Genomic DNA, 72,089 nt, shown 5'->3' with positions numbered 1-72,089 from the left:
AAAAGATTTGATTTAAAAACAAAATCTTCCCTCTTGTGCCATCCTGGCATTAAACGCCCAGAATGGTATCCATTCTGGCGTTTAACGCCCAAAATACTACCCTTTTGGGCATTTAACGCCCAGCCAGGTACCCTGGCTGGCGTTTAAACGCCAGTTTTCCTTCTTCACTGGGCGTTTTGAATGCCCAGCTTTTTCTGTGTAATTCCTCTGCTGCATGTTCTGAATTTTCAATTCTCTGTATTATTGACTTGAGAAGACATAATTTTGAAAAAAAATTTTGAATTTTTAATGATGAGAAATAATCAAAATGCAACTAATCATGAAAACTAAGATCAAACAAACAATGCATGCAAGACACCAAACTTAGAAATTTTCATATTAGAGATACTAACAAATTGAGAATGCATATGAGAAACAACAAAACACACAAAACAAGAGAATTTAAAGATCAGAGCAAGAAAATCATCAAGAATAACTTGAAGATCAATGAAGAACATAATGCATGTAATTTTCAAAAATTAGAAGAATAAAGACACGCAATTGACACCAAACTTAAAATTAGACACTAGACTCAAACAAGAAACATAAAATATTTTTTATTTTAAGATTTTATAAATTTTTTTTGTGATTTTTTGAAAATTATTTGGAAGAAGAAAATAAAGATTTCAAAATTCTTAATAAGAATTCCAAGAATCATGCAATGTTAGTCTAAAACTCCGGTCCAGGAATTAGACATGACTTACTAGCCAGCCAAGCTTTCAGTAAAAGCTCCGGTCCAAAACACTAGACATGGCCAATGGCCAGCCAAGCTTTAGCAGATCATTATTTTCAACAGCAAGATTGATAGAAATCATCAAGCTCTTGTGATGATAAGTTGAAACCTCGGTCCAAAAGATTAGACATGGCTTCACAGCCAGCCAGACTTCAACAGATCATCATGAAACTCTAGAATTCATTCTTAAAAACTCTGAAGAACAGAATAGAAATTTTTTTTTTGTATTTTTGAAATTTTTTTTCAAAAATAAAAAGTAAAAAGCTTAAACATAAAACAAAATTACCTAATCTAAGCAACAAGATGAACCGTCAGTTGTCCAAACTCGAACAATCCCTGGCAACGGTGCCATAAACTTGGTGCACGAAATTGTGATCATCAATGGCGCCAACAGCTTGGTACGCACAATTATAATCTCAAATCTTTGTCACAACTCCGCACAACTAACCAGCAAATGCATTGGGTCGTCCAAGTAATAAACCTTACGTGAGTAAAGGTCAATCCCACGGAGATTGTCGGCTTGAAGCAAGCTATGGTCATCTTGTAAATCTCAGTCAGGCAGATTCAAATGGTTATGAATAATTGATAATTAAAAGATGAATAAAACATAAAATAGGATAGAGATACTTATGTAATTCATTGGTGAGAATTTCAGATAAGCGTATGAAGATGCTTTGTTCCTCCTGAACTTCTGCTTTCCTATTGCCTTCATCCAATCATTCATACTCCTTTCCATGGCAAGCTTTATGTTGGGCATCACCGTTGTCAATGGCTACTTCCCGTCCTCTCAGTGAAAATGGTCCAAATGCGTTGTCACCACACGGCTAATCATCTGTCGGTTCTCGATCATGTTGGAATAGGATCCATTGATCCTTTTGCGTCTGTCACTACGCCCAACATTCGCGAGTTTGAAGCTCATCACAATCATCCCTTCCCAGATCCTACTCGGAATATCACAGACAAGGTTTAGACTTTCCAAATCTCAGGAATGGCCGCCAATAATTCTAGCTTATACCACGAAGACTCCGATCTTTCAGAATGGAGGCTAAGAGATACACGCTCGATCTAAGGTAGAACGGAAGTGGTTGTCAGGCACGCGTTCATAGGTGAGAATGATGATGAGTATCATGAATCATCATATTCATCATGTTGAAGTGCAAACGAATATCTTGGAAGAAGAATAAGCTTGAATTGAATAGAAAAACAATAGTACTTTGCATTAATTCATGAGGAACAGCAGAGCTCCACACCTTAATCTATGGGGTGTAGAAACTCCACCGTTGAAAATACATAAGAACAAAAGGGTCTAGGCATGGCCGAATGGCCAGCCCCCGAACGTGAACATACAAGTTTGAAAGATAAGATGCTCCAAATACAATAGCAAAAGGTCCTATTTATAGAAAACTAGTAGCCTAGGGTTTACAAAAATAGGTAATTAATGCAGAAATCTTCTTTCAGGCCCACTTGGTGTGTGCTTGGCCTGAGCATTGAAGCTTTCACATGTAGAGACTTTTCTTAGAGTTAAACGCCAGCTTTTGTGCCAGTTTGGGCGTTTAACTCCAGCTTTTATGCCAGTTCTGGCGTTTTGACGCCAGAATTTTTATGCTGACTTAGAACGCCGGTTTGGGCCATCAAGTCTTGGGCAAAGTATAGACTATTATATATTTCTGGAAATCCCAGGATGTCTACTTTCCAACGCAATTGAGAGCGCGCCAATTAGGCTTCTGTAGCTCCAGAAAATCCACTTCGAGTGCAGGGAGGTCAGAATCCAACAGCATCTGCAGTCCTTTTTCAGTCTCTGAATCAGATTTTTGCTCAGGTCCCTCAATTTCAGCCAGAAAATACCTGAAATAATAGAAAAATACACAAACTCATAGTAAAGTCCAGAAATATGATTTTTATTTAAAAACTAATAAAAATATAATAAAAATTAACTAAAATATACTAAAAACATACTAAAAATAATGCCAAAAAGCATATAAATTATCCGCTCATCACCAAGCTCTTCAAGTGGCACGCCCTATGTGTTGATGTCCCTGGCGTGCCATGCCTTCGAGCCAAAGTGGCATGCCCAGGGTCTTCTTAAGTGTTGGTGTTGGCCTGGCGTGCCACGCCTTCGAACCCAAGTGGCACCTTCTTCCTTTCTTCTCTGGAAGGTTGAACTAGCGTGGCACGCGCAGAGTCTGGCATGCGACGCCCACTATCTATGCTTGGTTCCTCTTTTCTGGTCCATTGAACTAGCGTGGCACGCCCAGGGTCTGGCGTGCCACGCCCATTGTGTGTGCTTGATCCTTCTCTTTGGCCAATTGAACTAGCGTGGCACGCCCAGGGTCTGGCGTGCCACGCCTATTGTGTGTGCTTGATCCCTCTCTCTGACCAATTGAACTAGCGTGGCACGCCCAGGGTCTGGCGTGCCATGCCTGGGTCTTCAAGTGGCATGCCTAAGTGAGAATCTGGAGCTGGCGTGCCACACATTCGACACCAAGTGGCACGCCCAGTCTTTGCTTTGGCCCTTTTTATCATTGGCGTGCCACGCCTGGATGCTCAAGTGGCACACCTAAGTAAGGATGAAAGCTTGGCGTCTTACGCCTTCGGCATCAAGTGGCACGCCCAGCTTTGCTTTGGTCTCTGGTATGCGAAATTGTTACTCAGGTTGTGAATTATTGTTCGAAATTGATTCCCTGGCGATGGCACCAAAAACGGATGCACAGAACCATGGTCTAAACATATCTTCACAACTTCACATAACTAACCAGCAAGTGCACTGGGTCGTCCAAGTAATAAACCTTACGTGAGTAAGGGTCGATCCCACGGAGATTGTTGGTATGAAGCAAGCTATGGTCACCTTGTAAATCTCAGTCAGGCGGATATAAAATAGTTATGGAGTTTTCGAAAATTAATACTAAAATAGGGATAGAAATACTTATGTAAATCATTGGTGAGAATTTCAGATAAGCGTATGGAGATGCATTCATTCCTCTGAACCTCTGCTTTCCTGCTGTCTTCATCCAATCAGTCTTACTCCTTTCTATGGCTGGCTTTGTGTAAGGATGTCACCGGTGCCAATGGCTACTTTCAATCCTCTCGGGAAAATGGTCCAAATGCTCTGTCACAGCACGGCTAATCGTCTGGAGGCATCACCCTTGTTGTTGGTTGCATCCTATTCCTCTCTGTGAAAATGGTCCGATGCGCTGTCACTGCATGGCTAATCATCTTGGAGGTTCTCGATCATACTGGAATAGAATTTACTATCCTTTTGCGTCTGTCACTATGCCCAACACTCGCGAGTTTGGAGTTCGTCACAGTCATTCAATCCCAGAGTCCTACTCGGAATACCACGGACAAGGTTTAGACTTTCCGGACTCTCATGAATGCCGCCATCAATCTAGTTTATACCACGAAGATTCTGATTAAGAGATCTAAGAGATACTCATTCAATCTAATGTAGAACGGAAGTGGTTGTCAGGCACGCGTTCATAGGGAATGATGATGATTGTCACGATCACATTCAGGTTGAAGTGCGAATGAATATCTTAGAAGCAAAATAAGATGAATTGAATAGAAAACAGTAGTACTTTGCATTAATCTTTGAGGAACAGCAGAGCTCCACACCTTAATCTATGAAGTGCAGAAACTCTACCGTTGAAAATACATAAGTAATGAAGGTCCAGGCATGGCCGAATGGCCAGCCCCCAAACGTGATCAATAGATCAAAAGATAATCCAAAGATGTCTAATACAATAGTAAAAGGTCCTATTTATAATAAACTAGCTACTAGGGTTTACAGAAGTAAGTAATTGATGCATAAATCCACTTCCGGGGCCCACTTGGTGTGTGCTTGGGCTGAGCTTGAAGTCTACACGTGGAGAGGTCATTCTTGGAGTTGAACGCCAGCTTTTGTGCCAGTTTGGGCGTTGAACTCCACTTTGCAACTTGTTTCTGGCGCTGGACGCCAGAATTGGGCAGAGAGCTAGCGTTGAACGCCAGTTTGCATCGTCTAAACTTGGGCAAAGTATGGACTATTATATATTGCTGGAAAGCCCTGGATGTCTACTTTCCAGCGCAATTAAAAGTGTGCCATTTTGAGTTCTGTAGCTCCAGAAAATCTATTTTGAGTGCAGGGAGGTCAGAATCCAACAGCATTAGCAGTCCTTCTTCAACCTCTGAATCTGATTTTTGCTCAAGTCCCTCAATTTCAGCCAAAAAATACCTGAAATCATAGAAAAATACACAAACTCATAGTAAAGTCCAGAAATGTGAATTTAACATAAAAACTAATGAAAACATCCCTAAAAGTAACTAGATTCTACTAAAAATATACTAAAAATAATGCCAAAAAGCGTATAAATTATCCGCTCATCACAACACCGAACTTAAATTATTGCTTGTCCCCAAGCAACTGAAAATCAAATAGGATAAAAAGAAGAGAATATACTATAAATTCCAAACTATCAATGAAACATAGCTCCAATCAGATGAGCGGGACTTGTAGCTTTTTGCCTCTTGAATAGTTTTGGCATCTCACTTTATCCATTGAAGTTCAGAATGATTGGCTTCTATAGGAACTCAGAGTTTAGATAGTGTTATTGACTCTCCTAGTTCAGTATGATGATTCTTGAACACAGTTATTTTATGAGTCTTGGCCGTGGCCCTAAGCACTTTGTTTTCCAGTATTACCACCGGATACATAAATGCCACAGACACATAATTGGGTGAACCTTTTCAGATTGTGACTCAGCTTTGCTAAAGTCCCCAATTAAAGGTGTCCAGGGTTCTTAAGCACACTCTTTTTTTGCTATGGACCTTGACTTTAACCGCTCAGTCTCAAGTTTTCACTTGACACCTACACGCCACAAGCACATGGTTAGGGACAGCTCGGTTTAGCCGCTTAGACCAGGATTTTATTCCTTTAGGCCCTCCTATCCACTGATGCTCAAAGCCTTAGGATCCTTTTTATTTGCCCTTGCCTTTTGGTTTTAAGGGTTATTGGCTTTTTGCTCTTGCCTCTTGGTTTTAAGAGCTTTTGGCTTTTTCTGCTTGCTTTTTTTTCTTTCTATTTTTTTTCGCCTATTTTATTTTTTTTTTTCTGCAAGCTTTGTTCTTTGTTGCTTTTTCTTGCTTCAAGAATCATTTTTATGATTTTTCAGATTATCAAATAACATGTCTCCTAGTCATCATTCTTTCAAGAGCCAACATATTTAACATTCTTAAACAACAACTTCAAAAGACATATGCACTGTTCAAGCATACATTCAGAAAACAAGAAGCATTGTCACCACATCAATATAATTAAACTAAGTTCAAGGATAAATTCAAAACTCATGTACTTCTTGTTCTTTTGAATTAAAACATTTTTCATTTAAGAGAGGTGATGGATTCATAGGACATTCATAACTTTAAGACAAAGTTACTAATTACTAATGATCATGTAATGAAGACACAAACATAGATAAGCACTTAACATAGAGAAAACGAAAAACAGAGAAAGTAAGAAAAAGGAATGAGTCCACCTTAGTGATGGTGGCGTTTCCTTCTTGAGGAACCAATGATGTTCTTGAGCTCTTTTATGTCTCTTCCTTGTCTTTGTTGCTCCTCCCTCATTGCTTTTTGATCTTCTCTTATTTCATGAAGGATGATGGAGTGCTCTTGATGTTCCACCCTTAGTTGTCCCATGTTGGAACTTAATTCTCCTAGGGAGATGTTGATTTGCTCCCAATAGTTTTGTGGAGGAAAATGCATATAAGGCATCTCAGGGATCTCATGGTGATGAGCTTCCTGCGCCTCTTGAGCTCCATGAATGGGCTCTCTTGCTTGCTCCATCTTTTTCTTAGTGATGGGCTTCTCTTCCTCAATGTGAATGTCTCCTTCTATGGAAGCTCCAACTGAGTAACATAGATGGCAGATAAGATGAGGAAAAGCTAGCCTTGCCCCAGGAGAGGGCTTTTCGGCTATTTTGTAGAGTTCAAGGGAGATGACTTCATGAACCTCTACTTCTTCTCCAATCATGATGCTATGGATCATGATGGCCCGATCCACAGTAACTTCAGATCGGTTGCTAGTGGGGATGATGGAGCGTTGGATGAACTCCAACCATCCTCTAGCCACAGGCTTGAGGTCCAATCTTCTTAGTTGAACCGGCTTGCCTTTGGAGTCAATCTTCCATTGAGCTCCTTCCACACATATGTCCATGAGGACTTAGTCCAACCTTTGATTAAAGTTGACCCTTCTAGTGTAAGGGCGTTCATCTCCTTGCATCATAGGCAAGTTAAACGCCAACCTCATATTTTCCGGACTAAAATCCAAGTATTTCCCCCGAACCATTGTAACATAGTTCTTTGGATCCAAGTTCTTACTTTGATCATGGTTCTTGGTGATCCATGCATTGGCATAGAACTCTTGAACCATTAGGATGCCGACTTGTTGGATGGGATTTGTTAGAATTTCCCAACCTCTTCTTTGAATTTCATGTCGGATCTCCGGATACTCATTTCTTTTGAGTTTGAAAGGGACCTCGGGGATCACCTTCTTCTTGGCCACAACATCATAGAAGTGGTCTTGATGAGCTTTGGAGATGAATCTTTCCATCTCCCATTGATGAGATATTTTGGAGGAAAAATAAATTTCTCCCAAAATACCCAAAACTAACCGGCAAGTGCACCGGGTCGTATCAAGTAATAAAAAAACTCACGGGAGTGAGGTCGATCCCACAGGGATTGAAGGATTGAGCAATTTTAGTTTAGTGGTTGATTTAGTCAAGCGAATCAAGATTTGGTTGATGGTTTTGTGACTTGCAGAATTAAATTGCATTGAAGTAAAGAGAACAAGAAATAAATTGCTGAAACGTAAAGAACAAGAAATTAAATGGCGGAAGCTTAGAGTGCAAGAAATGTAAATTGCGGAATCTTAAAGCGCAAGGAATGTAAATTGCTTGAAATGTAAAGGGGATTGGGATGTGGATTTGCAGAAATTAAACAAGGAAAAATTAAATTGCATTAAACAGAAGAGGGAAAGGGAATTGGGATTGAACCGGATATGAAGCAGAAAAGTAAATGAACATAGAAAGCAGTAAACAGAGAAGTGAAATGGGAAATTCAGATCTCAGGACCCAGAGACTAGAAAATCAAGTCTAGATCTCAATGCCTTCCTAGATCCAACAAGAACAATTGCAAGGAAATTGTAAATGGCAAGGAAAATAGATAAAGAGCAATTAACCGGAAATGAAATTCAATTAGCAGTAAAGAAACAGAGATCCAAGATTGAGATTGAAACAGAATTTCTTCAATTCTCCAATCCAAGATCCAAGACAAGTGCAAATGAAATTGAAAGCAATGAAAACAAAGAAATTAAAGTTCAAAAGCTCTCCGAAAACTATTATGAAAATTCCCAAAGAAAAGCTCTTCGAAGAACTTGAATTCTATCCTATTTATACACTTTCAAAAATGATCTTCAAGCCTTGAGTTGGGCCTTTGCTCTTGGTGGAATTGGGTTGAAAGAGGCCTTGGTTGATTGCTCTTGAAGTTTGGAGAAGAACCGAAGTGAACCAATTGAACCGGTTTTGAGGTTAGCAAAAGTTGGACCAAAAGTTTGAGCCAAAGTTAGGGGTCTAACTTTGGCTCCAACTTTTCATAGCAGCAAACACATTTTTCTGGTATGCACGTTGGTGCCAACGTTAGGGGTCTAACTTTGACCCTAACGTTGGCCTTGCTTTGTATGCTAGTGGCGCCAACGTTAGCCTCCAAGTTAGGGGGCTAACGTTGGCGCAAACGTTGGCCCCTCTCCCTTGTGTTTTCATGTGCCAACGTTAGATGGCCAGGGAGGAATTCATGTGCCAACGTTAGCCTCCAAGTTAGGGGGCTAACGTTGGCGCAAACGTGGGATGGCCAGGGAGGAAATTTCAAGTTCCAACGTTAGCCTCCAAGTTAGGGGGCTAACGTTGGGGCTAACTTCTTGCTTCCTGGTTCAATTTCACTTATTCCATTGTCCTCTCTTCACTCCTAGCCATTCCTCTTTGCTTCAACATTTCTCCAAGCTTTCTTCACCTATCATTAATCAACCAAACTCATCAAAGCTATGCTCAAAATCATGAGATATTCATTCTTTCATAATATGCAACAAATATAGCATAAAACCTCATGAAATGGCATAAATTCATATATGGTTGGTTCAATCAAGGGAAACATGAAAATCTACTCAATTAGCTTGCTTGTAGCTCAAGAAAGTGCATAATTCTAATGAAAACAAAAGAAAAAGACTAGCTAAAATAGGCTAGGATGACTTGTCATCACAACACCAAACTTAAAGCTTGCTTGTCCCCAAGCAAGAAATAGATTTATGCTCCAAGGTTCTTTCAATTAAGATGGATTGAGGAACACTTGTAAAGTGCAGTGAGTGAAGTGATCAAGTATCAGTGGGGTGAACTCTAAATCATATGCTCATGCAAGGGCTTCAGTGCTCACTAGTCCTTACATATTGGGAGTCGTAGGTCTTTAGGATTTTCATCCAAATGGTATCATGGAGATCTCTTTATATGTAATCACCTTGAAGCAGCTTATAGTTTCTGTGCTTTGGCCTCGACTCTAAGTATCATGTCTCAAAGCGGCTCTTTAGATAAGCTTTCAATCAATACTCCTAAACCAGTTGGTTTTAAGGTATTAGGTGTTAAAGCACCCCTAAGGATTTACTTGCTCAAGCCTTTTTCCTTGACACACTTCAACCACAAGCATTTACTAGGATAACAACTCTTTGAGTTTTTGTTTCTTTCTTTCTTTTTTTGCCTAGTAATTGATGCTCAGAGCCTTGGGCCATATTCTTTTTGTTTTTGTATTTTCTTTTCTTTCTTTTGTTTTGTTTGCTGCTTCTTGGATCAATAAATTTTTGAGAATCTCCACAATACTTCTTTGAACTTCATGTCCCGCCTATGAGCTCCCATGCAAGTTTTCACAAGCATGCAACCTCAATACATAATCATACAACTAGAACCACCACTTCTCCTAATCTTTTGCTTGCCTCAAAATTGTTTAATTCCTCAATCTTTCTTCTCAAAGAACTTTCATGTGATGCATTTCTTGGAAATTGAGTGCAAACAAGTTTTGAAGATGAGAATGTTGTGAATGATCAAACATCTTGCTTATTGAATTATAAAGAAAGACTATGCTATGCAGGCAGGGCAATTAAGGATACAATCCAACTTTAAATCACAGCAATAATTGATGTAGAATAATCACTTAACAATACAACCTGTTGGAGTTCAATTGCTTTTCTTTTTTCTCATCATCATTGTTGCTGACCTTCGTGTTCATCTTTCTCCTTTTTGATGATGTTCAAACCTCCAAAAGCTTGTATGTCATTCTGCAATGATATTGAAAGTTGCTTGTTCCCCAAGCACTTGGAAACAATGGTTAATTTTTCATGATTTATTTGCGGGCTTTTTGAACTTACTTTGGTGTGGGAACACCAAACTTAGTACCTTGCTAATGGTTAACCATTTGTGATCATTTCTTTTTCTTTTTCAAAAGTAAAAGAACTGGAAACTAAGAAAAACAGTAAAATGGCTAACTAGTTCATCCAGTATGCTTGAAGCCTACATTATGCAGAAAGTGAGAATGTGTTTTATAATGGGATTTTGGTGGAATACTAAACTTAGGATCCTTCATTCTCCCTTAGATTGTTTTGGTGTGCAACACCAAACTTAGCTTCTTGCATTATAGATGAAACTAATTAACCTTTTTATTAAAATGGTTATGAACAGAAAACTACCTCGGGTTGGGTTGCTTCCCAACAAGCGCTCTTTTATTGTCACTAGCTTGACATTCATCATTTTGTGCTTATGGCATTTGAGGCTTCTGTTGCCTCAGGTTTCCTCCTCTTGCTGTGGATTTCCTTCCCTCTGTTTCTCTTTCCATAGCCCTCTTACTTTCCTCCATGACTCCCTTCGCTTTCAGCACAGCATCCTTTTCATGGCTCTTTGGGTTCAGAGTCCCCTCCTTCTCACTCAATTCAGTAAGGTTTTGAACCAGTTGTTCCATCTGCCTTTCAAGTCTTCTGAGTGAAGCCTCCTGGTTCTTGCTTATCATCTCTTGATGTTTCTTTATTTCTTCCCGCTCTATTACCATCATTTCTTGAATTTTTATGGACCGCTCCATCAGCATTTCTAGAATATAGATTCTTTGAAAGGTTGGAAGTGGTTGTGGCTGTGTCAATTGTGGTGGTTGATGAAGGTCATTTTGGGCGAATGGTGGGGTAGGGCGGGGTTGGAAGTGTGTGTGATTGTTGTTGTGGGGGTGTGTTTTAAGTTGGTTTTTGAAGCTGAGATTGTTGCAGTTGAAGTCCCTTGGTTTTTGGTTTTGGTTCTCAACCCCCCTCCCATTAGAATGAGTCCTCCAAGGTGGATTGTACACATCATTCTGAGGCCTGTGTTGGATCATGCTAGTGTGATTGCTTGGAGATTGTAGTTGCTCATTGTTAATGACCCCAAAACTGTGTTCAGCTTGATTATTCCCATATGAGCTTTGAGTCAGGTTGTATGTATGTATTACAACATGTCTCAACTCAGTGATTTTCCTAGCCATCATGTCTAGTTGTTGTAGAGTCTGCTGATGTATCTGCTTGTTTTGGCTTATTACTTCACGAGCACCTTCAATTTCTTTCTCTTGTGTGAATGGATGCACTTCTGCCTCTGGCTTAACAATTCTTTGTGATGGGTTCAATTTGACTAGGAGCCCATTCACCAGTTCTTCCCATCCGATAATGCTTTCTTGTGGAAAAGCTTCAAACCATTGGGCAACATCATTCATGGCTATGGATAGTTGCTTCGAACTATGGGTTACATTATCATCCAAGGTGGGAGTATTACTCTCATGATTGCTAGAATTTGTGGAGTTCCCTTCCATGATCTGCACAGTCACAACCAATTCAAGTGAAGATAGAGCATATTCAGGCCAGAATATGATTGAAGGATCAGTTGACACAAAGTATCAAACAGTTGGCAAACTTGAGAGAGTAATGAACGAAAACCACTCCTCTCGTTTGTTTTTCAAGCCATGAAAATTATATTCAGCAGGATGAGCCAAGGAAATTTCACTCTATTGCTAGAATGAGGGTTCTATTAGCTCAGGCAAAACTTCAAACAGTTAGCGGGTTAGTCAAAAATTAAAGAAAAAGTGCTTGATCTAGATCACCACCTCACTTAATCATTGTCAATCTAATCAATCCCCGGCAACGGCGCCAAAAACTTGATGAGATATTTTGGAGGAAAAATAAATTTCTCCCAAAATACCCAAAACTAACCGGCAAGTGCACCGGGTCGTATCAAGTAATAAAAAAACTCACGGGAGTGAGGTCGATCCCACAGGGATTGAAGGATTGAGCAATTTTAGTTTAGTGGTTGATTTAGTCAAGCAAATCAAGATTTGGTTGATGGTTTTGTGACTTGCAGAATTAAATTGCATTGAAGTAAAGAGAACAAGAAATAAATTGCTGAAACGTAAAGAACAAGAAATTAAATGGCGGAAGCTTAGAGTGCAAGAAATGTAAATTGCGGAATCTTAAAGCGCAAGGAATGTAAATTGCTTGAAATGTAAAGGGGATTGGGATGTGGATTTGCAGAAATTAAACAAGGAAAAATTAAATTGCATTAAACAGAAGAGGGAAAGGGAATTGGGATTGAACCGGATATGAAGCAGAAAAGTAAATGAACATAGAAAGCAGTAAACAGAGAAGTGAAATGGGAAATTCAGATCTCAGGACCCAGAGACTAGAAAATCAAGTCTAGATCTCAATGCCTTTCTAGATCCAACAAGAACAATTGCAAGGAAATTGTAAATGGCAAGGAAAATAGATAAAGAGCAATTAACCGGAAATGAAATTCAATTAGCAGTAAAGAAACAGAGATCCAAGATTGAGATTGAAACAGAATTTCTTCAATTCTCCAATCCAAGATCCAAGACAAGTGCAAATGAAATTGAAAGCAATGAAAACAAAGAAATTAAAGTTCAAAAGCTCTCCGTAAACTATTATGAAAATTCCCAAAGAAAAGCTCTTCGAAGAACTTGAATTCTATCCTATTTATACACTTTCAAAAATGATCTTCAAGCCTTGAGTTGGGCCTTTGCTCTTGGTGGAATTGGGTTGAAAGAGGCCTTGGTTGATTGCTCTTGAAGTTTGGAGAAGAACCGAAGTGAACCAATTGAACCGGTTTTGAGGTTAGCAAAAGTTGGACCAAAAGTTTGAGCCCTCCAACTTTTCATAGCAGCAAACACATTTTTCTGGTATGCACGTTGGTGCCAACGTTAGGGGTCTAACTTTGACCCTAACGTTGGCCTTGCTTTGTATGCTAGTGGCGCCAACGTTAGCCTCCAAGTTAGGGGGCTAACGTTGGCGCAAACGTTGGCCCCTCTCCCTTGTGTTTTCATGTGCCAACGTTAGATGGCCAGGGAGGAATTCATGTGCCAACGTTAGCCTCCAAGTTAGGGGGCTAACGTTGGCACAAACGTGGGATGGCCAGGGAGGAAATTTCAAGTTCCAACGTTAGCCTCCAAGTTAGGGGGCTAACGTTGGGGCTAACTTCTTGCTTCCTGGTTCAATTTCACTTATTCCATTGTCCTCTCTTCACTCCTAGCCATTCCTCTTTGCTTCAACCTTTCTCCAAGCTTTCTTCACCTATCATTAATCAACCAAACTCATCAAAGCTATGCTCAAAATCATGAGATATTCATTCTTTTATAATATGCAACAAATATAGCATAAAACCTCATGAAATGGCATAAATTCATATATGGTTGGTTCAATCAAGGGAAACATGAAAATCTACTCAATTAGCTTGCTTGTAGCTCAAGAAAGTGCATAATTCTAATGAAAACAAAAGAAAAAGACTAGCTAAAATAGGCTAGGATGACTTGTCATCACACATGACTCGGAGGTGGAAGTTTTTGTCTTCCCTTTTGCTTTTCTAGAGGATTCTCCGGTCTTAGGTGCCATCAATGGTAATGGAAAAACAAAAAGCTTATGCTTTTACCACACCAAACTTAGAATATTGCTCGCCCTCGAGCAAGAAAATAAAGAATTAGATGAAGAAGAAGAAGAAAAGATGGAGAGGAGGGGGGAGGTGTGTTTCGGCCAAGAAGAGAAGAGAGGGTTGTGTTGTGTGAAAATGAGGAAGAATGGAAGGCTTTATATAGAGAAGGGAGGGGGGCTTAAGGTTCGGCCATATGGGTGGGTTTGGGTGGGAAATTGATTTGAATGTTGAAGGTAGGTGGAGTTTATTGGGTAGGTTTATGGGGAAGAGTGGGTGGATGTGAGTGGTGAAGGGTTAATAGGGAAGAGAGATGGAGGTGATAGGTGAAGGGTTTTGGGGAAGAGTGTTTATTGGGAATAGAGGATGACTGAGAAGAGAGAAGAGAGTGAGTGAAGGTAGGTGGGGATCCTGTGGGGTCCACAGATCCTGAGATGATCCTGTGGGGTCTACAGATCCTGAGATGATCCTGTGGGGTCCACAGATCCTGAGGTGTTCAAGGATTTACAACCTTGCACCAAATTAGGCATGTAAAATGCCCTTGCACACAACTCTGGGCGTTCAGCGCCAGGTTGGTGCCCATTTTGGGCGTTTTACACCCATTTGTTGCCCATTTCTTGCGTTGAACGCCAGAACCATGCTTATTCTGGGCGTTCAGCGCCCAGATGATGCCCAATTTGGGCGTTCAGCGCCCAGATGATGCCCATTTTAGGCGTTCAGCGCCCAGATACTGCCCATTTTGGGCGTTCAGCGCCAGAACCATGCTCTGTTCTGGCGTTGAACGCCAGGCAGGTGCTTCCTCCAGGGTGTGATTTTTCTTCCGCTATTTTTGATTCTGTTTCTAAATTTTTCGTTTATTTTGTGACTCCACATGATCATGAACCTAAGAAAACATGAAAAACAAAAATAAAATTAGATAAATAAATATTGGGTTGCCTCCCAACAAGCGCTTCTTTAATGTCAATAGCTTGACAGTGGGCTCTCATGGAGCCTCACAGATGTGCAGAGCTTTGTTGAGACCGTCCAACACCAAACTTAGAGTTTGGATATGGGAGTTTGACACCAAACTTAGAGTTTGGTTGTGGCCTCCCAACACCAAACTTAGAGTTTGACTGTGGAGGCTTTGGTTGACTCTGCTTTGAGAGAAGCTTTTTCTGCTTCCTCTCCATGGATGCAGAGAGAGATCCTTGAGTTGTAAACACAAGGTTGTCCTTATTTAATTGAAGGATCAATTCTCCTCTGTCCACATCAATCACAGCTCTTGTTATGGCTAGGAAAGGTCTTCCTAGGATGATGGATTCATCCTCTTCCTTTCCAGTATCCAGGACTATGAAATCAGCAGGGATGTAAAGGCCTTCAACCTTTACTAACACGTCCTCTACTTGTCCATAAGCCTGTTTTCTTGAATTGTCTGCCATCTCTAATGAGATTTTAGCAGCTTGCACCCCATAGATTCCCAGTTTCTCTATTACATTGAGGGGCATGAGGTTTATTCCTGAACCAAGGTCACACAGAGCCTTAAAGATCACGGTGCCTATGGTACAAGGTATTATGAACTTTCCAGGACCCTGTTTCTTCTGAGGCAATGTCAGCTGATCCAGATCACTTAGTTCATTGGTGAACAAGGGAGGTTCATCTTCCCAAGTCTCAATACCAAATAATTTGGCATTTAGCTTCAAGATTGCACCAAGGAACTTGGCAGCTTGATCTTCAGTAACATCCTGATTTTCTTCAGAAGAGGAATACTCATCAGAGCTCATGAATGGCATAAGGAGGTTCAATGGAATCTCTATGGTCTCTAGATGAGCCTTAGAGTCCTTTGGTTCCTCAGAGGGAAGCTCCTTATTGATCACTGGACGTCCCAGGAGGTCTTCTTCCTTGGGATTCACGTCCTTCTCCTCTCTTGTGGGTTCGGCCATGGTAATTAATTCAATGGCCTTGCACTCTCCTTTTGGATTCTCTTCTGTATTGCTTGAGAGAGTACTAGGAGGGATTTCAGTGATCCTTTTACTCAGCTGGCCTACTTGTGCTTCCAAATTTCTAATGGAAGACCTTGTTTCATTCATGAAACTCACAGTGGCCTTAGATAGATCAGAGACTAAATTTGCTAAGCTAGATGGATTCTGCTCAGAATTCTCTGTCTGTTGCTAAGTGGATGATGGAAAAGGCTTGCTATTGCTAAACCTGTTTCTTCCACCATTATTAAAGCCTTGTTGAGGCTTTTGATCCTTCCATGAGAAATTTGGGTGATTTTTCCATGATGGATTGTAGGTGTTTCCATATGGTTCACCCATGTATTTTAACTCTGCTATTGCAGGGTTCTCAGGATCATAAGCTTCTTCCTCAGAAGATGCCTCTTGAGTACTGTTGGATGCAGCTTGCATTCCATTCAGACTCTGAGAAATCATATTGACTTGCTGAGTCAATATTTTATTCTGAGCCAATATGGCATTCAGAGTATCAATTTCAAGAACTCCCTTCTTCATAGGCGTCCCATTACTCACAGGATTCCTCTCAGAAGTGTACATAAACTGGTTATTAGCAACCATGTCAATGAGTTCTTGAGCTTCTGCAGGCGTTTTCTTTAGGTGAATGGATCCACCTGCAGAAGTATCCAATGACATCTTTGATAGCTCAGATAAACCATCATAGAATATATCCAGGATGGTCCATTCTGAAAGCATGTCAGAAGGACATTTTTTGTCAGCTGCTTGTATCTTTCCCAAGCTTCATAGAGGGATTCACCTTCTTTCTGTCTGAAGGTTTGAACATCAGCTCTAAGCTTGCTCAGCTTTTGAGGAGGAAAGAACTTGGCTAAGAAAGTCGTGACCAGCTTATCCCAAGAGTTCAGGCTGTCTTTGGGTTGAGAGTCCAACCATATTCTAGCTCTGTCTCTTACAGCAAAAGGGAAAAGCATGAGCCTGTAGACTTCAGGATCTACTCCATTAGTCTTAACAGTATCACAGATCTGCAAGAATTCAGTTAAGAACTGAAAAGGATCTTCAGATGGAAGTCCATGAAACTTGCAGTTCTGTTGCATCAGAGAAACTAGCTGAGGTTTCAGCTCAAAATTGTTTGCTCCAATGGTAGGAATGGAGATGCTTCTTCCATGTAAATTGGAATTAGGTGCAGTAAAGTCACCAAGCAGTCTCCTTGTATTATTGTTGTTGGGTTCGGCTGCCATCTCCTTTACTTGTTCGAAATTTTCAATAAGGTTGTCTCTGGATTGTTGTAATTTAGCTTCTCTTAGTTTTCTCTTCAGAGTCCTTTCAGGTTCTGGATCAGCTTCAACAAGAATGCCTTTTTCTTTGTCCCTACTCATAAGAAAGAGAAGAGAAAAAGAAAAGAAGAGGAATCCTTTATGTCACAGTAAAGAGGTTCCTTATTGTTAGTAGAAGAAGAAAAGGAATAGGGGTGAAGAAGAATGAAGAATCCAAACACAAAGGTGATGATAGGAGCAGAGATGTGAGATGAAGAGAAGTGTTAGTAGATGAATAAATAAATAGAAGGGGATGAGAGGAGGAGAGAATTTTCGAAAATAATTTTTGAAAAAGCGTTAGTGATTTTCGAAAATTCAAATAAAAAATAAAATAATTAGTCTAATTAAAAAGAAATTTTGAAAAAGAGGAAAGATTTTTTCGAAATTTAGAGAGAGAGAGTTAGTTAGGTAGTTTTGAAAAAGGTAGGAAACAAACAAAAAGTTAGTTAGTTAGTTGAAACAAATTTGAAAATCAATTTTGAAAAGATAAGAAGTTAGGAAGTTAGAAAAGATATTTTGAAAATCAAATTTTTGAAAAAGATAAGATAAGAAGATATTTTTGAATAGATATGATAGAAATTAGTTTTTGAAAAAGATTTGATTTTTAAAATCACAATTAATGACTTGATTCACAAGAAATCACAAGATATGATTCTAGAACTCAAAGTTTGAATCTTTCTTAACAAGCAAGTAACAAACTTGAAATTTTTGAATCAAAACATTAATTGATGATGTTATTTTCGAAAATATGATGTAAAATTAAGAAAAAGATTTTTGAAAATATTTTTGAAATTTTCGAAAATAACTAAAAAAAATTGAAAAAAGATTTTGAAAAGGATAAGATTTTTTTAAATTGAAAATTTGATTTGACTCATAAAAACAACTAGATTTTAAAAATTTTTGAAAAAGTCAAATCTAATTTTCAAAATTTTAAGAGAGAAAAAGGGAAAGATATTTTTTTGATTTTTGAATTTTTATGATGAGAGAGAAAAACACTAAAAATGCTCAATGCATGGAAATTTTGGATCAAAACAATGAATGCATGCAAGAATGCTATGAATGTCAAGATGAACACCAAGAACACTTTGAATGTCATGATGAACATTGATGAGCGGATAATTTATACGCTTTTTGGCATTGTTTTTAGTATGTTTTTAGTAGGATCTAGTTACTTTTAGGGATGTTTTCATTAGTTTTTATGTTAAATTCACATTTCTGGACTTTACTATGAGTTTGTGTATTTTTCTGTGATTTCAGGTATTTTCTGGCTGAAATTGAGGGACTTGAGCAGAAATCAGATTCAGAGGTTGAAAAAGGACTGCTGATGCTGTTGGATTCTGACCTCCCTGCACTCAAAGTGGATTTTCTGGAGCTACAGAACTCAAAATGGCGCGCTTCCAATTGCGTTGGAAAGTAGACATCCAGGGCTTTCCAGAAATATATAATAGTCCATACTTTGGCCAAGAATTGACGATGTAAACTGGCGTTCAACGCCAGCCTTCTGCCCAAATCTGGCGTCCAGCGCCAGAAAAGGATCCAAAACCAGAGTTGAACGCCCAAACTGGCACAGAACTTGGCGTTCAACTCCACAAATGACCTCTGCACGTGCTACACTCAAGCTCAGCCCAAACACACACCAAGTGGGCCCCGGAAGTGGATTTATGCATCAATTACTTACTCATGTAAACCCTAGTGACTAGTTTATTATAAATAGGACCTCTTACTATTGTATTAGGCATCTTTGGATTACCTTATGATCCTTTGATCATGTGTTGGGGGCTGGCCATCTCGGCCATGCCTGGACCTTCACTTATGTATTTTCATACGGTAGAGTTTCTACACTCCATAGATTAAGGTGTGGAGCTCTGCTGTTCCTCAAAGATTAATGCAAAGTACTACTGTTTTCTATTCAATTCTTCTTATTTCGCTTCTAAGATATCCATTCGCACCCAAGAACGTGATGAAGGTGATGATTATGTGTGACGCTCATCATCCTTCTCCCTTATGAACGCGTGCCTGACAAACACTTCTGTTCTACATGAAATAAGCTAGAATGAGTATCTCTTAGATCTCCTAACCAGAATCCTCGTGGCGTAAGCTAGAATGATGGCGGTATTCAAGAGAATCCGGAAGGTCTAAACCTTGTCTGTGGTATTCTGAGTAGGATTCAATGATTGAATGACTGTGACGAGCTTCAAACTCGCGAGTGCTGGGCGTTAGTGACAGACGCAAAAGGAGGGTGAATCCTATTCCAGCATGATCGGGAACCGACAGATGAATAGCCGTGCCGTGACAGGGTGCGTGAGCATATTATTCACTGAGAGGAGGGGATGTAGCCACTGACAACGGTGATGCCCTTGCATAAAGCCAGCCATGGAAAGGAGTAAGACTGATTGGATGAAGATAGCAGGAAAGCAGAGGTTCAGAGGAACGAAAAGCATCTCCATTCGCTTATCTGAAATTCCTACCAATGATTTACATAAGTATCTCTATCCCTATTTTATTATATAATATTCGAAAACACCATTATCATTTTATATCTGCCTGACTGAGATTTACAAGGTGACCATAGCTTGCTTCATACCAACAATCTCCGTGGGATTCGACCCTTACTCACGTAAGGTATTACTTGGACGACCCAGTGCACTTGCTGGTTAGTTGTATCGAAGTTGTGACAATTATGAATTAAGATCAAAGCACCAAGCTTTGGAGCCATTACCAGGGATTATTCGAGCCTGGACATCACAATTTCGTGCACCAAGTTTTTGGCGCTGTTGCCGGGGATTGTTTGAGTTTGGACAACTGACGGTTCATCTTGTTGCTCAGATTGGGTAACTTTCTTTTCGTTTTCTGTTCAAAAATATTTCAAAAATATTTTCAAAAATCTCTCATCTGTTTTCGAAAAAAAAATTTAATAATAATAAAAATGTTTTCAAAAAATTTTTATTCAAGATTTTTAAGAATGAATTCTAGTGTTTCATGAAGCATGTAAAGCCTGGCTGGCTGTAAAGCCATGTCTAAATTTATTTGGACTGAGGCTTGCAATTTGTTATAAAGAGCAATATACTTTCGTGTTAAAGACTAAAGCTTGGCTGGCCATTGGCCATGTCTAGTGTTTTGGACTGGAGCTTTCATTGAAAGCTTGGCTGGCTAGTGAGCCATGTCTAATTCCTGGACTGAAGCTTTAGACTAACATGGCAAGATTCCTGGAATTCATATTAAAAATTTTGGAATCCTTATTTTTTCTTTTTCCTATTATTTTCAAAAAATATCAAAAAAAAAATTAGAAAAATCATAAAAATTTGAGTCTTGAGTCATATCATAAGTTTGGTGTCACTTGCATATGCATCTTGCATTTTTCGAAAATTTCATGCATTCATAGTGTTCTTCATGATCTTCAAGTTGTTCTTGGTAAGTCTTCTTGTTTGATCTTGATGATTTTTTGTTTTGTGTTTTATTCATGTTTATCATATGCATTCTTGAATTCTTAGTGCGTAAGCATTAAAGAATTCTAAGTTTGGTGTCTTGCATGTTTTCTTTGCATTAAAAATTTTCCAAAAATATGTTCTTGATGTTCATCATGATCTTCATAGTGTTCTTGGTGTTCATCTTGACATTCATAGCATTCTTGCATGCATTCATTGTTTTGATCTAAAAATTTCATGCATTGCATAATTTTCATGTTTTTCATAAAAATTCAAAAATAAAAAAAATATCTTTCCCTTTTTCTCTCATCAAATTCGAAAATTTGGATTGATTTTTTCAAAAATTTTTAAAATCAAATTGTTTCTCATGAGTCAAATCAAATTTTCAATTTGAAAATCTTATCTTTTTCAAAATCTTTTTCAAAAATCAAATCTTTTTCAAAATTCTTAGTTATTTTCGAAAATTTCAAAAATATTTTTCAAAAATCTTTTTCTTATTTTATACCAAATTTTCGAAAATAACAATAACAATTAATGTTTTGATTCAAAAATTTGAAGTTTGTTACTTGCTTGTTAAGAAAAATTCAAACTTTAAGTTCTAGAATCATATCTTGTGATTTCTTATGAATCAAGTCATTAATTGTGATTTTAAAATTCAAATCTTTTTCAAAACTAATTTCAATCATATCTTTTCAAAAATATCTTCTTATCTTTTTCAAAAATTTGATTTCAAAATATCTTCTCTAACTTCCTAACTTCCTACCTTTTCAAAATTTGTTTCAACTAACTAACTAACTTTTTGTTTGTTTCTTAACTTTTTCAAAACCACCTAACTAACTCTTTCTCTCTCTCAATTTTCGAAAATATCTTCTCCCTTTTTCAAAAATTTCTTTTTAATTAACTAATTATTTTAATTTTTATTTTTAATTTCAAAAATTTTCGAAAAAAAAAAAATTTTAACTAACAATTTTCAAAAACCATTTTCAAAAATCACTAACTCTTTTTCAAAATAATTTTCGAAAATTATACCTCCCCCATCCTATTCTATTTATTCATTCATATCCTAACATCTCATCTCACATCTCTTCCATCCGTACAGTTGTGCTTCTTCCTTTACATCACATTCTTTGTCTCCCCCTCTTTTCTTCCACTCACAAAGGGATCCCTATACTGTGGTATAAAGGATCTCTATTATTATTATTATTTTTCTGTGCCTTCTTCTTTGTCATATGAGCAGGAGCAAGGATAAGAACATTCTTGTGGAAGCAGATCCAGAACCTGAAAGGACTCTGAAGAGAAAATTAAAGAGAAGCTAAAATACAACAATCTAGAGATAACCTTTCAGAAATTTTCGAACAGGAAAAGGAGATGGCAGCCGAAAATAATAATAATATAAGGAAGATGCTTGGTGACTTTACTGCACCTAATTCCAATTTACATGGAAGAAGCATCTCCATTCCTGCCATTGGAGCAAACAACTTTGAGCTTAAACCTCAACTAGTTTCTCTGATGCAGCAGAACTGCAAGTTTCATGGACTTCCATCTGAAGATCCTTTTCAGTTCTTAACTGAATTCTTGCAGATATGTGATACTGTTAAGACTAATGGAGTAGATCCTGAAGTCTACAGGCTCATGCTTTTCCCTTTTGCTGTAAGAGACAGAGCTAGATTATGGTTGGATTCTCAACCTAAAGACAGCCTGAACTCTTGGGATAAGCTGGTCACGGCTTTCTTAGCCAAGTACTTTCCTCCTCAAAAGCTAAGCAAGCTTAGAGCTGATGTTCAAACCTTCAGACAGAAAGAAGGTGAATCCCTCTATGAAGCTTGGGAAAGATACAAACAGTTGACCAAAAAGTGTCCTTCTGACATGCTTTCAGAATGGACCATCCTGGATATATTCTATGATGGTTTATCTGAGCTATCAAAGATGTCACTGGACACCTCTGCAGGTGGATCCATTCACCTAAAGAAAACGCCTGCAGAAGCTCAAGAACTCATTGACATGGTTGCTAATAACCAGTTCATGTACACTTCTGAAAGGAATCCTGTGAATAATGGGACGCCTATGAAGAAGGGAGTTCTTGAGGTTGATACTCTGAATGCCATATTGGCTCAGAATAAAATATTGACTCAGCAAGTCAATATGATCTCTCAGAGTCTGCATGGAATGCAAGCTGCATCCAACAGTACCCAAGAGGCATCTTCTGAAGAAGAAGCCTACGATCCTGAGAACCCTGCAATAGCAGAGGTGAACTACTTAGGTGAACCTTATGGAAACACCTATAACTCAACATGGAGAAATCATCCAAATTTCTCATGGAATGATCAAAAGCCTCAACAAGGCTTTAATAATGGTGGAAGAAACAGGTTTAGCAATAGCAAACCTTTTCCATCATCAACTCAGCAACAGACAGAGAACTCTGAACAAAATGCTTCTAATTTAGCAAATCTAGTCTCTGATCTATCTAAGACCACTGTAAGTTTCATGAATGAAACAAGGTCTTCCATTAGAAATCTGGAAGCACAAGTGGGCCAGCTGAGTAAAAGGATCACTGAAATCCCTCCGAGTACTCTCCCAAGCAATACGGAAGAGAATCCAAAAGGAGAGTGCAAGGCCATTGACATAAGCGCCACGGCCGAACCTGTGAGGAGAGGAGAGGACGTGAATCCCAAGGAGGAAGACCTCCTGGGACGTCCAGTGATCAATAAGGAGCTTCCCTCTGAGGAACCAAAGGACTCTGAGGCTCACCTAGAGACCATAGAGATCCCATTGAACCTCCTTATGCCCTTCATGAGCTCTGATGAGTATTCCTCTTCTGAAGAGAATGAGGATGTTACTGAAGAGCAAACTGCCAAGTTTCTTGGTGCAATCATGAAGCTGAATGCCAAATTATTTGGCATTGATGCTTGGGAAGTTGAACCTCCCTTGTTCATCAATGAACTAAGTGATCTGGATCAACTGACATTGCCTCAGAAGAGACAGGATCCTGGAAAGTTCATAATACCCTGTACCATAGGCACCATGATCTTTAAGGCTCTTTGTGACCTTGGTTCAGGAATAAACCTCATGCCCCTCTCTGTAATAGAGAAACTGGGAATCTATGGGGTGCAAGCTGCTAAAATCTCACTAGAGATGGCAGACAGCTCAAGAAGACAGGCTTATGGACAAGTAGAAGATGTATTAGTAAAGGTTGAGGGCCTTTACATACCTACTGATTTCATAGTCCTGGATACTGGAAAGGAAGAGGATGAATCCATCATCCTAGGAAGACCTTTCCTAGCCACAGCAAGAGCTGTGATTGATGTTGACAGAGGTGAAATAGTCCTTCAATGGAATGATAACTCCCTTGTATTCAAAACTCAAGGATCTCACTCTGCAACCATGGAGAGGAAGCAGGAAAAGCTTCTCTCCAAGCAGAGTCAACCAGAGCCCCCACAGTCAAACTCTAAGTTTGGTGTTGGGAGGCCACAACCAAACTCTAAGTTTGGTGTTGAACTCCCATACCCAAACTCTAAGTTTGGTGTTGGAAAGTTTCAACAAAACTCTGCACATCTGTGAGGCTCCATGAGAGCCCACTGTCAAGCTATTGACATTAAAGAAGCGCTTGTTGGGAGGCAACCCAATGTTTATCTAATTCTTATTTTTCATGTTTTCTTAGGTTCATGATCATGTGGAGTCACAAAATAAATATAAAAATTGAAAACGGAATCAAAAACAGTAGAAGAAAAATCACACCCTGGAGGAGCATCTGTCTGGCGTTCAAACGCCAGAACAGAGCATAGTTCTGGCGCTGAACGCCCAGAATGGGAGCATCCTGGCGCTGAACGCCCAGAACAAGCATGGTTCTGGCGTTCAACGCCAGAAATGGCAGCAAAGGGGTGTTGAACGCCCAAAATGGGCACCAACCTGGCGCTGAACGCCCAGAGTTGTGTGCAAGGGCATTTTACATGCCTAAATTGGTGCAGGGATGTAAATGCCTTGACACCTCAGGATCTGTGGACCCCACAGGATCATCTCAGGATCTGTGGACCCCACAGGATCCCCACCAACCTCATCATCTCTCTTTCCATTCATGATCATCCCTTTCTTTTTTTTCCATTTACCACTCACATCCATACACCCACTACCTTCAAAAATTCAACATCTCTCTCCCACCCAATCCCACCCATATGGCCGAATACACACTCCCATCCATCTCCTCCATATCTTCTTCTTATTCTTCTATTCTTTCTTCTTTTGGTCGAGGGCAAGCAACATTCTAAGTTTGGTGTGGTAAAAGCATAGCTTTTTTGTTTTTTCCATAACCATTGATGGCACCTAAGGCCAGAGAAACCTCTAGAAAGAGGAAAGAGAAGACAAAAGCTTCCATCAAGGGTCTATAGCTCAGTGGTAGAACATTTGACTGCAAATCAAGAGATCCCTGAGATACCTCAGGGGATACATTTTCTTCCACACAATTATTGGAAGCAACTAAGGGTGGAACATCTAGAGCACTCCATCATCCTTCATGAAATTAGAGAAGATCTAAAAGCAATGAAGGAGGAGCAGCAAAGACAAGGAAGAGACATAGAAGAGCTCAAGGACATCACTAAGGTGGACTCATTCCTTGTTCTTACTTCTTCTGTTTTTTCGTTTTCTATGTTATGTGCTTATCTATGTTTGTGTCTTCATTACATGATCATTAGTAGTTAGTAACTTTGTCTTAAAGTTATGAATGTCCTATGAATCCATCACCTCTCTTAAATGAAAAATGTTTTAATTCAAAAGAACAAGAAGTACATGAGTTTCGAATTTATCCTTGAACTTAGTTTAATTATATTGATGTGGTGACAATGCTTCTTGTTTTCTGAATGTATGCTTGAACAGTGCATATGTCTTTTGAAGTTGCTGTTTAAGAATGTTAAATATGTTGGCTCTTGAAAGAATGATGACTAGGAGACACGTTATTTGATAATTTGAAAAATCATAAAAATGATTCTTGAAGCAAGAAAAAACAGCAAAGAGCAAAGCTTGCAAAAAAAAAAAAAAAATAGGCGAAAAAAAAAATAGAAAGAAAAAGCAAGCAGAAAAAGCCAAAAGCTCTTAAAACCAAGAGGCAAGAGCAAAAAGCCAATAACCCTTAAAACCAAAAGGCAAGGGCAAATAAAAAGGATCCCAAGGCTTTGAGCATCAGTGGATAGGAGGGCCTAAAGGAATAAAATCCTGGTCTAAGCGGCTAAACCAAGCTGTCCCTAACCATGTGCTTGTGGCGTGTAGGTGTCAAGTGAAAACTTGAGACTGAGCGGTTAAAGTCAATGTCCAAAGCAAAAAAAGAGTGTGCTTAAGAACCCTGGACACCTCTAATTGGGGACTTTAGCAAAGCTAAGTCACAATCTGAAAAGGTTCACCCAGTTATGTGTCTGTGGCATTTATGTATCCGGTGGTAATACTGGAAAACAAAGTGCTTAGGGCCACGGCCAAGACTCATAAAGAAGCTGTGTTCAAGAATCATCATACTGAACTAGGAGATTCAATAACATTATTCGAAATCTGAAGTTCCTATAGATGCCAATCATTCTGAACCTCAATGGATAAAGTGAGATGCCAAAACTATTCAAGAGGCAAAAAGCTATAAGTCCCGCTCATATGATTGAAGCTATGTTTCATTGATAGTTTGGAATTTATAGTATATTCTCTTCTTTTTATCCTATTTGATTTTCAGTTGCTTGGGGACAAGCAACAATTTAAGTTTGGTGTTGTGATGAGCGGATAATTTATACGCTTTTTGGCATTGTTTTTAGTATGTTTTTAGTAGGATCTAGTTACTTTTAGGGATGTTTTCATTAGTTTTTATGTTAAATTCACATTTCTGGACTTTACTATGAGTTTGTGTGTTTTTCTGTGATTTCAGGTATTTTCTGGCTGAAGTTGAGGGACTTGAGCAGAAATCAGATTCAGAGGTTGAAAAAGGACTGCTGATGCTGTTGGATTCTGACCTCCCTGCACTCAAAGTGGATTTTCTGGAGCTACAGAACTCGAAATGGCGCGCTTCTAATTGCGTTGGAAAGTAGACATCCAGGGCTTTCCAGAAATATATAATAGTCCATACTTTGGCGAAGAATTGACGACGTAAACTGGCGTTCAACGCCAGCCTTCTGCCCAAATCTGGCGTCCAGCGCCAGAAAAGGATCCAAAACCAGAGTTGAACGCCCAAACTGGCACAGAACTTGGCGTTCAACTCCACAAATGACCTCTACACGTGCTACACTCAAGCTCAGCCCAAACACACACCAAGTGGGCCCCGGAAGTGGATTTATGCATCAATTACTTACTCATGTAAACCCTAGTGACTAGTTTATTATAAATAGGACCTCTTACTATTGTATTAGGCATCTTTGGATTACCTTATGATCCTTTGATCATGTGTTGGGGGCTGGCCATCTCGGCCATGCCTGGACCTTCACTTATGTATTTTCATACGGTAGAGTTTCTACACTCCATAGATTAAGGTGTGGAGCTCTGCTGTTCCTCAAAGATTAATGCAAAGTACTACTGTTTTCTATTCAATTCTTCTTATTTTGCTTCTAAGATATCCATTCGCACCCAAGAACGTGATGAAGGTGATGATTATGTGTGACGCTCATCATCCTTCTCCCTTATGAACGCGTGCCTGACAAACACTTCTGTTCTACATGAAATAAGCTAGAATGAGTATCTCAAGATCTCCTAACCAGAATCTTCGTGGCGTAAGCTAGAATGATGGCGGTATTCAAGAGAATCCGGAAGGTCTAAACCTTGTCTGTGGTATTCTGAGTAGGATTCAATGATTGAATGACTGTGACGAGCTTCAAACTCGCGAGTGCTGGGCGTTAGTGACAGACGCAAAAGGAGGGTGAATCCTATTCCAGCATGATCGGGAACCGACAGATGAATAGCCGTGCCGTGACAGGGTGCGTGAGCATATTATTCACTGAGAGGAGGGGATGTAGCCACTGACAACGGTGATGCCCTTGCATAAAGCCAGCCATGGAAAGGAGTAAGACTGATTGGATGAAGATAGCAGGAAAGCAGAGGTTCAGAGGAACGAAAAGCATCTCCATTCGCTTATCTGAAATTCCTACCAATGATTTACATAAGTATCTCTATCCCTATTTTATTATATAATATTCGAAAACACCATTATCATTTTATATCTGCCTGACTGAGATTTACAAGGTGACCATAGCTTGCTTCATACCAACAATCTCCGTGGGATTCGACCCTTACTCACGTAAGGTATTACTTGGACGACCCAGTGCACTTGCTGGTTAGTTGTATCGAAGTTGTGACAATTATGAATTAAGATCAAAGCACCAAGCTTTGGAGCCATTACCAGGGATTGTTCGAGCCTGGACATCACAATTTCGTGCACCAAACATCAAGACTTTTTTTTTTTTGAAAATTTTTATATGCAAAGAAAACATGCAAGACACCAAACTTAGAAATCTTTCATGTTTAGACTCTATGAATGCAAGAATGCATATGAAAAACAAGAAAAGACACAAAACATAAAAATATCAAGATCAAACAAGAAGACTTACCAAGAACAACTTGAAGATCATGAAGAACACTATGAATGCATGAATTTTTCGAAAAATGCAAGATGAATATGCAATTGACACCAAACTTATAACATGACTCAAGACTCAAACAAGAAACACAAAAAATATTTTTGATTTTTATGATTTTCTAATTTTTTTGTATTTTTTCGAAAATTATTTGAAAAAAAAACAAAAATAAGGATTCCAAAATTTTTAATATGAATTCCAGGAATCTAGCATTCTTAGTCTAAAGCTCCAATCTGAGGGTTAGGCATCGCTTAATATCCAACCAAGCTTTAGCATATAACATCAGAGAATATACTGCTCATTACTTATCAAAGTAACTTGCCTCTATGCTGATGGTTTGGAAGCCTCAGTCCAAAAGAATTTAGACATGGCTTTATGGCTAGTCAGGCTTCAACATGCTTCATGAAACACTAGAATTCATTCTTAAAAATTTTGAAGAAATATATTTTTTTGAAAACATTTTTTTTAAATTTTTTTCGAAAACAAAGGAGAAATTTTTGAAAGATTTTTGAAAAATTTTTTGAAAACTTTTTGAAAATAAGAAGGAAATTACCCAATCTAAGCAACAAGATGAACCGTCAGTTGTCCAAACTCGAACAATCCCCGGCAACGGCACCAAAAACTTGGTATGCGAAATTGTTACTCAGGTTGTGAATTATTGTTCGAAATTGATTCCCTGGCGATGGCACCAAAAACGGATGCACAGAACCATGGTCTAAACATATCTTCACAACTTCACATAACTAACCAGCAAGTGCACTGGGTCGTCCAAGAAATAAACCTTACGTGAGTAAGGGTCGATCCCACGGAGATTGTTGGTATGAAGCAAGCTATGGTCACCTTGTAAATCTCAGTCAGGCGGATATAAAATAGTTATGGAGTTTTCGAAAATTAATACTAAAATAGGGATAGAAATACTTATGTAAATCATTGGTGAGAATTTCAGATAAGCGTATGGAGATGCATTCATTCCTCTGAACCTCTGCTTTCCTGCTGTCTTCATCCAATCAGTCTTACTCCTTTCTATGGCTGGCTTTGTGTAAGGATGTCACCGGTGCCAATGGCTACTTTCAATCCTCTCGGGAAAATGGTCCAAATGCTCTGTCACAGCACGGCTAATCGTCTGGAGGCATCACCCTTGTCGTTGGTTGCATCCTATTCCTCTCTGTGAAAATGGTCTGATGCGCTGTCACTGCATGGCTAATCATCTTGGAGGTTCTCGATCATACTGGAATAGAATTTACTATCCTTTTGCGTCTGTCACTACGCCCAGCACTCGCGAGTTTGGAGTTCGTCACAGTCATTCAATCCCAGAGTCCTACTCGGAATACCACGGACAAGGTTTAGACTTTCCGGACTCTCATGAATGCCGCCATCAATCTAGTTTATACCACGAAGATTCTGATTAAGAGATCTAAGAGATACTCATTCAATCTAATGTAGAACGGAAGTGGTTGTCAGGCAGGCGTTCATAGGGAATGATGATGATTGTCACGTTCATCACATTCAGGTTGAAGTGCGAATGAATATCTTATAAGCGAAATAAGATGAATTGAATAGAAAACAGTAGTACTTTGCATTAATCTTTGAGGAACAGCAGAGCTCCACACCTTAATCTATGGAGTGCAGAAACTCTACCGTTGAAAATACATAAGTAATGAAGGTCCAGGCATGGCTGAATGGCCAGCCCCCAAACGTGATCAATAAATCAAAAGATAATCCAAAGATGTCTAATACAATAGTAAAAGGTCGTATTTATAATAAACTAGCTACTAGGGTTTACAGAAGTAAGTAATTGATGCATAAATCCACTTCCGGGGCCCACTTGGTGTGTGCTTGGGCTGAGCTTGAAGTCTACACGTGGAGAGGTCATTCTTGGAGTTGAACGCCAGCTTTTGTGCCAGTTTGGGTGTTGAACTCCACTTTGCAACTTGTTTCTGGCGCTGGACGCCAGAATTAGGTAGAGAGCTGGCGTTGAATGCCAGTTTGCGTCATCTAAACTTGGGCAAAGTATGGACTATTATATATTGATGAAAAGCCCTAGATGTCTACTTTCCAACGCAATTAGAAACGCGCCATTTTGAGTTCTGTACCTCCAGAAAATCCATTTTGAGTGCAAGGAGGTCAGAATCCAACAGCATCAGCAGTCCTTCTTCAACCTCTGAATCTGATTTTTGCTCAAGTCCCTCAATTTCAGCCAGAAAATACCTGAAATCACAAAAAAACACACAAACTCATAGTAAATTCCAGAAATGTGAATTTAACATAAAAACTAATGAAAACATCCCTAAAAGTAACTAGATTCTACTAAAAACATACTAAAAACAATGTCAAAAAGCGTATAAACTATCCGCTCATCAGTCTCCTTGAGTGTTGGCATTCCACGCCTAGGTCTTCAAGTGGCACACCCAGGTGACAATTGAGAGCTAGCGTGCCACGCCTTCGATACCAAGTGGCACGCCCAGCCTTTTGGCTTTCAACCTCTTCTCTGGAAAACTACACTGGCGTGCCATGCCTTGATGCTCAAGTGGCACGCCCCTTTAGTGTGGCTCTTTTAAGCTTGGCGTGCCACGCCTGGGCCTTCAAGTGGCACGCCCAAGTGACAATTAAGAGCTGGCGTGCCACGCCTTCGATACTAAGTGGCACGCCCAAGTGATGATCCCCTCTGCATGGATGAACTGGCATGCCATACCCTATGGTTCAAGTGGCACGCCCATAGTATGTGATGGGCTAGGCGTGCCACACCCAGCATGGCGTGCAACGCCCCTTTTGTGGCCTTCAACATTGCTCTCTGGAAAACTACACTGGCGTGCCACGCCCAGCTTCTAGCGTGCCACGGCCATGTAAAGGCTTTGAGCTTCCTCTTTTAGAAAGCTGTGCTGGCGTGCCACTCCCATATAAAATGTTCAACATGCCTCTCTGGAAATCATAACTGGCGTGCCACACCCGGTTCCTGGCGTGCCATGCCCATATAGAGGACTTGAGGATCCTTTTTGGAATTTGATACTGGCGTGCCACGCCCAGCTCCTGGCGTGCCACGCCCATTTATTTTTGTGGCGTTTGTTCCAAGTGGCACGCCAGTTTCATACGCCCAGCTTGTTTTGTTATTTTCTTCCCTTTTTGTTGCTCTTTTCCACCTGAAATTCAGCACAACCCCATTTCAAAGCAATGTACCATAATATTCATCAATTAACTCATGAATTGCAATGATCAAATGAGATTATGCTCTTTTATGGTCCTTTTTATGCAAGAAAGAGGGTAAATGATGCAAGTCATCAAAATGCTATGAAAAAGCGTATAAGATATCTACTTATCAGGTGGTAATGGGAACATTGGATGTAGTGGTTGCAGCTATAGTGGTAGATGAAGATGAGGCAGCTATAATTGCTAGAGTGCTACTAGAATGAAGGCTAGATTGAGTAGCCATGGAGTAAAATTTTCAAGTGAATAAGGGTTTGCAAGAAAGTAAGAAAATCTTGAGAAAGATGAGTTTCTGGGAAGTGTTTAATGAAAGTAATGAATAATGATGAGGACTTTGGAATATAAAAAGGAGTTTGAACCAATGAAAGGCCCATTAAATCCCATTAGAAATGTTTACATTCCCAGAAGACATCGCTGTAGTTCCTTCAGAGGAATAAACTTGTCGAGCTTCGGACAAGAGATTCTCTAGGTCGAAGTCGATGTCATCAAAATTCAAACCCCTAGCTTTTGGAGAAGGAACATCTGGTAATGGTTCCATATCTTGATCGACAAATCTCTATTCCGACAATATGAAGTGGTGCCTTCATTGACGAATTTTTGTGTCTAAACTCCAAGAAAGCATCGGGTTCAGGTGGCATCCGAAAGGAATGTAACACTGAAAATTTAAATAAAAGAAGTACCATTGGAGAAGAGGTCGAAATATGAGTTGTTATGGTCGATGATGGATTTTGAACAAGAGTTGGAATAGGGGCAGACAGACCAACAGTCGGAGTAGTTTGAATAACCTGAAAGAATTCTGTTTCAGCATAAGCTAGTTGATCCACTTCTTGATTAGGAAGATTGTCAACATTAACAACTCGAGAGAAAGTTTCTTTCTGAGATTGATTCGACTGCAATATGTTAGAAAAATTTCATGTATAAGTCAAAACTTTTGGATAATAACAGGAGTCATTAAGTATGTACCTTTGAAGTTGCATGACAAACTTTTTAAGGCTTTAGTGTGTCAACTCTTATTAGAATATCAATAGGTCCACATTTCTTTGAGGTAAGTGTTGCACCACTCGATCGTCCTCTGCTCTAACTCCTACCTTGTGTATCCCGCTTCTCTTCAACTGGTTGTGGGTCAGCAACAACTTGAACAATAGGCGTTTGTCCAGCAATTGAAGGAATTGAAAGATAAAGGTGAGTTGAGAATAGAAATTATGCCTATAAAAGTGCTAGGTACTGAGGAGAAAGATTTCTTTTGCTTACCTCTGGTTTTCTTTGACGCTATCTGTGCAGGGAAGAAGTCCTGATTTGAGAGAACTTGATTGACAGAAGTACAATGAGCAAAAAGCTACTTTGACCACCATTTTTGAAAGTCAGGAGTCGACAGAAAACAATGTGTGATATTCAGATGTTGGTATTGAGTTGACATCCTCTGGTGGTTCATTTCCAATATTCTATCGAATTCTTGTGTCTCCGACACCTCATAGTGAATGCTTTGAGCTTTAGGATCGGAAACAAATGAGAAGGTAAGGCTTCAGCTAAACCAAACTGCCGAGCTACATACCGCGGTGAATAAACAACTAGTTTCTTTTTGAGAGTCCAGGTCAATTCATGGTGTAAGGCGACAAGAAGGATTTGAGGAGTTAAGATCCTAGCCCACATATCATCGACTAATATTTGATTTTTTGGTTGAAAACTGGTGTAAAAAGTTGAAACATGAAACATAGCTGGGTCGAAATAAGAATGGGTTTGGAAAATATGAGATATTGTCTTCATTGATGTCGAACAAAGTGTCGAAAGGCACCAATAGGGGACATGGTTTTTGGTTTTGTCCAGAAATGTTGGGAAAGACGAATGCCATTAATAGGAGTGTGGGGAATTTTTGATTCAGAGGCTGTGAGTCGAGGCTCCAGAACAGCTTTGAGCCATAAATTTACAACCCAAAGGAGACCGAAAAGGTTGATAGAAGGATCCTCTTGACGAATTTCACCAACAATAAAAGAAAGAGTTTTGAAAAGCTGACTCATGATCAAGGCAGGAAGGTCGATGAGTTTTTTATGATAGAGCATAATGGCCAGGGCAAGTAGTTGTTATTTTAAATATGAACTAACTTAGAGAAGAAAACATAAGTATTGAGCCAAAGTAAAAGAAAGGCTATATGTTCACTATCAAAAATAGGATCATCTTCAGAACCATGTTATTTTGAATAAAGCTCCGTATGGAATTTGAGTCAAAATTGATATTATAATCATCTTTAGGGCAATCAGTCGACCATGACATGAATTCACCATCAACTGATAAACCAGTCTGGGCCGAAATGTCCAACAGGGTCAAGTCCATCATTCCATAAGAAAAATGAAAGTTATTGGTGGCAGGACACCAGAAGTACAAACTGGCCCCTAGTAAAAGAGCAATATAAGAGAGATCAAAGGTAGCTAATTCTAAGGCATGCACAATATTTAGAGATTCCCAAATCGGCTTATATATAGGTGCAAGTCGAGACATCTAGTTGAAAAAAGAGGACTCAAATCCCTAGGGGAGCAGTTCTGAATACTCGACTAGCAAAATATGAAGCCTTGATATGTTTACAGAAAATCAATGGTAGATGTTTTAGCGACGATGGAAAGAAATAAGAAATAGAATCAATCTATTCTTGGGTTGCCAAAGGACCTAAGAAAGAATACAACACTCCATTAACTGAGAATGATAGAAATACCTGGCGACGCTAGAGACTAGAGGTTTCTGCATTTGGATTTGGAGCTCTCAAAACTCCATCTTCATCATAGAACTATGCTATTTCAGTCACTAATGGAGGAAGAAGAAGGGCTTTATCCCGTTTTTTACGAGAATGAGATGTGGCGGTCATGGATCTTGAAGAAGAAATGTGGTGGTGATGTCTGGCGTAGAGGTTGAATGGAAGAGCAATTGAGAAACTGTGGGAAGCGTGTTTCCCAGAGAGAGAAAAGATTAAGGTTTTCAAGAAGCAAGTTTCTCAGAAATTGGGAATGATATTATTCAATTTGTGAAGCAATTCAAGGAACGGCCCATTAAGACCCAGGGGACGTTATGTGTTCCTAAAAAAGCGTACGTCATTTTAAATTATGCATAACTGTCCTTTCAAATTTTAAGAATTTGAAAAGGTTGCACGTGCTTGGCATGAAAAATATCAAAACTTGTATTTTTGAAAAAAATAACAAGTTTTAAAGGGACAATTTGTTGGTACAAAAAATAAATTTTTTTTACTGCAAGTGGTTCGACTATAGAAGCAGTGTTTCAACTACAAAAGCAGAAACGGGTAAGTCGAAGTCGAAAAAGATGGCACAAAAAGCCTCGAAGTTGAAAGGTAGTTATTGTCTTTCTTTGATCATCAAGGCTTGCTACTCGACCTTCAAGCAGAGTGGAGGACATGGGTACGAAATTTGAGGAGCAAACTGAAAAAACGTGGGACTTAAAAACCAAGAAAGACGTGGGTGTCAAAACTTGGGGATCAAGATTCTTCATGATCAAGACAAGGTCATGGCTGAGTAAAAAGAGGAAATAAGATCGTGGACAACATGCTTCATGATCAATCAATCTCCATGGTCTATAAATAGTAGAAACTCAAAAGAGTTTGGGACTTCATTAAAGAACATTAAATCATCACATAAACTCATAAAATTTCTAGTCTCCATGACGCAACGGAAGAACATGGAGTGCAAGTGCATGTGAGTGTTAGAAGTTAACTTTTGACTTGTTTTCTTTTATTTATTTGATTCAGTTTCATTTATTTTCTTTGAATTTTGTTATTATTTTACTTTCACACTTTCATTGTCTTTTTTATTTCATTATTTATCTCTTTGCCATTTATCATAAGTCCACCACTAGTAATTTTGACATAAACGGCTTTGACATCGTAATTAAGTAATTTTCGGGTCGAGCTCATTCTTTTTTAGATGAGTCGTATCTGCTCCCTGATACTTGAGATCTTAATACAAGCTCGTTTCGACACCACCTGTCGAAGTCAACGAAAAAAAATGAGTGAAACAGCTAGCCATAACTGACTTTTTTTATGTTTGACTAACTTGGTTGGACTTAGTTAACAAAAAAATTTAAATGTATAATATTATTCAATTTGAAATATAAATTTCTATGTATATCTAAATTATCCATTAATAAATATGTTAATTTATAACATTGCACTCTTGATAAAATCTCTCTTTATTGTTTGTTAGTATATGTACCCGTGTTTTTTACAAAAAATATACAAAAATATATAAATATTTTTTGTTTTTAATTTTTAAAATAAAAACACACAAAAGTCATACAAATTTTACGAAGTTAATTAAATCTAAATTTAACTGTTTTTAATATCGAAGACAATGAATAATTATTTTACTTATTTTTAAAGTAGAATAATTATTTATCGATAATAATACATAATTTGTGATCAAATTGAAATATTTATATTAGGATTCTATCTTTTTGAATATTTCTTTTTAAACAATAGTGATAGTTGAATTAACCATGTTTTTTAACATTTTGGTTGAGTCTTCTTTATTTTGTTATTGACAAATTTTTTATATAAAAAAACAAATTTTATAATAAATTATTACCATCATAAGCAATAAATAAAATCAAGAAAAAATTATTAAAAAATTAAATAAAAATATAAAATAGAATGTAAAAATTTGTTTTGAAACTGAAAATTTGTTAATAGTGCTAGAAAAAATTCTAAAAGCTTGTATTTTAAAACTTCACATATTAGAAGTCTACCTAACTCATCAGCCATTGTATTTCCTATATTAAAAAAATGAAGTGCCAAATAAATATGAATATAAATAATTTAATAAATAAATCTAATTTCACTTTTAAAGGGTTTAAATTGTATAAAAATGAAAAAGATCAATGGCGATGAATGTTCAACGTACACACATTAAATATTTTTTAGGAATATGACATGAGTTTATCAAGAAATTGCAGTATCATTTATTTATTAAGGAAAAAAAGAAAAAAGTTAGTTGTGTAGAATTAACAGAATTTAGTTCTTATATACTCTCTTGTTCTCTCTTCTTTTCGCTATCACAGTTTTTTCTTATTCTGTGATGCTTTCTTTCTAAGTGTCTTTTTGTATCCGTAATGGTATCTAGAGCCACCAATTTTCTTTTCTGATCCATAATGGAAATCACACTTTTAGATTCAACAAAGAAAACCTTCTCACCCATTGCTAAGAAACTTAATGAAGATAACTACTCTACTTGGAGATATCTTACTGTTCTTACTATTGAGAGTCTGATACTAGAGAATCATCTTGATCCAACCAAGATCCCAGAACAATTCACATCAGATGCTACCAAGAAAACTATTACTGAATCAGAAAAGTTCAAGAATTGGCGCCAACGTGATAGAACCCTCACAACTTGGCTGGTTGCTTCAATGACAAATTATTTCAAAAAAAAAGTCATTCGCCTATCTATATTCTATGAAGTTTGGAACAAAATTGATGAATATTTTCAGGCTGCTGCATCCGTGCGTGTTCAAAGTCCAAAGAGTCAACTCAGATCCTGTAAGAAAACTAGCTCATCTACTGAATTTCTTGCCAAGATTCGTAAAATTATAGACTCTTTATTTACTGTGGGTTATGAAGTACCAGAAGATGATCACATACTAACCATCATTGATGGTCTTTTCGAAGAGTATGCAGTATATATTTTCTCTGTCACAGCAAAAAAGGATTCTTTTCAAGTAGTTGAGGCTAAAGCATTTTCTTCTCTCTCATGAAGAAATGCTTGAGCGTTTCAAGAAACTAGAAATTGGCATGCCCATAGCTCATTATGCTCAAACTCCTTCATCCAACTTTGATTACTCACGAAGCAATGCTAATAGACGTGGACGTGGAGGATAGAATAGCCGTGGTGGTGATCGTTTCAACAACAATTACAACAACAACTCAAGAATACAGTGTCAGCTGTGTGGACGATTAGGGCATGTGGTGTGAAATTATTACCATAGGTTTGATCACTCATTTAACCCCAATTCTGGAAATACCTCTGCAACACCTCAGATTTTCTCCATTAATCCTCAGCCACCACCACCGCTAGTAACTTTTTATCAACCAACGGCATACCTCACTCTTCATCCTCCTTACTGAGTGAAGCTTCATGGCTTGCGGACTCTGGTGCAAGCGATCACTTAACACCAGATCCTACAAACCCCCTCTCTTCTTCGGCAAATAACACAGCTTCAGATCAGGTCTTTGTAGGTAATGGTATAGGTATAGCAATCAAGAATTCAGGTTCTTCTATTCTATATGATAAATATGCTAATGTCATATTTCGTTTAAAGAATTTGCTACATGTTCCTCAAATTTCAAAAAATTTGCTAAGTGTATATAGGTTTGCTACTGAAAATGGGGTCTTCTTTAAATTTTGGCCTGATTATTGTGTTATTCGTGATCAGGCTACTAGGGATTATCTCCTACAAGGCATAGCTAGGAATTGAATTTATTCCTTTGACAATCTCAAAGTTCCTAAGCCTCTATCTTTGAAATCTACCTTAAATTGCATTTTTAACTTTCAAAATTCTGCTACTTGTAATTCTACTGTACCTAGCAATTTAGATACTAGTTCATCAATTTTTAGTGCTTTCAATACAAAGTGTAATGAGAATAATAACACAGTTTTCTGGCATAAATGGCTTGGCTATTGTGCAATGAAAACAGTCTATATAGTAATGAATAACTGTTCAATTCCTGTTTTAAATTCTGCATCTTATTTACAATGTATGTGTGAAATCTATCCCTTGGCTAAGATGCATCGATTGCATTTTGCTAAAACTGAAACTGTGTATAATGAACCATTACAATGTGTCTTTGCTGATCTTTGGAGACTAGCACCTGTGACTTCAAGACAAAGCTTTAAATACTATGCTTGTTTTGTGGATGGCTTTTCCAAATTTACTGTTATTTTTCTGTTACATAATAAGTCTCAAACATTATTAGCATTTGAAAATTGCAAGAAATTGATGAAAAAACATATTGGTCATCATATTAACGCATTATAAACAGATAAGGAAGGTGAGTTTATGTCCAAGGCTTTTGTTAATTTGCTTGCTAATGAAGGTATTCAACATAGAATGTCATGTCCTTATACACATCACCAACAAGGTAGTTTGGAAAGGAAGCATAGATGTATCACAGAAATGATACTTTCCCTCTTAGCGACAGTATCTCTACCAATGCAATTTTGGGATGATGCCTTTATTACCACTGTTTACATCATTAATAGGTTACCAACAACAGTCCTTGACAACAAAAGTTCCTATGAAATCCTATTTAATCAATCACCATATTTTGGTTTCTTTAAAGTTTTTGGATGTGCATGTTTTCCCTTCTTAAGACGACATAGGAATCTTAAGTTTGATTACAAGTCCGAGATGTGTCTATTTCTTGGTTATGATTCTAATCATAAAGGGTACAAGTGCCTAGCCAAAGATGGCAAAGTTTATCTTGCAAGACATGTGACTTTTATTGAAAATTTATTTCCTTACCATTCAATGTTTTATAATTCTACATCCACACACTCTTTAGATATACCAGATCAAAATCCAGACCCTATAATATTTGAAATAAATCCAAGCATCAACACCAGTAACTAATACATAGACCTTTACGCCACATACTTCTTCAATAGCTTTAGACTCGTCAGATACTACACCTCCTTCTAGTAGTTGATAAACCCCGATTTCGTGGTTTATCTTGTGCTTATTTTAGGAGATTTTATCACCTTTTCCCACATTTATTCAATGAAATAGCATGATTTTGTAATTCTCCCTTGAATTATGCTTAAGTGTAAAAACATGCTTTTTAGGCCCTTAAATTGGTGATTTTAACTCACTTTAATTCCATTCGATGCCTTGATGTGTTTGATAAGTGATTTCAGGTTCATAAGGCAAGTATTGGATGGGAGAAATGAGGAGAAAAGTATACAAAGTGGAGAATGCATGAGGAAACAAAGATTGGGAATGCTTCAGGGGGAGCGCAAGCGTACAAGGCGCACGCGCGCCGAAATGATTTCGTATAGAGACGTGCACGCGTACATGCCGCGTACGCACAGATGAAGAAACAGCCAATCGACGCGCACGCGCACATGACTCGTACGCGCCGATACTCGCATGTGACTCATTTAAAGGCAAAACGCTGGGGGCGATTTCTGAGCTGCCCAGGCCCAAATCCAACTTGTTTCTAAGTGTATTTCATGCAGAATTGAAGTCCAAGCAAAGGGGGAGGAATTTGTTTGTAGTGTAGCATCATGTAGGTTAGTTTCTAGAGAGAGAAGCTCCCTCTTCTCTCTAGAGTTAGGGTTCTTAGACTATTTTTCATCTTAGATCTAGGTCCAACTTCACGTTTTCATCTTATTTCCTTTATGATTTCTTGCTTCTACACTTTCATTCTCTTATTTTGTGATGTTAATTTTACTTTTATGCTTCTTTTATGTTCATGGACTCATGTTGGATTTAGATCTCTTTAATGCAATTTAATGTTTGATGTTCTTTTAATTGTTGATTTGAGTTGTGATTTACTTTCCTTGCAATTGATAGTTGTTAGATTTTACTATTTCTTGCATATTTACCATGCTTTCTTTTTGTACCCACCAAGTGTTTGACCAAATGCTTGGTTGGACTTTAGAGTAGACTTTGAGCATTCTTAGCTTAGAAAGAGTAATTAGGTAATCTTGAGTCATGAAAATCCAATTTAGATTGGTGATCTAGAGTTGTTAGTTAATATTAATTCTATTGACTCTAATCTCTTGCTAATTTAATTAGTGAGTTGATTGGAACATTTGGATTGAGATTTGCTATTCTTGTTTGACTTTCTCTCATGGAAGATAACTTACACCTTCTTCCAATGTTGGAGATGACGAAATAAGATAAATTCTTGTTAATCATTGCTATCAGTGACTAGGATGGAAAGTCTATGATCTCAATCCTTGCCATGAATGACTCTCTCTTTATTGCTTGCTTTCTCTTATTTACTTGTCTTCTTTAAATACTTGCTTGATTTACTTTTCTTGTCATTTAATTTCTTACCCTTTTATCAACCAAACCCCTTGCACCTTCATAGCCAATAATCATTCACTTCATTGCAATTCCTTGTGAGACGACCCGGAGTCTAAATACTTCAGTTAATTTTCATTGGGGTTTGTACATGTGACAAAACCATATTTTTAATTTTATTCGAGAGTTTTTTATTAGTTTGGAGCTATGCTTACAACGAAGTAATTCTTTTCTATAGGAAGAAAATCTAGACCGACAACAATCCTCGCTCATCAAATTAATGGCACCATTACCGGGGAGTTGCGATGGTGCTATGTTATTGGCTATTGTATATATTGTGAATAGCTTATTTTTGGTTTGTTTGTTAGTTTTTGCTAGTTTTAGAATTTGGTTTTCTTTGTTTCTTATTGGAATTTGTTTTTGTTTTCTCTCTCACTATGAATTCACATCACTTTGGCTATGAGTTTGGTTCAAACTGTGTTGTAGGAAATGGAAGCTTCAATAAGGGTGTGCATCAAAGATTTGGAAATCAAAGATGGGAGGAGCCCCAAGCTTATGGACAACCTTCTTGGCAACAACCTCCTCCGAACTCTTATGGGTATAATCCTAATCCTAATGTATACCAATCCAATGTGTGATGACCCTTATTGTGATTGTCAACCACAACCACCACATGCATATGAACTCCCTCCTCAACATAGCCCTCCACCATACTCACAAGCCTTCTACCACCATCCACCTCCATATGATCCCAACCCGTATCCACCATACCAATCACCATATCAACCATACCTAGAGCCACCACCATTCCAACACCAATACTCCCAAGAACCACAAAGTCCACACACACCACCTCAAGAATTTTACCAATATGAACTACCTTCCAATTACAACAACCTTCCCTCAAACAATGAACCCTCTCTTCCACCATCACCTCCCGATGAAGCCCACATGCTAGAATTGAGAGATCTTAAATCTCATATCTTAAGGCGACACAAGGAGAATGAAAAGAAGTTTGAGGAGTTAAGAGCGAAAATGGCTATCATGGTAGAAGCCATTGGTAACATAGTCTCATCCCGCCTAAGCCTATGCGATCAAGTCACTCCCATTGTTGAATGTGGAGAAGCAACCAAGGAGCTTAGTGAGGGAGTGAACTTGAAGCTCCAAGGTGAAAAAGATGAGTTAAAGCAAGAAATGCAACAAGAGGAGGTAGAGATTATTGAACAAGAGGAAGTAGTGGTTGGAGACTTAGGATATGTTGAGTACATAGAGGAAGCACAAATTGAAGAGCCTTCTTCCATGGAGTTCGAAGTTGATGTTGAGGAGGAGAGTGCACAACCTCCAAGGCACAATATGATTGAAGAATTGGAAGAAGTGTTCCAAGTAATAGGCCCTCCTATTTATGATGATTCCATACCAACATATGATCCTTTTGAGCTTGAAGAATCCTTCTCCACTATGCTCGGAATTGATGATGAGGTAGATTTCACTCAACCTCTTATGTATGATTTGAGTGATGGGGAAGAGCTAGAGGATATTGGTGAAGAAGAATGTGAACTTGAGGAAACTTGGCAAGAGGTAGAGCATGAAGTATCTTGCCAAGTGGTGGAAGCCTTCCAAAAAGAATGGACGGGAGTAGAGCGTGTTTTGTCAAGACCGTTGGGAACTCCTCCACCTAGGTTGTCATCTATTCCCTCATTTGAGTGGGTAAAACTTCTAACTCTTAGCTTTATTATCCCACTTAAATATGGTTTGCTTGAGACGGATGGCCAACTTAGGGCGTTTTGTGGAATTAAGTGTAAGAGGATGATGTTTAGTGGTTGGCGTTGTAAGTCTAGGCTCATTATAGTTGGAAGCTCGAAATTGAGGAGCATGGATTGGTATAGTGCTCAATTGAATGGGTCTAGGAGAATAGTTTGGTGCCTTGGTGAGAACAAGGTGTAGGATCCCGGCTTACAAGAGAAGGATCAAATTTGGGACCCCATGGTTTGTGAGGAACTCCATCAAAACTTGGAGTTATTAACTTTGAATGATGAAGTACAATGGAAGTCCTAGCATTGGTGGATGTTCAAAGATGGATTCAAGCACAAGCCACCTTGATGAGGAGCTCCCCATAAGTCCAACTTAAGGACAATAAACAAAAGTGCTAGGTGGGAGACACCCACCATGGTAATATCCTTTCATTTTTCTCTTTTGTACATATTGGTAAAATAGGTTTAATTTCATATTTTGATTGATTTGTTAAGTTTGTTTGGTAGTTTAGTGTGTTAAATAAGGTTTTGTGGTGTTTTGGTAGTAGTTTGGAGGTTTGGAATGCTTGGTTTGGTGCAAAAACATAGAAAAATTTTGAAAAAAAAAACAGAGCACCATCCACGCACACGCGTGCTTCACGCGTACGCGTGAATCAAGAAATTTCGACCATCCATGCGCATGCGTGATGTACGCGTACGCGTAGGTTGAATTTTTCCACTTCCCATACATTCACCCGAGAGTTGTGCCTGAAGTGTGCCAACTTTATGCCCCAGGGCACGTGCACACGTACATTGCGCATACACGTCAACTCTCTGCTTTGCCATGCACGCGTACACGTCAACCGTGCGTACGCGTCGCTTCCATTTCATCAATCCACGCTTACGCGCACATGACGCGCACGCGTGGATTGCCCTGTTTCAACCATCTTCTTTTCTACTCTTCTTTCCATTTCTTTCCTTCTTATCTTTTCTCTTCTTTTCTTTCCACCCTTCAAACATCATCCAACACTACCAAACACCATGTAACACCATTTCTTTTAGTTAGTTAGTTAGTTTAATTTTTGTTTTCCAGTATAAGTGTTGGATTACTAATCTTGTTTACTGTTTACTGCTGCTTATTACTAATAGGATGTTAGTTTAACATCATTGTTGTTAATTGTCATTGTTGGATTCTTTGTTGAGGTTATATTTGGTTATTTGGTTCGGAACTTTTCATGTTTAATGCTTTTGAATACCAAGTACATGTTACATTGCCTTCATGCATCTTAACTCTTTTGAATTTCATGTTTTGGCCACCATGCATTCATCATCTATTGTTAGGAAATTGTATATTATCATTGTATTTTTTTAGGTGATGCTTGTTTATGGTTTACCCTTATTCACATCACTTATTTCATGCATTGAGATTGTAGAGTTGTGAAATTGGATCGAAAGCTTACTTAATGACATATTTTTGAGCTTTGTAAAGCTTTGTGGGCCATGCTTGCTATGTGATTGATTTTCACTTCTATCTTCTTTTTCCTAAGTTCCATAGCATCCATGTGTTTCACCTCTATGTCACTTAGGTGTTGCAACAACTTCAATATGTATCATTGATTGTTGTGTGAGTTTCATATACCAATTTGTTCACTAAGTCTACCTACACATCAATCAATGTCCATGCATTATCCAATTTCACAATTTCTTGATTTTTGCTTGACTGCTTTTATGCTTCTTCACTACTTGTTGGGTTGTTTTAGCCTACAAGTCTTTTAAAGTATCTCAAGCACACTAGAATGAGTGAAGTGCATGTTTTCTTTTGTATAATTGTGACATGATTTTTAAATACTAGGGTGTGAGTTCTAAACCGCATGCAAGTTAAAACCCATACAACTATTTTTCATCAATGTCACACCAATTCACTCACTTAATTCTAGTGATTTACCTCATTCCAACAATTCACGCTTCCTTGCTTTTGTATTTTTTCATCTTACGGTGTTTATTTTGTTTTTCATGATCGATGAATTATCATAAGCAAAAACGGAAGCGGAAGAAGAACACGCAGCACCGGTTGACCTACCAGATGAAGGTGGCAACTCGGAGAGTCGCCGTACCCCCTTGTTCATCTTTGGATGCACCGAGGACGGTGCAAACTTTTAAGTGTGGGGAGGTCGTCCGACCGCTCGGCATTTTTGGGTGACAAGTTTCTAATACAAACACTTTTGCATTTCATTTTTAGGTCTTTTAGGATTTTTGGTTGCATTGCATATGTATATAATAAGCTTAGTCAAAATAATAAAATTTTTCAAGAATTTTATCTATAGGGCACCCCTATTGATTGAAAAAAAATTGTTTAGAACTTGCTTGAATTATATACTTTGTGGATCATGTTTTGAGCTAAGGACACAAGCATATAAGTTTTGAGCCTTAATTGTGTGGTTACATCATATAACCACTTACTTTCCTTCTTGTGTGCATTATTCTCTTTCTATGATTGTAATCTTTGATTTGTTTAATTCTTTATGTCCATTATTTTGTGTATACATACATTTGTATGATTGAGGCCATTGTTCAAATAGCTCACTTACCCAAATAGCCTACCTTTTATCTTCCATTGTTAGCCAATTTGAACCTATGCTTAACCCATTTGTTCTTAATTGTAGCACATTACAAGCCTAAGTGAAAAATAATAAATGTCCTTAATTTGAATCTTTGATTAGCTTAGACTAGTGAGAGTATTCATCATTTGATTTTGGGAAAGTTGGGAACATTGGGTAGATATAAAAGTGTGTTTTTGTATTTGTGTTGAGAATCTTGGGAATTGGAAACATACTCATGTATTAATCATGTGTAAACCATATGCATTGATATTCTTATATATATTTTAGTTTGAAAAGAAAGAAAAAAAATGAGAAAAATAAAAAGAAAAAGAAAAAGCAATAAAAAGGGGACAAAATACCCCAAAGTGAAGTTCAATAAAAGTCAATGCATATGAGTTGTGATAAAAAAAAAAAGAGAGAATGCATGAGTGTGTGAAAAAGTGAAGAATGGGTAGTTAAGTTTGTTTAGAATTGTATAGGTTGTCATATGTTAGGTGGGAAGTTTAAGTTAATCAAAGATTCGAATTCCAAGCTCACTTGACCATATGCATCCTACCTTGACCCTAACCCCATTACAACCTATGGGAAGTCCTCATGATATTTGTATGCATGCATGAAATAATTGTTGATTGTTAGATGAAAAATAAATCTTGAAAAACATGATTAGGGGAGAATTGAGTGAATCAACCCCATACACTTGAGTGACTAGAGCGGATACACATCCGGTGAGGGTTCGATTGCTCAATTACATGTTTCCACCCATGATCATCTCTTTTCTTGCAAGTTTGTAAAATCTTTCAATGATTCAATTCAGTTGTGGGTTGTTTTGACTGTTATGGCTTTAGCCCTTATACTTATATATGTATTCTTGGAAATTGACTTATTTTGACCAAGTAGTTACGTTCATGTAGATAGATTGCATATGGATAGGTTGCATTTAGTTAGTTTGCATTAAATAAATGTGATACCCTTTGCTTCTTTCTTGATTTTGGCATGAGGACATGCTTAGTTTAAGTGTGGGGAGATTTGATAAACCCCGATTTTGTGGTTTATCTTGTGCTTATTTTAGGGGATTTTATCACCTTTTCCCACATTTATTCAATGAAATAGCATGGTTTTGTAATTCTCCCTTGAATTATGTTTAAGTGTAAAAACATGCTTTTTAGGCCCTTAAATTGGTGATTTTAACTCACTTTAATTCCATTCGATGCCTTGATGTGTTTGATGAGTGATTTCAGGTTCATAAGGTAAGTATTGGATGGGAGAAATGAGGAGAAAAGCATACAAAGTGGAGAATGCATGAGGAAACAAAGATTGGGAATGCTTCAGGGGGCGCGTAAGCGTACAAGGCGCACGCGCGCAGAAGTGATTTCGCATAGAGACGCGCACGCGTACATGCCGCGTACGCGCGGATGAAGAAACAGCCAATCCACGCGCACGCGCACATGGCACGTACGCGCCAATACTCGCACGTGACCCATTTAAAGGCAAAATACTGGGTGCGATTTCTGAGCTGCCCAAACCCAAATCCAACTTGTTTCTGAGTGTATTTCATGCAGAATTGAAGTCCAAGCAAACGGGGAGCAATTGTTTGTAGTGTAGCATCATGTAGGTTAGTTTCTAGAGAGAGAAGCTCCCTCTTCTCTCTAGAATTAGGGTTCTTAGACTATTTTGCATCTTAGATCTAGGTCTAACTTCATGTTTTCATCTTGTTTCCTTTATGATTTCTTGCTTCTACACTTTCATTCTCTTATTTTGTGATATTAATTTTACTTTTATGCTTCTTTTATGTTCATGGACTCATGTTGGATTTGGATCTCTTTAATACAATTTAATGTTTGATGTTCTTTTAATTGTTGATTTGAGTTGTGATTTACTTTTCTTGCAATTGATAGTTGTTAGATTTTACTATTTCTTGCATATTTACCATGCTTTCCTTTTGTACCCACCAAGTGTTTGACCAAATGCTTGGTTGGGCTTTAGAGTATACTTTGAGCATTCTTGGCTTGGAAAGAGTAATTAGGTAATCTTGAGTCATGAAAATCCAATTTAGATTGGTGATCTAGAGTTGTTAGTTAATATTAATTCTATTGACTCTAATCTCTTGCTAATTTAATTAGTGAGTTGATTGGGACATTTGGATTGAGATTAGCTAGTCTTGTTTGACTTTCTCTCATGAAAGATAACTTACACCTTCTTCCAATGTTGGAGATGACGAAATAAGATAATTCTTGTTAATCATTGCTATTAGTGACTAGGATGGAAAGCCTATGATCTCAATCCTTGCCATGAATGCCTCTCTCTTTATTGCTTGCTTTCTCTTATTTACTTGTCTTCTTTAAATACTTGCTTGATTTATTTTTTTTTTGTCATTTAATTTCTTGCCCTTTTATCAACCAAACCCCTTGCACCTTCATAGCCAATAATCATTCACTTCATTACAATTCCTTGTGAGACGACCCGGAGTCTAAATATTTTGGTTAATTTTCATTGGGGTTTGTACATGTGACAAAACCATATTTTTAATTTGATTCGAGAGTTGTTTGTTGGTTTGAAACTATGCTTACAACGAAGTAATTCTTTTCTATAGGAAAAAAATCTAGACCGACAACAATCCTCGCTCATCAGTAGTACTTTCACAAATTCCTCCCCCTCACACACATTAGCCACTACATCTTTGCCCCAAACTGATACTCTTATCCCTATAAGTGTAGCAGACCCATGCTTACCACCCATCATACCCACAAATACACATTTTGTTATTACAAGAGCCAAATCAAGCATACACAAACCCATTGCTCTTTCGACTTAGGTTGCTAATCTTGTTCACACTATTCCAACAACAGTTAAGCAAGCTCTTACCTGTTCTCATTGGAAGAAAGCAATGGATGCTGAGATACAAGCACTTCAGAGGTGTAACACATAGACTCTTATTGAACCACCATTGAATGCAACAGTCATTGGAAGTAAATGGGTATTTACCATCAAGAAAAACAAAAATGGTGATATTCTCAAGTACAAAGCTAGGCTAGTTGGCAAGGAATTTCATCAAAAAGAAGGAGTAGATTATGTAGAAATTTATTCATCAGTGGTTAGGCCAACCACAATGAGAGTTATTTTGACCATTGCAATTTCATTGGAATGGCCACTACGACAATTTAATTTCAATAATGCCTTTTTAAATGGCAAGCTCGAAGAGACTGCCTACGTGGCTCAACCCTAGGAATATGTTCATACCAATAATACTTTAGTTTGTAAACTCAACAAAGCCATATATGGTTTGAAACAAATACCTTGAGCTTGGTTCAAGACTTTGGCAGAAACTCTTTACAATTTTAGTTTCAAAAATACAAAATCTGATGTCTCATTATTTGTTAGAAACGATTCTGCTAATGTTACTTATCTCTTAGTTTATGTGGACGATATAATTGTTACATGTAACAATTCGAGGGAAATTGAGTCTTTGATAGCTCAATTGAATAATAAATTCTCTTTGAAAGATCTTGGCAGGTTCAACTTTTCTGGGCCTTGAAGCTACATATCTTCCTCACGGAGACATCATGATATCTCAGACAAAGTATGCTAGAGAGTTGATATCCAAATCTAGAATGGCCAATTCTAAATCATTACCAACTCCAATGGCTACTGATTCAAAGCTCTACACCAATGATGCAGAACCATTTGATAATCCAACGAAATATAGATCCATATTTGGGAGTTTGCAGTATTTAACAATGACTAGACCCGATATTACATTTGTTGTAAATCATGTGTCTCAATTTATTTACAATCCAACTCTTTAACACTGGAAAAATGTCAAGAGAATACTGAGATATGTGCAAGGTACAGTGGATAATGGAATTGCGTTTACTAAGTCTGCTGATTTTAGGATTTTTGGGTTTGCAGATGCTGATTGGGGAGGAGATCTCGAGGATCAAAAGTCGATCACTGGAAGAGTAACAAGCAAACTAAAGTCAGTAGGAGCAGCACAGAGGCAGAATATCAATCTATGTATGGAGCTCAAACTGAAATCATCTTAGTACAGCAACTTCTGGATGAATTACATATTCCTCAGCCTACTCCACCTACTCTATACTGTGACAATAAGAGTGCATGTCTTCTTGCTGCCAATTCTATACTCCACAATAGATGTAAACATTTGGAGTTGGACCTTCACTTCCTTAGAGACATGGGGAATAAAAAATCCCTTTATGTAATGCATATTCCTTCTCCAGATTAGGTTACAGATTGCTTGACTAAGCCACTGTTCCAGCATTTATTTGGCAGATTTAAGCGCAAACTGAGAATATTTCAGAATCCATACCCCAATTTGAGGAGGTATTAAGGAAAAAGAGAAAAAGTTAATTGCGTAGAACTAACAGAATTTAGTTCTTATATACTCTCTTGTTCTCTCTTCTTTTCACTATCACAGTTTTTTCTTGCTCTGTGATACTTTCTTTCTAAGTGTCATTTTGTATCCTTTATCATTAACCATTAATTTAAGAAGCGACTATTAAGGAAAATAAAGTAACGAGGTTGTTGGTTGTTCCAATATGTCACCTCTTTTCTATGTTGTCTGTTTTATTTGTAGTTTTATTATACATTTTATAAATTAATTAATCAATTAATTGATATAATGAATTACAATCAATTGATTGATATAAATTATAATAAATTATGTAATATTTAAATATTTAATTAAATTTATTAGTTGATATAATTAATGTATTATAATAAATTGAATTTAATAAGTTAAAAAAATATAAATTAAAAAATATTCTCAAAAATATACCACATTATTAATTTTATTATTCAATGCAAAAAATCTGATTTTAATATAATATAATATAATAGATAGATAAATTTCTATATTCTGTCACATAATTTTTAAAGAACTTACTACTTATTTTTTGTTTTAGGAAATATTATTATTACTACAAAATTTTTTGTAATAAAAGGGAAAGCTATTTCTCTATTTTGACGTAAAATTGTTATTATTTTAAAATTTATATTTGATGTGATGATCTTATTTTAATTTAATTATTTTATATTATAAAACATATTACCACCTTTTTTATTGATTTTAATTTTCGGAACCAAAGATTTTTTATGGATAAGATTTTTATTATGAAATGATTCTTTTTAATTGCCTTTTTTAAAAGATTTTTTGAAAAGGTATAAATTATTTTACATTTGAATGTACTATTATTTTTTAAATTTATGTTTTGATGTACATGAAAAAAAGAGAATAATACTATACATACAATTTTTTCTTTCAATCAAATCTAATTAAATTAGTCTAAAATTAATAAAAATTAGTATCATCATTCTTATTTATGCAGTCACCCAAACTTTATTATGTAACATAATTTTTAAAAAAATTATACGCGTAGCATTTCTCAAAAAGACAATAGATTTTTAATGAGAAAAATAAAAAATGGACTTACATGAGAGCAAGAAGAGCAAATCTAGGTCAAATAATTATATATGGGTAATTAGGATTTAAAATTTTTGAGAAGTCACATGACCAATTAAAAAAATATATATACTTTTTTTGTTCTGTCTTGGCTATATTTGTAGAAACTCTAAATTTGTTTCTCTCACCAAATACTTTATTTTTACGCATAATTTTTATATAGAAAATTAATAATTGCTCTATTTATTTACTTATTTACTAATTCCATTTGGGTGTTTCTATGTTTCACAATAGAATTTAAAATTCTTACTTTACATTTGATTATAACCGTTTAAATATGTTCTTCTTATATTATACACTTTTTTTTTTAACTATTTTGAGAAAATTAAAAAATATAGAAGGAAAAAAAATTACCAGTGGTATATAAGAATAGAAATTCTCTAATAATAATAATAATATCCGAGCAAGTACATACTAAAAAATCCCAAAACATCTTTTCTAACATGAAAGATAAATCTAAATCTAAAGAAGAAAACTAAACCTCCTGATTAAAGAATAAAGATGATTGAACACAAAGCGCAGTATAGCACGTGACCCAGTCTTCCAAAGTCCCAACCGTGCCTTTTGCTAACCGTGCACCTTCTGCCTATTGATTTTTCCTTTAGCCTTTCCTACTTTTTACTCTTTCACCTATTAAACAAAAAATTAAAAGGGTAAGCTACCCAAAAAGAAAAACACTCTAAAACATACGATGGAAAAAAAAAAACTTATCGAAAAAATTAAAAATATATAAAAATAAATAGTTATTAAATATATATTTTTTAAAAAAATTTAAAAATTAAATTTTAATACAATTTTTTGTAAGTATTATTAAAAAAATAAAATTTTTTCATCTTTAAAATTTGATCATTTTATGTCAACTAATTTTTTTAAAAATTCTTTTATCATGAATAAAAAAATTTTTTAAAAAATAAAAAAATTCTTAAGAACAAATTTTGCTAATTTTTTGCTTATATCTTCTAAATGGTTATTTCAATATCACTACAAAAATTTCAATTAAATGAATAAATTATTTATTAATTATAAGTTTTTTGTTATCTATCAAAAATATAATATTTATTAATTAATTTTATTATGTTTTAACATTATTTAAAAATTTATTTATTGTTCGTATTTTTAATGGTTAGTATGGTAGATTGGTAGTAATATAAATTTTCTGATTTGATAGTTTCTCAAATTTAAATAATATAAACTGTTTTTTATGTTTTAAAGAGTAACAGAATACCGGAAATCAGAAATAAGAAGAGCACGGTGAAGAGAGATAGAAAATAAAATAAAATAAAGGGAGTAAGAAAGCGAGCGATAGTGACAGAGAGAGAGGGGGGTATCTGCGATTTTTTGGATACTTTTTTGAAGTTGCAGGTTTTGGAGCATCGTGTCGGGGCAAGGGTTCAGAATTGGAAATATATATTTTAGATCAACCTCTCTGATACTAACTGATTATCAAGGCAAAAAATAAAGATTTAATTATCCTTAAATTAACATAATTTGAGTCACATACGATTTTATTTTTCATCGTATTAATTAATTCTTTTATTCTAAAAGATTTTTCATATATTTTCCCTTTATTTTCTAATTATATATATATATATATATATATATATATATATATATGAGAGGATCGAAGGAGATGTGTGGGGGTGTGCTATTGAGATCCCTGTGGGGTTTACATACAAGAAGAGAAAAAACCAGGCACACATATAAATACATATATTCACAGGTTTGTTACTTTTCAACAAGTAAGAACGCCACATTCATCAAAGGCCTTATTTTTGTGGTGGTAGCAGCATATCACGAATTCTCAGAACCTGCAATGGGTAGGTGTTCTTGTCCTCTCTTCGTTTGTGGTTTCCTGCTTTCTCGTGCTTTGGTCTTAGATTCATCCTTCCTTTTTATTGTTTTGTTTTTTATTTTTAAATTGTCCGCAATTAAGTGGGAACAACATATTCCCTGGATTCATGGTTTCTGAGGGTTAAAATGTTTCATCTCCCTAGTCCTGGTGGCCCCTTTCCTCCTTAGTCTCTCTGGCTATTGCAATTTGCAAGCTGTTATATTGTTGTTTTGTTTCATTGGCTTAAATAGGATTCGTTGCTCTGTGATTCCTTCTTTTTATCACATTAACAGCTAAGCAACACACAGCAAAAATATACCCCACCACACAGACCCTTATTCGTACCCCCAACCACTTTTTTTTTTCCTTTTCTTTTCTTCCTTACTCGGTTATTCTTTTTTAACCCACCCTTATTCACTCTCAATTCTTCTCTTTCTCTTTCTCTTTCTCTTTCTCACACACATGCTCTGTGTTTTGTGCAAGGGCTTATTCCTAAGGAGGTTCTCCTCTTCATTCATTGTCATCAAATTTTTTACATGAATTTTTTATTATTTTATTGTTCTTCATTATTTCTACCGTTTTCCTCTCTTCTAATTTTTTATTTTTGTTTGCCTTTATAGCTTATATTTCTGAGGCCAACATGAATTTCTGTTCTCACTACATGGATGATGAATATGAGAAACTGTTCCGAAGACTCAACCCTCCCAGGTACCAATTTTTCTCGTTCCCCATTCTAATGAAACGATTCTCTCATTTTAGGTGAAAAAGAAAAATGGAAAAAGGTAAAAATTTGAATGATTCCACCCTCATATATCTTCTGTAATCTTGTCAGAGTTGTAATTGATAATGAATCCGGCAAGAGCGCCACTGTTATAAGGGTATGCATCCTTTTTGTTTGTTTTCTTAATTTTCTTCCATTATCATCATCGTCATCATTTATTATTAATTGTTTGTTCAATGATGATGTTCCTTTTATTGTGCAGGTTGATAGTGCAAACAAGCATGGAATTCTTCTTGAAGTTGTACAAATCCTCACTGATCTGAACCTCATCATAACCAAAGCTTACATTTCTTCTGATGGTGGATGGTTCATGGATGGTAATACATTTAATCTGACCTAATTGTATGTTCTGATTTCACTGAATCACAATAATTGTTTGGGGGAAAATGTTTAATATGTCTGTTTCTTTATTATTCTTCTATGCCAGTTTTTAATGTCACTGACCAAGATGGAAACAAAGTTACGGATGAAGCTATTTTGGAATACATTGAAAAGGTGTGTCTCAATTTGGTGATTTCTTAAATTCCTTCTCTGCTTATGGATGTAGTCTTGGTGTTTTTGTTGCAATTTTTTTTGTGTTGCTTTAATTTAATTTGATTTTTGTGCAGTCTCTTGGTCCCGAATCATGTGTTTCATCTCCCATGAGGTCCGTTGGGGTGAAGCAAACAGTGGACCACACCACAATAGAGCTTATGGGGAGTGATAGGCCGGGGCTGCTCTCCGAAGTGAGCGCCGTCCTCACCAACCTAAAGTGCAACATTGTGAGTACAGAGGTGTGGACTCACAACACCCGTGCGGCCGCTGTGATGCATGTAACCGATGATGAGACAGGCTCTTCAATCACCGATCTGAAGAAGCTGTCTCTGATCAAGGAGCTTCTTTGCAATGTGCTTGGTGGTGGAAACAGAAAAAGGGTTGCCAAGACTATTGTTACTGATGAAGTCACAACGCATACCGACAGGAGGCTTCACCAGATGATGTTTGATGACAGGGATTATGAGCGAGTTAGTGACGACGAATTTGACGAGAAGCAGAGGCCAAATGTGAATGTTGTGAATTGGTCTGATAAAGATTATTCGGTTGTTACCATTCAGTGTAAGGATAGGCCGAAGCTTCTATTCGACACAGTTTGCACTTTGACAGATATGCAGTACGTGGTTTTTCATGCGAACGTCAATGCCGAGGGGCCAGAAGCATATCAGGTATAAGGCATTTTCAAAGCCATGAATTCCTTTTGTTTTTTTCTGGTTGGTCTTTTGACGACATTGGTTAAAACATTTTGTGGATTTTGCATGTGTAGGAATATTACATAAGGCATATAGATGGGTCACCTGTAAAATCAGATGCAGAAAGACAAAGGGTGATACAATGTCTTGAAGCTGCAATTGAAAGAAGAGTATCTGAGGTGAGGGACTTTTATGCTACTGAATCTGTGATTTTTTAACTTTTAGTTATTGCTTTGAAATCTGCAATTTGGTTGTGTATTTTTTTTTTAATAATTAGAGTAAACAAGCTTTTGAGAAACTTTTTACATGTCAATTAGTTATTCATGAATATTTACTTGGACATTTATATTGATGGTGCAAAAATGTGATCTATTCATAAACTTTACTCTGAAAATATATGGTGAATATGACTCTTATTGGTGTCATGTAAAATGGACCTTTATAGTTGGGAGTTACTTCGACTGTAATTGTCATCTCTCACTGCCAACTTGTTTTTTCTGATTGTGGCCTATAATTCAATCACCAATAAATAAATAAATAAAAAGACTAATTCAACTTGGTTCTTTTTCTTGTGGTTAACAATTTGTCCTTGATTGAGGAGCAGCCACAATCTTTTGATGGTTCTGAAAAAAATGTCAATTTTTATTTTTTATTTTTAGTGACAGTTTCTTGTATCCTGCTGTCCTTTTATTGTAGTGACTATTATCTGTTGCTATTATTTTTTCTTGCGGCTTGTTATTTAGTCCAGAGATCTTTTCCCCTTTGAATAGTCTTTTCTTTATTTATTCAAATGCCTATTAGGTAGATTTGGTTTGTTTCTCTATCAACCACTGCTTTGTTTGGTTTGGCCTCTTATTCACAAAGACTAACAATTTTTTATTATGTTTCAAAATTTAGGGTTTGAAGTTAGAACTCTGCACAACTGATAGAATCGGACTTCTTTCTGATGTCACGCGTATCTTTCGAGAGAACAGCCTCACTGTTACAAGGGCAGAAGTGACCACGAAAGGAGGCAAAGCTGTTAACACGTTCTATGTGCGTGGCGCCTCCGGTTGCACAGTTGATTCTAAGACCATAGAATCAATTCGGCAAGCAATAGGGAACACTATCCTTAAAGTTAAGGGCGCCCCTGAAGAATCTGTTCCTCAGGATTCCCCTACAAGATCTCTCTTTGGTGGTCTTTTCAAGTCCAGATCCTTTGTTAATTTCGGATTGGTCAAGTCTTATTCCTGAGAAAAGAGTATATATTCTCTCTCGCTCTCATTGTACAGTGAAAGTTCTTGAGGTGCCAAAAAAAAGGCCTTACCCCAAATGAAGTGTGACTTTAGTTTTAAGGTTTAGGATATTAGGATCATTAGAATATCTCAAAAAGGTTGAACCTTAGGGAGAGTAGCTTGTAATTCTCAACTCCTCTTCTGCTTTTAGTTTTAGTTTGCCATTGTGATTCTCTCCATTCAAGAGTTGGAGTGTTGGAATCACACAGAACCTTAGTCAATTAAAAGCTTGAAACTAGTTTCAACTTTCATCATGTACATATATTTTCTCATTTACTAATTTAATTTTCTAGAAGCATTTAATGATTCTCATATTTGTTTAGTTAATAGTTAATACTATGTTACTTTTGGAGTAATACTATATTCTCTTTGCATATCTTTGTGCATGCTCCGTAGAACTAGAATGAAATTGCAAATCAAATTGAAAACGGCAATTATAGCTTAAAATGCATAATCATTACCGGACTTAGAGTATCTCCAATGAAATACTTTTAGAATATATTTTTTAATATTTTCAACAACTGAATTGATTTAGACTTAAAATTTGTATTGGATTTGATTTGTGATATAAAATTGGTACCATCTTAGAGATATTGTATTATTTTATTAGAGAACTACTAAAATCTGCTTTAAAATTCTTATAAAATCTAAAATAAAATTAAAAATTAAAACTAGTATTAAAAATGTTCTTAGCATCCAATTAACTATGATTGTCTCTTATAAAATCTGCTTTAAGAGTATTTACTGTTTAGAATTATTCATTACCTTTGTAATCAATTTACATATTCCATTATGATTGTCTCTTATACAATCCAGTCACATGAATTTGATGCATTATATGAATTTATAGTAATACTTTTATGGGAGACAGTATCAGTTTTTTTCCTAAAAAAATTGGGAGCAAATATGAAAATTGTCCTCACATTTTTTCCGTATTATTCGTATACCAAAACATTTTTAAACCGATTCAATGTTATCTTATAATTTCATTAAAAATATTAATAGACGATGTATATTTTGTGAAATATCGATTCTTTTATCATTTATTAGAAAAAAAAGCTTATATAAGAATGTGATGCATAGTTGTAAGAATCAGACCCGTCCGACTGATTCAACAAAAAAATTAGTGAATTGAATTGTTAACTAGTCTGATTTAGTTTCTGGATCGCTTAAGGACAAAAATCGATAAGAATTTATCAAAATAAATGAAAATCGGTCAAAATTGATGAAAACCAATAAAAAAAACTACTCCAACCGAATCAATTAAGAGAAAATTTTAAACTTGATGAAAATATGGTTTAAATCAGGGTCTTTCTTGTGACTGCATGCTCCGTTTGCCACTAAACTATGTTTTTACTTATTATTTTATATGCTAACTATTAATTATATAGCTCATACTCTTTTTATTATATAATTAATCTTAGTTTTTCTTCTCTTGTAAATTTCATACTCGTCCAAGTCAACTTGAAGTTATTTCTATCTAATGCGTTGTCTGTTCTCTTAATTGTCCTTCTTTACGAGTTTTGTATTCTTTTGGATCAATAGAAAGCTTGTTTGATGTCCCATGCTTCATGGATCTTGTTTGAACTCCTTTGATTTAAGATCCTTTCTTGTTTGGTCTGATTTCTTTTAATCACATCTTAATATTCTTGAATGTTCTTATGTGATGGCAATTTCAAGTGAATTCTTAGAGTTTTGCTGTGAACTTTTGAAATAAGTTTTGGATTCTCTTAAGAAATCTAAATCGATTCTTTTCGCTTAAATTGCATCCATAGTTATTCTTTAAATTGACAAAGTTGTTTTGAAGTTGGCATGCACTGTTTTAAATAAAGTTTTGAAACCGACTGATAAGCAAATTTTTACCTTGGAGTTTCCTTTTCTAAATACAGTTTAACTAGTTCCATATTTGTTATAAAACTTATACACGCTTGTTTGAATATAAGCTTTGGAAATTCTTGGACAAACCTTTGATTTCTTACAACCTTGCCGTGATTTCAGTGTATACCTTATTTGATTGAGCAACTAAATGTCTTTCAGGATTTTTAATATTGTGTGGCCTTAACTTAATTGATTCTCATTTTCTAAACCTCACCTCTTTCTGTCTTTTACTTGGAAACTATTTAGACAAAATGTAATTTAATTTTCTTTTAACCACATTGCAATTTTGGTGTATGTTTCTGTCACCCTTTTGTGAGATGCGAGTTACATACCTTTCTTTTAGCACATGAGGTGATCCTCTTTCAGTTTTTCATTCTTTATATTCAAATGTATTAGATGTACTTAATCATAAATTTTTAAACTTTGAGAGTGTCATCACTAGCTTCAGATAACCTTCTTCTATAATTTTATACTTGTTAACTCAGCTTGATTAGTTCTAAACTACTGCCTTGCTTATCTTTTTTGTGTTCCTATCAGTTATCTCTGATTCGGGAGTCATCCTTGAGGTTGTTAAACTGAATTTCTTTCAATACTCTTCATCGATTGTACATCCTCATTTACTTGTACATCCTCAATTGTACAGCTTGTTTAGACTAGGAGATACTCCAATCCAACCCCCTGGGTATATATCACTACACACCACCTTTGGAAAGGGAACCCGATCAAGGACACTCAACATAGACTACATTGTAGTCGACGTGAGCTCAGCCTACAATGTCCTGATAGGTCGGACAACGCTAAATCAGCTTGCTCCACATCTATACATGAAGTTTCCAACCCCAAAAGGGATAACCACGATAAAAGGAGACCAGAAAATTGCGCAACGCTGTTACAATGAAAGTCTGAACCTTAGAGGCAAAGGAGAAGAAATCAACAGTATTGAACTCGGAGGTATTCGAGGTCAGGAAAAACTCCGTCCACAACCGGAAGGCGAGATCGTGGAAGTCCAGATCAGAGATATCCCAGATAAAACAACAAATATTGGGGCAACTTTGAAAAGAGACATAAAGGAGTCTCTGATACAGTTCCTAAGAGATAATGCCGACCTCTTTGCATAGAAGGCCGCAGACATGCCGGGCATAGATCCCAAACTAATGTGGCACAAACTGGCAGTATACCCAGGATCTCGGCCAGTACAACAGAAGCGTCGGAAGTTCGGACGAGTATGAGCTATAGTTCAAATGTTATAGTCTCTCCATCCTTGTCCAGAGGTCTCAAATTCGAGTCTCACTCCTAACTTTGAAAAAAAGAATATTAATTATATAATAAAAACATACAATAATTTTTAGATATTATTTTAATTTTATACTCATTTATATTTAAATTAATTATATTTTTTATTATTCATGATAATTAATATAAATGTTATTAAACATGTATAAATAAAAATATCAAATATTTTTTTTAATTATAATATAATTATTTTTTTATAATTATATAATATTTATTAATATTTTTTTTTTAATAAATATATATAATATATAACAATATAATAAATATAAACTAATTAGTTAGTTATTAAAATAATAAATAATTATTTTAATATAAAATAAAAATAAAAAAATTTTAATCATAAAAAAATATTAAAATTTTATATACTTATTCAATAATAATCAAATTATAATTTGTTAATTATAATTTGTTAAAAATTAATTATTTTTTAAATATTAGCACATATATATATTTTAAATTTTAATTTTAAGATTTTAATTATTTATATTTTTTATTTATATAAAATTGATTCTAATAATTTAACCAATAATTTATTAATTAAACTAATAAATTAATAAATTAATTAAATTAATAAACTAATAAATTAATAATCTACCTGTTCAATTCTTATAACTATAATTTGATGTTGATATAGGGTGAAGAAGAAGACTATAATATTTTTATTTTTTATAAGTTAATTTTTTTATCGAGTTACCAATTTAAAACAATTGGGTCATAAACAGGACAAAAAAGAAACGATGATACCTATCCAAAGGTTTTGGACAAAAAGTTATACTTTACCATGCTTTTATAATATTTTTCATGATTTAGTAAAATATAGTAATGTACATAATAAGACCATTGTGTGTGCGCGTGCACGACTGATACTTTGCTAGTATTTTAATACCATTTTTTTAAAGATAATTAAAAAATCGGACATCTTTATAATTAAAATGACAATTTTACAAAAATTAAATTCTTTTGAAAATTTTGTACTTTTATTTTGTATACACATTTTAAATAGTTATCTAAATATTAACAGAAAAATCAATATGAAATCTACAAAGTTTTTTATAAGAAAATCATTTGTTATGTATAAAAATTATTTTTATTTATTTTTCTTTTATTTTTTAAATTTTTAAACAATTAATTATTACTCATATTTTTTATTTTTTTGGTAATATAAAATTTTGGATAATTTATTATATATAATAAAATTAGGCGCTCAAACTTTTTTAACTAAAATATTTAACCAAGTTACAGCATGTTTTTTATTTAAAGGTATATATACATACTGTTGTTACTTTTTTTTTTTTTCTTTTTTCTCTTCTTCTTTAACAATATCATCACGGTCATTGTTTTCTTCTCTTGTTCTTTTTTAACGCCGTCTTTTTCTTTTTTAATGTCATTGTCTTCTTTTGTTTGATTTTCTTTTTTCTTTTATCCTCCGTTATTATCATCATTTCATCATCTTTTTTTATCTTTTTTTATATATGTTTAGAAAATTAAAACACAAAAATTTTGATTCACAGCATAAAAATTTTAATGCACAGTACAAAAAATTTGATATACAACACATAAAATTTTAAAAGACATATCCAGAACGTTGATGCTTAACCAACAAAATATGCACATAATAAAAGTTTGAGTACACAACACAAAAAATTAAGTACACATCATAAAAATTTTAGTGAACAATAATTTTTTTTTGAAAAGAACTCTATGTCTAAAACATGGACATTCAACCAACAAAACACATCCAGCACATAAATTCTAGTGCATATAAAAAATTTTTACGCATATCACGGAAAATTTTTTTATACACAGCACAAATTTTGTAAGGACTACTTGTTCAGATTGACTCATCCAATCAATAAATTAATTTTTGTAGCAAAAAATTCTCTACTATTGATAAATATTTCTGTACTATATGTAAAAATTTTTATAATATATCAATAAATTTATGTTACGTATAAAATTTTTTGTGCTTTGTTAATAAATTTTTGTGCTCTCTAATAAAAATTTTTGTACTGAAAAAATATGAAAAAAAATTTGACGTATGCACACTTTTTTTTTTCTATTATTGGATTTATACCAATTTAATTAAATTTAATTAAAAAAATATTTGTACGGATAGCATTACCATTTATACTTTTCACAATCTTATTATAATTGTCATAATCTTTTCAAAGTATGAGATTGATTTCACTATGTCAGCTACTTTGGATGGGACTAACCTAATTGGGTGCAAGTCTATAACTAAAAAAGAGTGTTATAAATATGGTCATATTTTATACCTTTCGGTCTTATTTGCTGTGAAAGATTGGGTTTGACGATGATCTTTGGAATGATATCATATCAATTTTGAATTAAAGGGTTCATGACAAAGGACATGACATAGGAAATTACATGGAATGCCCCTCAATATTGCATCAGAATTGAGAAAGTTAGCTATCAAACTCTATTATTTTGGAGTGTTTTTCCAATCCTCCCCTCCATTATTAATGTGAGAAATTTCCATGGCTTTACCAAAGCTATATCTTCCATGTCTTATTGGATAGGGCAACCCATTGGCGGCTAACTTTATGCATGGTTAGGTATAAAAAAACAAAAATGTTATGTGTGTGTATATAAAAAATTAAAATTAAATTAATTATAATATATATATATATATTGTTTAATTTATTTTTAATATATATTTATATTTTAATATAATTTTATATAAATAATTAATTTAATAATTAATTTTTTATGTACAGCTAACATAGTTAATGAAAAAAAATTATTAGAGTCCTAATATATTTTTTACTATCTTCTTAATACTTAAATGAATAAGAATTTTTTTGGTGATTTAAATGAATTAAAATTTTATATAAATGAATATTTTAATAAGAATTTAAATGTATATATTACTTTTTAAAAATCATAAAAAAATAAAAAAAATTATTTTTTTTTAATTTAGGAAGATAATTAAAATGATAAATTAAAAATTTTAATTACTTAAAAAAACATGATAATAAATATATTTACTTTGTGAGTCATCTTATTCGGTAATACTATTAGAAGAATTCGACATATATTTTTATGAAAATGATATTTATATTTTTTGTCTACATCTATTTTATAGATAATTGTTTTTTTACCTGTTCGTACTTTTTAAAATGTAAAATATATACAAAAGAATTATGTACAGGAAGATAATGTATATATAATATTTTTTTATTTTTTTTCAAAGATAAAAATATATTTTATTAAATTTGGTAAATAAAATATAGGGTCTATGTCAGGACAAGAAACAATGAATGATGAGGATCTCCTAAATAAATCATATTTAGAAAGAAATTTAATAGTGAAAAATAGAAAACAAAATTATAAGAAGTGAAAGTAGACTTCTTTTCAGAGAATAGGACTTGTGAACTAATTTTACAAAAAACTACACGGAGGCGTTGAATTTCGAAGGAGTTTACTAGAAGCATCGAGAATAGAAGCTGGGGCAGTGTTAGTTTCTTCAAAGACAAAGAGATTTCTAATTTTCCAACAGTTCCAACATAAAATAGCAAGCAGTTGTTGATTCCGATTGTCAACACCCATTGAACAAATCTGCTCTGTCGTGGTGTTTCACCAAAACCAAAATTCAGTAATTGGATAAGTGGGGAGGCATAAACTCAAAGAAATATCGGACCAAGTATCTCTTATAACTGGACATTCCATAAAACAGTGATGGATTGTTTTGTCTTCTTCTTGGCAACGGGGACACAGTGCCGGTATTGCAGAAAATTTTCGGTAAATTTGGGCTAGAATCGGGAGTCGACCATGGAGGCACTTCCAAATAAACAATTTAATTTTGTGAGAGAGCTTCATCTTCCAAAGGTTGATCTAGGGGTTTTTTTGATGCATATGGGTTGGACAGAGTTCAAGCGGAGAGTGTAAGAATAGGTACGCCACTCTATAGCCTGATATTGCATCATACTTTTTTTGTTTGTTCAGTGCCCATTGGAGTGTGTCAACTCCACCTTCAATTTTCAAAGATAGAATTCTAGTTGAAATATCACTTGAAAAGATCTCTGTAATTAACGACTGATTCCAAATTCTTTCTTCAATAATCAGGTCTTTTACTTTGGGAGCAACAATAGCTGAATGTTAAACATTTATTGGCACAGTGAATAGATATGGGGGAGGCAGCCATGAGTCATCAAACGTATGAATGTTTATACCGTTACCTATTCTTCAGGTAAGTCTCTTCTCCACTACATTTCTACCTTACAAAATACTTCTCCATCCCCAAGAAGGGAGTGTTCCAGGTTATGCATTTAGAATATTTCTGTTTCTGAAATATTTACCTCTGTAAATTCTGGGCAATAGAGAATTAGAATGTGTTGCTATTCTCCAATATTATTTGCCTAACAGAGCAAGGTTTTGAGCTTTAAGGTCTTTAAAACCAAGACCTCTTTCCTTTTTTGGGCAGGTCATAGTGTCCTAGCTAATCCAGGCCAGTCGTCTTTCATTTCCTTTTTTATCCCACCAGAACTGAGTTAGTAAGGAGTGAATATTGGAGATTAGACTGTCTAGTAATCAGAAGCAGGAGAGAGTATAAATCAGGATGGCCTCCCCAATTGTCTTTATTAAAATTAATCTTCCCCAACAGACAATAGGTTATGCTTCCAACCTTAAATTCTTTTCTGTACCTTCTCCTTAACCATGTTAAAAGTGGTTCTCATTGATCTATTAACAACATATGGTAGCCCAAGATATTTATCTTGAGCTCCTATGTGTGAAATGTTTAAGGAGGCAGCCAGACGAGTGCGAGAGTCAAGAGGAGGGTTATGACTGAAAAAAACTACAGACTTGCCAAGATTAACTTTTTGACTGTTGAAGCACTCGACATAGTTAGTAAATCAAGGATATTTCCACAAACAGTTGAATTAGCCTTACAAAAAAGAATAGAGTCATCTGCAAATAGAAGATAATTGACTTTAGGACAACGCCTGTTAATCTGAATGCCCTCAATGAGATTGTTTTGTTCTGTTTTGTGTAGCAAGAAAGAGAGACCTTCTACACAAAATAAGAAAAGATAGGAAGAAAGAGAATCTCCTCGGCGGAGACCTCTTTGTGGTTTGAAAAAATCATAAGGTTGTCCTTTCACAATCACAAAATAAGAAACAGTCATCACTAGTTCACGAATCCAAATAATCCAAAGGAGATCAAATCCTATTTTCTTCAACATAAATCACAAAAGTTCTACTCTACTATGTGGTAGGCCTATATAATATTCTCTATTTTTATTAAGCATTACTATTAGATGAATTGTGATACACTTGATGATGGTTAAGATCTGATTCAGCTTGCTATATCTTGCAAATATTTTTCTAAAAAATTGAGTAAATACTGAAGTTAGTCTTTAATTAGTCATTTTTCGTTGAACATTTAATTTCTGTTGATGAAAATAAAATGACAACCTAATCTTCAACTATAAATAAGGTAAGATTGATTAGTATTTCTATAAAAAGAGTAATCACCTCGTTTTTTTTATGACCGATGACCGGATTACCTTTTTATGTATGTTAGAGATCGAAAATTTCATTTTAAAAGAATGATTAAAAAACAATTTGAATGTATGTTTACTTAAAAGATTTGAAGTTTATGCCAAAATGGAAAGGTCAATTTATTACCATCACTAGAGCAAGCATGAAAGGCTTCCAATCAGTTTGCTTAGTAAATTTCGTACAAGAGAAATCTTCTGATATGGTTCATCCATCCATATCTAATAATCATCAACATCAACATCGATGACTTGAAAGAGACAAAGAGTGGTATAGTTTCACTTAGAAGAAGAGAGGCGTAGCAAGAGAAGTGGTAGAAATTGTTTGGTACGTGAAGTGATGAAATGACTCAAAGAGGAGGAAAGAGTAAAGACATAACAAGAGAAGAGACAGAACTGATTTTGTGTAGATTGAAATGATTGTCCTTAAGGTTAATTTTAATTAATGGATGGTTTCTGAGTTTTATTTAAAGGCTTTATTTCTGAATTTGTTGTTAGTTATTGGATTGCTACCTACATGTATAAGATTAGATTAAAATTCCAATACTTCTTTAAACGTGAATGAAAGTGAGCTGATTACTTCACTAATCCTAACATTTGCACACTGAATAATGTCAATTTTTATAGCATTAAAGAGGATTCGTTCTGTAATCTTTTGAGATGTTTCGTAGTTTATATCTCCCAATTCGATTATCATCCAAAATACTTTGAAATTGATTAAGCATAATAATGGTCAATCCAATAAGAGAGGAAAGCTTTTAACATAGAGGATTAGGAATCCAATTGAATTAATCAGTTAAAGCATTTGCATCTCCAATAAACTATATTTTATCATCTAGACCTTACCCAATTCCCACTACTATATATTATTCTACTTTTCTTTTAAATGTGAAATGATCCACGAGGATCCATTTATACACCAATCCATACCTAAGTTGAACATTCCTTTTTGACCAAATATTGCGGGAGTGGTTCAACTTCAACATTTCAAAAGGAGAAGAGGATAAAGATAATAAGCTAGGACCAAGAATGAATATAAAAGGAAGAAAAGTATCGTGTTTTCTTACTCCCTTTACTATTTTTGGTTTTTAATGTATACGTATCGTATTCAGTATTGCACACCGTGCTTGGCATCACATCATTATCGGAAAGTCTCTACATTCTCACAGACCTATACATGGGGTTTTGCCACGTGAATTCTTCTGTCAAAGCCAAGTAATGCAGTAATGAAAAAAATGGAGATAACCATAGTTAATAAGCAAATAATAATAATATAGGGTTTAAAGAAAATTTCTAGGATGATTCGTCAGTAGTATATTTAAAGGATTTTTTATTTAAATTAATTAATATAATATTTACCAAAATCTGTAACGTGTGTTAAAATTATCATTTTAAATTAACGTTACACATTTAGGACATACTATCCCAAAGATAAAAAAACACAAAACGGGTATTGTACATCTGGGATAACGCACATTTTTAAAATTAAAGAAAACAGGCACCGAGTATTTTAGATATACTCTGATTAAAATTGGGGATAATGTATTCGATATACGTGTATAATTTATCTAGGTGTCATTGCACTTTAGATAACTACATTAAAAAAAACTGTATATAAGAATCTTTTTGATTCAACTATTGATCATACTACATCTATTTTTCTACTCTCCATTCTCCTTATTCGTTTTCTTTATACACATGACTAATAATAAATTTTTTTTAAGTAGTTTATCCCAATAGTATAACAAAAAACAGTGAGAAAGTAGTAATATTTGAATATAATTCATCGGTGATATTATGTATTTATCGTGTTGATTTTTTAGATACAGTAAAGATTGTCATACTATATAATATGAACGCAATCGGTTCTAAGGAGGTTGGAGTTACATATAAATTTTTATCAGCACTACCGAGTGAAGGGTTTATTAACATGGTATTTTGGATGGAAGCTGACCAGCATATGAAAATAATGTTCGATATACATGTCATACTGATGGTGCAATATGTGATAGAGTAGTATGTTGTGGTTCGTGACATAAGTATTGATTATGGGACGTCATTTTTGATCTCACAAATAATCTTAGTAGCGGATTAATTCTTACCTTAGTGTTTCTTTAGTATTTTCCGTTTCTTTTTTAATTTAAAAAATTTTTAAACCCCTTTCTTTCTAATTTTTTTTTATTTTTCAAAATTTCTAGTTACTTTTTTAAACTTTTCGAACTAGTATTCTACTCTTTTTTATATATTTTCGAATTTTTAATTAAAAAAATTTAAAACCTTTTCTTTTTAATTTTCAAAAAATTTTAGGTTAATTCTTTTATTGTTGTTTCGAATTTTTTTAGTTAATTGCTTACTTTATCTCATTTTATTTCTTTTAGAATATCTCACTGGGTGTCTTCTATACTTTGACATAGAGACTTCCACTTTTCTTTGTCTTTTGTTTGTGTATGCAGGAACAGGGAGAGTTGACTACGGATCTAAATGGGGACACACAACTTAGAAAAACCTGGGCTCTTACACACCTCCCACTCCTGATTTCTATGGAAGGAGCATTAGTATACCTCCTATTAGAGCAGATAATTTTGAGCTCAACCCACAGTTGATCTTCCTAGTGCAATAAAATTGTCAATTTTATGGACCCCCATAGGAAGATCCCAATAAATTCGTCTCTGACTTCCTGCAGATCTATGATACTATAAAGACCAATAGAGTAGATCCTGAAGTCTACAGGCTGATGCTTTTCCCATTTGCTGTGAGGAATCAAGCAAAGGATTGGCTTCACACCCAGTTCAAGGGGAGTTTGAAAACTTGGGATAAGGTTGTTAATAAGTTCCTGAACAGGTTCTTTCACTCGCAGAGATTAACTAAGCTAAGGACAGACGTTCAGACCTTCAGGAAGAAAGAGAACGAGTTCCCACTATGATGTTTGGGAGAGGCACAAGCTGATACTCAGGATATGCCCCCTCCCTCCGATATATTCTCAGATTAGGTCAAGATAGACATCTTCTATGAAGGTCTCTCTAAGATGGCCAAGAGGTCATTGGATCACTTTGCAGGTAGTTTTCTGCACATGAAAAAGACACCCGAAGAGGCAGATGAGCTCATTGAGATGGTTGCCAATAACCAGTACTTATACTCATCTGAGAGGACTCCAGTTAGGAAAGAAGCTCAAGAAGTAGAGACTATAGATACAATCCATGCTCAGAACAAACTTATGTTGCAACAAATAAGTCTTCTCACTCAACAATTGAGTAGCATGTAGAGTCAAGTTGCTGAGGTTTATAGTGCTCCTCCAAATACTCTTTGTAATATGAGTGGTAACTTCCTTCAAGGTAAAACTCACAACTATGGCCAGTGTACACCTGAGCAGGTTAATTACATGGAAAATTCCTCCAAAAACTGGTACAATGCCCCTTATTCTCAAACTTTTAATTAAGGGTGGAGGAATCACTCAACCAGAGTTGAAGTAGAATGCCCAGAAGGGGGCTAAGAGGAAGTAAAATGCCCAGGAAAGGGTAGAATGGAAGTAGAACGCCCAAGAGGGGGCAAAGAGGAAGTAAAACACCTAGGAGGGGGCAGAATGGAAGTAAAACATCCAGGAAGGAGCAGTGTGGACGTTGAACGCCCAAAGAGGAGGGTAATAGACATCAATAGAAATTTAAAAGACATCCACCCTAGGCACCCTGACAACCCCTTTTCAGTCACTCTGGACACTCATCCTGCATTACACAAGGCCCCAAAGTACAAAGTCAAATTGCCATACCCTCAGCGACTTCAGAGACCCCTTACTCTTCTCAATGACACAGTGCCTACCTCAAGAGAAGAATGCATGGCCATAACTACTGAAGGATCAGAGCTAACAGAAATAGCAAAAGAGGTTGAGAGCATCAAAGTACACCCTTATAAGTCACAAGAGGAGATTGAGGGTGAGCAATTCATGCAGTTCCTATACAATATCCCTCTTGCTGAGTTGTTGGAGGAGGTGCATCCCTATAGGGTCTTCGTAAAAAGCCTGCTACTCTCTGGGAAGAAGACGTTAAAAGGAGATGGAACAGTGGTCTTTACCAAGGAGGCCGAGTCTAAGGAGGTGTATGTTGTTGAGAAATTGAAGGAAGAAAAGGCTCACGAAGAGATTGAAAAGGACATTGCTACACTCCCTATTGGTGGTATAGGAGCCTAAAGTACCATACCCTCAGAAGCCCTAAAAGAAGACCAAGGACAAGCACCACTCACCGTTCTTGGAAGTCTCTAAGAAGCTGAAAATTAATATTCCTTTTGTTGAGGTTTCAGAGCAAAGACCTCTCTCTGCTGCACTTATGAAGGGCTTACTCTCTGAAAAGAAGGCCTTAAAGGGAGATAAAACAGAGGTCCTGACTAAGGAGTGCAATGCACTAATTCAGAATAAATTACCAAGGAAGATGCCAAACCCAGGGAGCTTTCAGATTCCATGTACTATTGGAAATATTACTTTTGACAAACCCCTGTATAATCTTGGCTCAAGTATAAATCTGATGCCTCTGTTTGTAATGAAGAAACTTAGTGATGTTAAAAGAGGAAAAATGGTGCTGAGTTTGCATGAGGACTGGATGGTGTTCAAAGTTTTTAAAGCTCCACTACCTCCTGACAAAGGAGGTATTTGCATGTAGAGTACAATGCTGAAGCCTCTTCCCTTGGTGGAAACTCATACAGTTCTTCTAGATATTAAACCTAAGTTTGGTGTTGAGCAGTCACCACCCATCAAGGAGGAAGGTCCCAAGAAGAAGATGCCTAGGGGATAGAGGAACAAAAAGATTCCTACTGAAGGCTTCTCACCAGGAATGAGGGTGGTATTCACTGCAAGCCAAATCCTGCCTCATATAGTGAACAGAATCCTATCTCTTGAGCATATTGAGATGATCCATGAGAGCATACGAAAGAAGCTCACAGTGAGAGGTGAGGATTTGAGTCTCTATGACTATCTTCCTCCTTGAAGGAGCTGACCGTCAAGCTAGTGATGGTAAAGAATCTCTTATTGGGAGGCAACCCAACCATAAGTATCCTTTAGTTTAATTCTGTTTTGATTTCAATTTTCTTTAGTTTGAGTTTCTTTTAGTAAATTTTTATCTGACATTGATTTTTATAGTTTTCCTAGCTTTTCTAGTGTTTGTGATCATGCATAGTACTTAGAATAAGGACAGGAAGACTCAGAAGGAAGAACAGAGTGCCCCGGAGCAGGAAGGCTCTGGCGCTAAATGCCAGGCTGGGCATTTTGCGCCAGCAAGGAGACAAACAGTCCTGGCGTTTAACGCCAAAAAAGGGACCAAGTTTTCTTTGCTTGGGGACAAGCAAACTTTTTAAGTTTGGTGTTGTAGAGCGAGCTCTAGGTTTATATTACCATCAATGGTACCAAAGGGAGGTGAATTATCTTCACAGAAGAGCACAGCCTGAGCAGCCACCAGTACTGAGGTGGTTGAGTTTCATTCTCCCTTTCTTTCTATTTTTCAGTATTTCATTCTATTTTTCTATTTTTCTTTCAAGGCTTGCATGATCACTCTTAGGATTTCTTTGCTTTAGTAGTTTATTTTCGAAATTTTAATGGTTAGAAGATGTCTCATGTATTTCCCTCTAAGCTTAAAAGAAAAATCTTTTGAAAAAGAAGTAGTAAAATACATGAAATTTTGAGTCATATATTGAGTGGTTCTAGTTACCTAGAAGTGGTGGCACTATCTCTATTCCTGAATGTATGATTAACTATGCATATTTTATATTGGAATTGAGTATATTAGTTCTTGAGGAACAAGAACATAGAGAAGTGTTATGGATTCTCTGAAATAAGAAGAAGATTGATTCTTGAAGCAAAAGAACAGCAAAAAAGATTGAAAAGAAAAAAAAATCAAAAGAAAAAGAAAAAAGATCCAAGGCTTTGAGCATCAATGGTTAGGATGGTCAAAACTGATCTAAAGGCTCAAAAGAGTGATTTTCCCTAACCATATGCTTGTAGTGTGAAAGTGTCAAGTAAACCTTGAGACTGGACTCTTAAAGTCATGACCCAATTCTATTACAGAGTATGCTTAAGGCTCTGAGCACCACTGTCTGGGAGAAATAAAAAGAAAAATTAGAACTCAAGGAGTTCCCCAGTTAAGTGCTTATGGCGTTTATGTATCAAGTTAAGCTTGAAAATAAAACACTTAGAGTCACAGCTAGGCTCAAAGGTGCAAAGCACCAAGAAAAAGAAAAAAGATATGTTCAAGAATCAATTAGAGCCTAAAGAAGAAAATCTATAATATCATCTGAGTTCTAGTTCCAAGGGATGTTGATATTTCTGAGCTTCAATAGATAGTGAGATGCCAAAGCTATTCAGAAATAGTGTCATAAGCCCCATTCCGTAACTAGACTTAATCTTCATTTTCAACTCAAAGTCTTATACCATTGTTCCCCTCATTTTCTAGTTGTTTTTAGTTAGATTTTATTAATTTTTATTATATTTTAGTACAAAAATCCTCTTTGGATGCTACTTTGAGTTTCTGTGGTGTTTTTAGGATTTCAGGTAAATTTTGAGCGAATTTGACAGAGTTTTGTGCAACAATGAAGAAAGGATAGTAGATGCTGTCAACCCTAACCTCCTTACATTCTAACGAGCATAACTTGAGTTATAGAAGTCCAATTGATGTGGTCTTAACGGCAACAGAAAGCCAACTTCTAGAGCTTTCTAACGATATATAATAATTTATACTTTTCCTCTGAAATCACTGCCAAATCTGGCACTAAACGCCGAGCCTAGCGTTTAGCACCCAAAAGGAGTAACTCCCGGCGCTGAAAGCCCATTTTGGCGTTAAACGCCAGCAGGGGCTAGAATCAGCCTTGTTACACTCCCCTTTGGGCATTTAACACCCATTATTGAAGTAAAATGCCCCCCAGCAGCCTGAATCACTCCTCTTTGGGCCTCTCAAGTGGATTTAGCACTTCTTAACTTATTTTATTTTCTTTTTTTAATTTTTTATTACAAACAATATCTTTTAGGTTTAGACTTCAAGTTTCAAATCAAAAGATTTTATTTGATCTAGATTTGATTTTATTTTGGTTTAGTTTGAATTTGAATTCTAGGTTTAGTCTTAAAGGTTTTTACTATAAATAGGGGACATCCTTTCTCCCCAGGGGATAGATTTGATCACACCTCTGGGAGGAGGATATCTTCTTCTATTTTTTCACATCTTTTCAGAAACTTATTTTCTTTGTAAAGTTATGAGCAACTAAACCTCCTAGTTAAGATTAGGAGCTCTGTTTATTTCTATGGATTAAGGTTATTATTCTTCTATTTTGATTAATGTCTGATTCAATTCTAAGGTGTTGTTTTCGTTCTTAATCTTATGAATCTGGAGTGGAACGAGAGTATGACCCTTTTTTCTACATGAGCTTTTCTGATTCTCGAGAGAGCTATCTCGCTTGAGCTACAACTCGAAAATACTCCTCCTAAACTGTAATTTACCTAGACTAATTAGATATGTGACATAAAATTCGGTTAGCTTTGGGTAATTGAGGTTTTTGTGGCACTAAACTAGTTTTCTGAACTTCACCCTCCGTCTGAATTAAATAACCACAAGAGTGGCTTTTGATGAAGATTATAGGAGATTGATTCACTAAGAAATTAGGTTTTAATCACTTATGGTTTCCGTAGAATGAATCACTCGTTGTTAAAATAGTTGGTAAGAAGTCTTAATCCGGAAAGATAAACATCTCCAAGACCTTAACTGTTTTCTCATCATTGTTTTACTCCAAATCTGTTTATTTATTTTCTTTACTTGCTATTTTACTATTTATGCGTTTACAACAACGACCAGCTTTTACTGTTTTCTTGACTAAGCCCAGCAAGATAACTATTTTTTGCTCAATCCAACAATCCTCGTGGGATCGACCCTTAGTCACCTGAGGTATTATTTGGACAACCCGGTGCATTTGCCGGTGAAGTTGTGCGAGTTCTAATTTCACGCACCAATCATCGTCCTCACCACAGGCAGGACGAACCACCATCCCCCCAATAATTTCGTTTGGTTAATGAAGGGTTTATTTGGGAATAATTCAACATAATTCATCATATCACTTCTCAGTGTATTCAAGACTTAATTATCAGTTATTCAGCTCTATATGGAGGTTAGAGGGGGTTAGAACCTTGTCAGAAAAGTGGAACGGTCAAAAATAGAGTTTTAGAGAAAGCAGAGGTCGTGCATACGCATCA

At 36.0% G+C, this 72,089-nt stretch overlaps 1 protein-coding gene and 1 non-coding gene across 3 annotated transcripts; one reads left to right on the top strand and one right to left on the bottom strand.

Moving 5' to 3' along the window:
• Nucleotides 1–22,229: 22,229 nt before the first annotated feature.
• On the bottom strand, nucleotides 22,230–22,337 carry LOC148565021 (small nucleolar RNA R71). Its single transcript, XR_015884213.1, has one exon. It is a non-coding gene; the product is annotated as a small nucleolar RNA R71 (small nucleolar RNA).
• Nucleotides 22,338–51,691: 29,354 nt separating this feature from the next.
• On the top strand, nucleotides 51,692–55,486 carry LOC107643722 (ACT domain-containing protein ACR4). 2 transcript variants are annotated; one of them, XM_016347442.3, is made up of 8 exons: nucleotides 51,692–51,893; nucleotides 52,528–52,615; nucleotides 52,740–52,785; nucleotides 52,891–53,005; nucleotides 53,116–53,183; nucleotides 53,297–53,890; nucleotides 53,989–54,093; nucleotides 54,812–55,486. In XM_016347442.3, exons 1-8 carry the CDS (start codon nucleotides 51,707–51,709, stop codon nucleotides 55,145–55,147), a joined length of 1,539 nt encoding a protein of 512 aa, XP_016202928.2. In that variant the 5' UTR covers nucleotides 51,692–51,706; the 3' UTR covers nucleotides 55,148–55,486. The 2 variants fall into 2 exon arrangements, with proteins under 2 accessions (XP_016202928.2, XP_016202930.1); XM_016347444.3 differs by lacking the exon at nucleotides 51,692–51,893 and adding an exon at nucleotides 52,188–52,407.
• The last annotated feature ends 16,603 nt before the right edge of the window (nucleotides 55,487–72,089 follow it).

The sequence above is a fragment of the Arachis ipaensis genome, chromosome B5 (genome assembly GCF_059453495.1).
Source record: "Arachis ipaensis isolate K30076 ecotype BB chromosome B5, ASM5945349v1, whole genome shotgun sequence".
Taxonomy (NCBI): Eukaryota; Viridiplantae; Streptophyta; class Magnoliopsida; order Fabales; family Fabaceae; genus Arachis; species Arachis ipaensis.
This window is presented reverse-complemented; position numbering and strand designations above follow the sequence as displayed.

Coding starts and splice junctions, on each gene's coding strand:
- LOC107643722 (XM_016347442.3), top strand. CDS start 51,707: ATGTGTGGGGGTGTGCTATTGAGATCCCTGTGGGGTTTACATACAAGA. Junction 52,616..52,739: donor CGAAGACTCAACCCTCCCAG/GTACCAATTTTT, acceptor TAATCTTGTCAG/AGTTGTAATTGATAATGAAT. Junction 53,891..53,988: donor AGGGGCCAGAAGCATATCAG/GTATAAGGCATT, acceptor TTGCATGTGTAG/GAATATTACATAAGGCATAT.